Consider the following 70,238-nt stretch of genomic DNA (forward strand, 5'->3'; position numbering starts at 1 on the left):
ATATTCGCTTTATTTTGTTGTTCAGTAAAATCATCCCATGTGAAGAGTCAACTCATTTAATTAAAGTTCAATTCATAACTAAATTGTTTTCTTATTTATATTGGAAGGATTTAATAATTTGCAATTATGTCTACTTATGATAAGGTAAAAGTTTTATGTTTCTGTCTCCATATGATATGGTAAATATATCCAATGCAAAAAACATCTACATTTAAATGGTATTAACTTTTGAAGGTATAGGGGGCAGTATTTTCATGTTTTCGGATGAAAAGCGTGCCCAGAGTAAACTGCCTAATACTCGGGCCCAGAGTATTTGCATATTATTAGTAGATTTGGATAGAAAACACTCTGAAGTTTCTAAAACTGTTTGAATGATGTCTGTGAGTATAACAGAACTCATATGGCAGGCAAAAACCTGAGAAAAATCCAACCAGGAAGTGGGAAATCTGAGAATTGTAGTTCTTTTGAATGCCTATCGAAACTACAGTGTCTGTGGGGTCACGTTGCACTTCCTAAGGCTTCCATTGGCTGTCAACAGCCTTTAGAAACGTGTTTCATCCTTCTCCTGTTACTGGGCAGAAAATAGGAGCTCAGTCAATGAGTGGACTGCCTGAGGACAAAGGACTTGGTGATGCGCGAGCCCGCCAGCGCGCCCCTCCTTTTTCCTCTGTAATGAATACGCCATTGTCCGGTTGGAATATTATCTACGTTTTATGTTTAACCTCTCTGGCGCATGTGGGACGAACTCGTCCCACCTACGTAACAGCCACTTCAATCCAGTGGCGCGATTTTTGAATCGTTTGAAATACTATTACTTCAATTTCTCAAACATATGACTATTTTACAGCTATTTAAAGACAAGAATCTCGTTAATCTAACCACACTGTCCGATTTCAAAAAGGCTTTACAACGAAAGCAAAACATTAGATTATGTCAGCAGAGTGCCCAGCCAGAAATAATCAGACACCCATTTTCAAGCTAGCATATCATGTCACATAAACCCAAACCACAGCTAAATGCAGCACTAACCTTTTATGATCTTCATCAGATGACACACCTAGGACATTGTGTTATACAATACATGCATGTCTGTTCAATCAAGTTCATATTTATATCAAAAAACAGCTTTTTACATTAGCATGTGACGTTCAGAAAAAGCATAACCCCCGCAAACTTCCGGGGAATTTACTAACAGTTTGCTAAATTACTCACGATAAACGTTCACAAAAAGCATAACAATTATTTTAAGAATTATAGATACATTACTCCTCTATGCACTCGATATGTCCGATTTTAAAATAGCTTTTCGGATGAAGCACATTTTGCAATACTCTAAGTACATAGCCCGGCATCACAGGGCTAGCTATTTAGACACCCAGCAAGATTAGCCTTCATCAAAATCATATTTCCTATAAGAAAAATGTTCTTACCTTTCCTGTTCTTCGTCAGAATGCAGTCCCACGACTTCTACTTCAATAACAAATGTAGGTTTGGTCCCAAATAATCCATCGTTATATCCAAACAGCGACGTTTTGTTCGTGAGTTCTAGACACTATCAGAATACTAAATCACGGTCTCGCGCATGGCGCATTGGCGTGACAAAAATTTTCTAAATATTCCATTACCGTACTTCGAAGCATGTCAACCGCTGTTTAAAACCAATTTTTATGCCATTTTTCTCGTAGAAAAGCGATAATATTCCGACCGGGAATACGCAATGAGCCTAAACAGCCGAATTAAATTTCCCCACAGGGGCGAATCGTGCACGCGCCTCATTCAAAGGTCCTCTGATCCGCCACTTACCAAAGGCGATAATGTGTTTCAGCCTGAGGCTGCCTCGTCAACCTTCAGGTATTTCCCGGGTTCTGAGAGACTATCGGAGCCCTGGGAATTGTCACGTTACAGCTAAGATCCTAACTTTTCAATAAACAGATGCAAGACGCACGACTCCTTGTCAGACAGGGTACTTCCTGCATGAAACCTTGTCAGGTTTTTGCCTGCCATAGGAGTTCTGTTATACTCACAGACACCATTCAAACAGTTTTAGAAACTTTAGGGTGTTTTCTATCCAAACCTGGACAATAATATGCATATTATAGCTTCTGAGTTGGTGTAGGAGGCAGTTAAAAATGGGCACATATTTTTTCCAAAATTCTCAATACTGCCCCCTAGCCCAAACAGGTTAAAAAGACCCTAAGGATTGATTGTAAACAACGTTTGACATGTTTCTAAGAATGGCAATGGAACTATTTGACTTTTCGTGTCTGGATTTACGCTCGCGCGTTATGCCTTTGGATAGTGCTCTGAACTCACAAACAAAACGGAGGTATTTGGACATAAATATGGAGTATTTCCAACAAAAATAAAATTTCTTGTGGAAGTAGGAGTCCTGGGAGTGCATTCTGACAAAGATCAGCAAAGGTAAGAGAATATTTATAATACTAATTCTGAGTTTAGTTGACCCCAGAACTTGGCGGGTATCTGTATAGCTTGCTTTGATGGCGTGGTATGTACTCAGAATATTGAAAAATGTGCTTTCTCCGTAAAGCTATTTTAAAATCTGACACAGCGGTTGTATTAAGGAAAAGTATATCTATAATTCTTTCAATAACTGTTGTAAATTTTATCAGCGTTTATGATGAGTATTTTTGTAAATTGATGTGCACATTCACCGGTTGTTTTGGTGGGAATACATTTTCTGAACATCACACACCAATGAAAAATTGGGTTTTTGGTTATAAATATGAACTTCATCGAGCAAAAGTCCTATGAGTGCCATCTGATGAAGATCATCAAAGGTTAGTGAATATTTTAGCTGTATTTTGGGTTTTTGTGATGCATGTCCTTGCTTGGAAAATGGCTGTGGTTTTTCTTGTGAAGTTTATGTCCTAACATAATCTAATTTTATGCTTTCGCCGTAAAGCCTTTTTGAAATCGGACAATGTGGTTAGATTAACGAGAAGTTTCTTTAAAATGGTGTAAAATAGTTGATTGTTTGAGAAAATGAATTTGAGATTTTTGCTGTTTTGCATTTCGCGCCATGCTATTTCACTGGCTGTTGAATAGTGTGTCCCGCAGGTGGGACGGTCACGTCCCACCTAGCCCAGAGAAGTTAATATGCATATATTTCCGTTAATTCCCATATATTTTTGTTAATTCCCATGGAAAGTTTCCGCCTCTGAATATTCCCCAAAATGTGCAACCCTACATGTAAGTCTTCACTGATGTGTGAGAAAAGAGCACAGCCCACTGTCATCTTATGTGCACACATAAACAGGATGACTCTCCAAAGATGGTAACTTGGTTTTGGTCTATTTATAATATTATTTGCTCTCCAAGAGTTGACCAGGCTTCTCAGTAGACAGACATTTTAAAAAGCACTAGTAGGTCAGGAGGACTGACTGTGTGGAGTCATATGACCAACCATAGACACCTTCAGAGACGTAGGCAGACACCAGATGCTGCGGACCAATCAGAAAGTCCCGGTGCTACCCCCATTGCCTGGGGTTTGCTGATGCTGCACGGCAGAGCAGGGGCCAGCAGCACTCCATCCGCTGAGCAACTTGTCAATTATTGAGCTGAACAAAGTGCTGATGAGCTAGCTGTGTGACCTGGCTGGCTGTGTGTGAAGCTCCAATAGTAGTAGTAGTCAGAACTAGCCTCATTTACCAGATGTTCAAGCTTTACTAGAAGTAGACCTATGAAGCCAAAGCATCCAGTACATAGAGAATTTAGATTAATATGAATGAATTTAGTGAAAGGCTGATGCTCCTATGTGACAGTTATTCTTTTGATGAACCAAGCAATTTTATATTGGCATTAGATTTGAGTATAATGACATGGAGCTACAATGGAATCTATGGAAAAGTTAAGCAACGTTTTAGGTTATCATCCCACTTTTCACAAACTCTTTGTCAAAGACCAATGGTCAGATACTGCGGGTCACACCTGACCCAACAGAATAGCAAAACCGACCTGCAGTACATACTGTAGGCTCTCCAATCCAGTGGACAGTCACCTCTTTCTGTCCACTGGTCTGGATTCATTCTGCAGCCCCAATGCTTCATCTGATCAGCCATGTCTAACCTACCCCTGCTCGATACCCGAGAGTGCTCGATCAACACTACCCCTGGTCTGTCTGACTGCCTGCCTCAGAGCTGCAGGGTGGGGAATGAGAGGAGCGGACATGACAGTGTACCTCTAGGCATGCCCTATCAGCTCTTTCACCAATCCATTGTTTCAGTACTCCCAAAAATCAAAGGGTCAATCTCTAGAGTCTAGACTAGAGGGATGGCTCAAATGCAGTGATCACTCCTCCTGCCAGAGACATTTTGACTAGCTTACACATGGAACACTACAAGCAAAGATACTTTTGCATTTAAGCTATTTTATGGTCGATAATAATATCATCAGTGATCATTTGGAAAACTCCAATGGTATCTTACCATCCATTTACATTTCGTATTTTCACGTTTCTCAATAATCCCAGACATATGCTAATAACATCATGTAAAATACCAGACGGTGGCTCTAAACGCACTAGTTGGGTCTAGGTGACAGCGGTTAACTAAGCTAATGCCCAGGACAGTGATTGGGAGAGTAACGTTACTGACAGAAAATATGGGGTTATTCTAGGTATGGATCCATATGGCATTTCAGTATTGAATGTGAATTAGGCTAGGCCTAATCCACTCCAAGAGAGAAATATTTGCCCTTGTATCATAACAGCAGCAGAGTATTATGACAAAAAAAGCACAGAGAAAATGTTAGCTCTACGGCCATACTTACTGCTGACTTTCATACTGCCAAATGCTGAGGGCTGCGGCACTGCTTTGCAGCTCTCTGCGAATGAGGTGGTTCTGGGCCGACCCGACATATTCCAATCCAAGATATCCCTGCTTCGTCTTCAGTCGAATCGTACTTTTTCCCAGTACTATTAGTCTTCCGACTGTCCTCTGTAGAATGCGTTGTTTTTATAAATTTTAAAAGAAAAGTGGTAGCTAATTCCACGATAAGAGGTCTGCTTCTTCTTATATCGTTCTAGCACGAGCTAGCCAGCCAGCTAGCTAGCAAACTAATGTCGAACCGGTCAGCTGTGTCTGGTCTCGAGCTGTCGTCCAGCCACATTCAGCAATAATCTGTCATCCCTTTTATTTTGTAGGTTCCTTTCACTTACCTAGGCTAACGTTATAAAGGCATTCTATAAAATAACGGCCTGAGCCAGGTGTCTCATAAATTGGGCCTCTCAAAGTTGCCAGTACATAAAAAAAAAACACCGCGGTAAAGAGGAATAGGCTGCCTACAATGGCATGAACGACAAGTCTGCTTACGTTGAATGATTCTCAAAATAAAACAATATCAGGTCCAATAGCTAATCTTCATATTCTTGTATTGACACTAAAGGATCCGACAGCACCAGCCATGGCGGCTCCCAGTCTCAGACCGACCAACATTCAAATCGGACACAAATGAACAAAATTCCCGATTTCAGGCCGAAAGAAACGCACCGACGTTTCTTTGACAACTTCGCCCCCATAAACACAGAAGCAATTGTCGATAGTCCCTGCTGGCTGACGACGACGTGAAATACTATTCCAAATGTATTTATTTGTTGAAAATAGTCATGCTACAGCTCCACTAAATGTGAAATTCTCTTTTGATTCCTTCTTTCTCTGTCTGCTAGTTCTCTTTGTCAGACTACGACTAAAACAACGCAAACTACGTAAACTATTGAGTGGGTGAACCTCTTTCACGATTTCCACTAGATAGCCCAGCTACAAAGTCAAAGTGCCTATATTGTAAAGGTTCATGAAAATAAAACATACATTTTTGGTCTTAATTTAATTTAAGGCCATGGTTAGGCATACGGTTAGCAGTGGGGTTAGGATTAAAAACACATTTTAAGAAAACACATTTTAGAAATGGGCGGGGTGTATGACTTTGTGGCTATGGTAACTAGGGACAAACCTCTACGCAAATCTTAAACTACGGGAATATCGAATTGTGCACGCTCAGGCAGACGCGAGGGGGGTCACGTCGACCAATCCAAAGCGAATCCATACGAAATGTCTGTAGAGACCTCAAGCCCAATGAGCGCGTTGATGTCTCTAGTCAACTGCCGCTATTGTCAAGAAAAATAAAAGGTACTTCGACATAACCACATAATGGTGCAGTAACGTGTGTTCATGGATGCCAAGGAAAGCCAGGCTTTGCCAAATATTTGACAAGTAAAACAATTGAAACATTCTCTTTCGTCTCTCTCTCTCTTTTAACAATTTTCCGTCAATTCGCTAGTGTCTTGATTCTCACAGGAGAAAGCATCCAAGCGAGAAACAGCGCCACTCTGTTTCAGTATGTGTAGCCTACGGAAAGTATTCAGACCCCTTGACTTTTTCCACATTGTGTTACCTTACAGTTCTACAATTGATTAAATAGTTTTTTACAAATAAAAAAAGTGAAATATCACATTTACATAAGTATTCAGACCTTTTACTCAGTACTTTGTTGAAGCTCCTTTGGCAGCGATCACAGCATTGAGCGTTGGGAATGACGCTACATGCTTCTCAGCAGATCCTCTCAAGCTCTGTCAGGTTGGATGGAGAGATGTTTGATCTGGTTCAAGTCCAGGCTCTGGCTGGGCCACTCAAGGACATTCAGAGACTTGTCCCGAAGCCACTCCTGCATTGTCTTGGCTGTGTGCTTAGGGTCGTTGTCCTGTTGGAAGGTGAACCTTCGCCCCAGTTTGAGGTCCTGATCACTCTGGAGCAGGTTTTCATCAAGGATCTTGCTGTACTTTGCTCCGTTCATCTTTGCCTCAATCCTGACTAGTCTCCCATTCCCTGCCGCTGAAAAACATCCTCACAGCATGATGCTGCCATCATCATGCTTCACCGTAGGGATGGTGTCAGGTTTCCTCCAGACGTGACGCTCAAGTATTCAGCGCAAAGAGTTCAATCTTGGTTTCATCGGACCAGAGAATGTTGTTTCTCATGGTCTGAGAGTCTTTAGGTGCTTTTTGGCTAACTCCAAAAGGCCTGTCCTGTGCCTTTTACTGACGAGTGGCTTCCATCTAGCCACTCTACCATAAAGGCCTGATTGGTGGAGTGCTGCAGAGATGGTTGTCCTTCTGGAAGGTTCTCCCATCTCAACAGAGGAACTCTAGAGCTCTGTCAGAGTGACCATCGAGTTCTTGGTCACCTCCCTGATCAAGGCCCTTCTCCCTGATTGCTCAGTTTGGCTGGGCGGCCAGCTCTAGGAAGAGTCTTAATAGTTCCGAACTTCTTCCATTTAAGAATGATGGAGTTCACTGTGTTCTTGGGGACCTTCAATGCTGCAGAAAATGTTTGGTACCCTTCCCCAGATCTGTGCCTCGACACAATCCTTTCTCGGAGCTCTAAGGACAATTCCTTCGACCTCATGGCTTGGTTTTTGCTATGACATGCACTGTCAACTGTGGGACCTTATATAGACAGGTGTGTGCCTTTCAAAATCATGTCCAATCAATTGAATTTACCACAGGTAGACTCCAATCAAGTTGTAGAAACATCTCAAGGTATGATGTTTTAGGGAAGACCCAGATGCAGACAGTGTCGAAGTAACAACAGTTTATTACTAGAACAGGGGGCAGGTAAAACGACAGTTCAAGGGCAGGAAGAGGTCAGCAATCCAGATCAGAGTCCAAAAGGTACAGAACGGCAGGCAGTCTCAGCGTCAGGGCAGGCAGATGTCAATAATCCAGTGTGGTGGGACAAGGTACAGGATGACAGGCAGGCTCAGGGTCAGGGCAGGCAGAAAACAGGAACTAGAAACAGACAGAAGCAAAGGGGAAACCGCTGGTAGTCTTGATGAACAAAACAAACTGGCAACAGACAAACAGAGAACACAGGTATAAATACACAGGGGATAATGAGGGGAGATGGGAGACACCTGGTGGGGGGTGGAGACAAGCACAAAGACAGGTGAAACAGATCAAGGTGTGACACAAGGATGATCAATGGAAACAGGATGTACCTGATAAGGGAATTTATATGTTTAAGGTAATGACTAAAGAATTCCACCCTGAAACGTAATTATTAGATTATGTAACATGTATAATGAATAATTAGACAAACGTAACTATTAGTAATTATTAGATTATGTGACATGTATAATGAATAATTAAAGTGATAAACTTAAGTCCAATAAGGTTTGGTCGAGACCAGTAAGGGAGAGAAATGTGTGTGTGTGCGACTAAGAAAATACAGAGGACAATTAAACTATTCATGACCTGACCTGGTTGGAACTCTAAGAAACATACGACAGGAAAGGGAGTCCTGTCAAGGTCCCTCTAATCTCGGGAGGATAGAAATGCCATCCTTAAACGAGGAATGAGGACTGTGGGGAAAGATACATCCCACCTACTATTTGTGTGTCTGTGTGTGCGTGGAAGTAGGTGGGGGTGAGAGTTATAAAAAGACATGTCTTTGCATTTTTTGACTTTAAAACGTTCTCTGAATAAACTGTATGGACCTTTTGCATAAGCTGAGTCTTTGCCTAATTATTATTAAACCCAGGGTCTTACAAACCTCAGGGATTGGTCAAACCTTAAATAATTGTTTAGTTATCATCATTGGGATTGAAAATTCTCGTGACAGTACCTGAGCTCAATTTCGAGTCTCAAAGCAAAGCGCCTGAATACTTATGTAAATAATTTATTTCTGTTTTTTGTTTTAATACATTTGCAAACATTTCTAAAAACTAGCTTTTACTTTGTCATTATGGGGTATTGTGTGTAGATTTCTGAGGATTCTTTATTTATTTAATCAAATTTAGAATAAGGCTGGAACGTAACAAAATGTGGAAAAAGTCATGGGGTCTGAATACTTTCCGAAGGCACTGTATCTGATGCTGTCTGGACCAAAAGAGTATGTTGCCGCCATAGCATCTGATTGATTGATGCCAGCAAGCATTTGGCCTGCCTTGATAAAATAATTAGCCAATCAGCGTTGAGCTGAGCTCAACTGTGGTTTGTCCTGGTGCAGCAAAACGCCCCCCAAGTGAGGCCAGTTTGGATTTAGCTTCACACCAATAAATCGGCCATTTTCTAAGCCATAGATGGAGATGCGGAGTTGGACTTACGTAATTCTCTGCACAGGCTAATGATTATGACGGCGATTCTGATCTAACCATGAATTAATATGTTGTGCCACTGGCCTGAGATGATTGAAGTTCAATATGTAGCCTACATGTAGCCTAGTTAACTAGTTAGCTAATTCAGCAGGTTCATTGTTGCCCATTCGAGAAAGTTAGGCTAGCAAGCATTTTAGCTAGGTAGCCTATGACATAAAAAAAACTAAAAGTGTACTGTATGACAGAGCCATAGACCGTTTTGCCAACATGAAAGAGGAGAGTTGAATTGGCATTCAACTAGTCTATAAGTAGGGTGTTTTTACTTGCGCGCACACAGTGGAAAATAGCCAGCGGAAAATACGGAACGTAGGGGTTGATAATGTTCTCTAGATGCGCCGTGATTGGCTCAGTGTTCTGTCACTCATGGGGACACTACGTCACAGCAAGACCCTTGGTTGCTGCCATAGACTTACATTGGAAGTGCCCATCCAAGAATACTCAAGGTCATTGGCCACAGATAAAATTACGTCAAATCGTGTTATATCTACCATAGGTTTGATTGGACTGATCATGTCAACATCATACTTTCAAAATCTTAGCTAGCAAGCTAGCAGTCATCATCGTGCATCAAGTCGGCAATCTACTGGCAAATTGTTTTCAATCCTTGTCATATAAAGATAAATTATATATAAAACGTATCAGGGTGCTCATCGGCCATTGGACATAAACATTACACAACAAGTTGGAAATCGCAAATGCAACAATTAGTGCTAAGGTGCCACTGCAACCCCGGGTTCGATCCCAGGCTGTGTCAGAGCCGGCTGTGACCGGGAAACCCATGAGGCGGCACACAATTGGCCCAGCATCGTCCGGGTTAGGGAAGGGTTTGGCCGGCCGGGATGTCCTTGTCTCATCGTGCTCTAGAGACTCCTTGTGGCGGGCCGGGCACATACAAGCTGACATCGGTTGTCAGTTCGACAGTGTTTACTCCGACACAGTGGTGCAGCTGGCTTCCGGGTTAAGCGAGCAATGTGTCAAGAAGCAGTGTGGCTTGGCTCTCGACCTTCACCAAGTCCATAGGGGGGTTGCAGCGATGAGACAAGATCGTAACTACCAAATGGATAACACAAAAATGGGGGTAACGCCATGGGCCAGAAAAGTTTCAATACATTGGCATGTCAATCCAGCATGACTTCTGCCGCGTTATTAACAACTGGAAACTCGGAACTGGAAAATGTCAGACTCGGATAAAACTAGCTCCGACTGGGAAAATACCGAAAATAATTTTGAACGGTCGTCCAACTCGGAATTCCAAGTCAGGCTTTTGGGCCTCTTTCTAGAGCCCACAAGAAAGACCGCCTCGCCACCTTCCTGTTCAAGTGAGCACAGCACAACAAGGTGAGTCCAAAAAATGTATTGTATGCTACTGCACAAATGAAGTAATATGCCAGGGAGATATGCATACTGTAGCTAAGAAAGTAATACTAAGTGTATGTTGTGTAGTAAGCTGTTAGTAGCCCATATGTCTCACCCTAATAATTTGGTCCCTTTCCTCCCTCATAACTTTGCCTGTTTTAGAGAAATGTGATCATCGAATAATGTAAGCGATTTCATTATCTGCTTATATGCCCCTTTTATTTATCCTACTGTTCTGACTTGGTGTACAGTGAGAATACTGTAAAAACGGCCCATGTTCTGAAATCTGTTGCTGTACATTTCAAAAGTGCTGAACAAATAGTTATATTGACTACGTCCATCCTAGCTTGCTCATTAATGTCAAAATTATGGATTGCCTCTTATCTTTCCTTTATGCCATAGTTTGTACATCTCAATTGTCAGTAGAAACCACATTTGTTTAAGCAAGTCAGCCTTATCAGCTATGTTTTTTTACAAGGCAGTAAATGAGGCTGATTTAACCGTTTCACTGCCAAACAAGGCTCCGCTGATAGCCAGGTGTAGCGGTGGTAAGGAGTCCCTCCATGGTGCTGAAAAGAAAGCTCTCATATTGTGGGCACCATTTGTCACCATTATAGTGCAATGAATGAATTGGTTAGTGTTGTGTTGTGTTGAGCTGTGTAGTGGCTTTGCCCCACCAAGATTCACATGCTAAAATTGCCACTGGATTGGACAAAATAGTTTTTGGTATGTTCAAGTTTGTTTTCAGTGTATTAAACAAAGCATGTATAGCCTTATTGATCTGATGATGTTTAAATGTTGAAGTTAAAATGGTGCTGGAATAGCGAAGGCAGTGCTCCTGTGATCTTTGTGCTGAGTTGTAGTAACTCTGTGGTTCTAAATCTGTAGGTGGTTAGTAAAGTGTCAAACATGAACTTGCTTGACCATGCTGCAGGTGATATAACTGTTTGTTACATGCAATATTTGCTTAGTGGTCTTCATAGGACAGATGTTGCTCTCCGTTTTTTTGGATAAAACAAATGTACGTGTGCAGTTGAATATATTCTGCCACTGTGTGACAGTTGTCTTTTTGTTGTCACGTCTTTATTGTATATCACGGTGGCGTAGGAATGAACAGGTTATAGAGAAAACAATGCAATTATCACAACATAGGTTGTAATATGGCTCTTTTACTGGCTTGGTTTATCTTCCTCAGTGATTATACCCACAAACCTCTACTGTAACGGTGCAACCAGGTAGGCTACATGTATACATGAAGGATGATGCTTCACCAGTGGAATGATGTTGCTGTACCACATCATTATTGAAATACCTTGTAGTCTGAAAGATAATCCAGAAGTAAACTGTGTAGTTTATTTCCCTCGCCCTGATTTATTCCTTCAGCCATTCATTGTCCATTCTGGTGTGAGTAGACCCTGAATTGCTTTAGGTACGCTTAGTATCCTTATGAGTTACAGGCTGATTGATGGGTTTTGCGTCCTCTTCAAGGATGACAGATGCAGGACACATTAAAGTTGAATGGAAAATCTTAAGGGAGAGAAATGTTCCTATCATTATGATATGGTTTAGAACGGCATGGGACACAGCCTTGACCATTTATGGTGGCATTGATGCCAAACACTTGGACAACAGGATCATTTAAACTAGAAAATAATTTGATTTGATTTAGATGTGTGATTTTATTTAGTTATCCAATGAAAATAATTGCATACATTCCCACTGACCAATAAATCAAGTGGATCAAGATTCAAGTAAACTCATAACCCACAGCAGCAGTAGGCTATATTTATGTCTGTCTCTAAGCCTTTTGAATGGTTCTTGGCGATGATAATTCAGCACAAAAAGTCTGCATCCATAATGGAAGCGGTCAGGGTGAAGTATTTCAATAAAGTGGTCAATAAGTGTTAGATTAGCTTTATTTTAGTTGTTGGCTTGCCGAGAGACTATTGTGTGGCCAGGTGTTGCAGATGCAGATGAGTTTGAGTGAGGAGGCTCCTCTGCACAGTAACTAGGCGCTTAGCACCATGTGTGTAGGCAATTGCGTGGGATTCCTGCTGAGTCATATTATGAAGCCAGGACATCAACGAGTCCCAACTGGGAGTACTGCAAAATCCACAGAGGGAAACTCCGCCAAGAGTTTTATAGCCTAAGAAAATCATGGGTGGGAACCTGCTTTTAAGTGGTGCTGATTAGGCCTACTCTATATCTGCACTTGGGAGGACTGCTTTTAAACCAAACAAGTCATTATACTCATTGCTGCAGTAAAGTCAGGCCTGCTCGGTCTACTCATTATAGTGTTGAAGTGTTTTTAGTCCATTTAAAGAGCTTCTGAAGCGTAGCCCGCTGGGCGCAGACGTCATTCAACGTCTATTCAACATAATTTCATTGAAATGACGTGGCAGCAACGTTGATTCAACTAGTGTGTGCCCAGTGGAAGGTGTTGTGTAGTGAAACAACTAGGCTTTACATAGACAAGCCTTGGCATTCATGCAGTGGCAGGACCTGAGGAATACTTTCCCAGCATGCCATGCAGACTCTTTGTGAGGCTGTTCAATACAGTCAAAGCTATAGTTGCTACCAGGGGGGGGGCATTTTATTATCTTTTTTAATTATTTGTATCCAGTCGGATAAACACTTCAAACAGCCTACCCGACCACTCGGAGGCGTCTGCCTGGTCCTAATGTGCACCGTTACCTCATTTTGTATCACAATCCAATTACAAAACTGGGGTGGACAGAAATGCAATTTCAGAATGTGGTGGGGGGGGGGGGGGGACATGTCCCCAGTGAAAGTTGTGCCCTTGGTTGCTACAGTCCTTTCTTCTGCAATGGCTGTGAAATCCTCTCATTCTTCTTTCCCTCTGTCTGTGTGTATCTTGTCAGAGAATATTAATTATGGATTTTGGGAAACGCATAACAAAGCAGCTTAATGACAGGGTCTTTTCACAGAGTTACACAGCTAATTTACCATTGGCTCATGCACAAGGACAAGAATAAGAATCCTAGTCAACACCAGGTACATTCTTTTTCAGGTGCTATGATCTTTTTTTCTCTTGATTGATCCACAAAGATTGGAGGACATATGCTGGAAACGTGGCTCTTCTTGACACTGAGCGTGGAGATGTAGTTTTTGTTAAACAAGACGAAAAACCTCCTCTTCTTACAGCCCACAAGAAGATCAAACCATTGACAGTAAAATGGTCTGGATCTAACAACAAATGTATTAAGGTTGAGCTGCAAATTTACAGTGCTGGTGTCATGACACCATTACACCACAAGAGGGCATTATTTACTCAGCTTTCCATTCACAGAGGTTCTGAATACAACATAAAAGAGTAAACGTGATAGGCTACTACAGTTCTGGGAATTAAAATGTTACTTAGACAGGACAGCAATATGGTCCAATTCAAGCGCCTATCAATATATCACAAGTTGTAATCCCTACTGCCTCTGATCTGGCGGACTCACTAAACACATACTGCATTTGTACATTATGTCTGAGTTTTGGAGTGTGCCTGTCTGTCCATAAAGAAAAAACATTAAATCATGCAGTCTGGTTTGCTTAATATAAGGAAATTCATACGCAGTATAGCATTTACTTTTTTATTTTGAAGTATGGCAATTGAGTACTTTTTTCCACCACTGTACTTAAGTACATTTAAAACCATATACTTTTAGACTTTTACTCAAGTAGTATTTTACTGGGTGACTTATACTTTTACTTGAGTGATTTTTTATTAAGGTACAGTATCTTTACTTTTACTCAATCATGACAATGGAGTACTTTTTCCACCACTGATTTTACACATGAAGTTTAAAATGTCACGTATAACATGTCCCACCCACTGTAGTCAGCACGTTCCCATAACTGCAGTTCTGCACGTTCGTAGTGCTGTCTTATCTATAGAAACATAGATCATGGAGAAAAGATGACCTCAGATATCTTTATGAGCCATACCATCTTCAACTATCTTCCCACGCAGCTGCCTCCCAGTTGAACACTACTGAAAAAAGTGCCCAGGTAGATGTACTGTACTTGGAGCCCAGACACAAATGTGCCAGTATTGCTACGGAATGCATAATTGAAGGAATTCAACTCCACAATGAGATAACACTTCCCTGATATCAGAATTCTACAGTTACAGGAATTGATTAACATTAATGGTGAGAGCCTTCCATGGATAGTTTTACAAAAGAAGCAAGGTGTTATTTAAAAAAAAAAAGAGTTTTATCTCACAATAATTATCCAGACCATGTACAGCATTATATCCAAATTACATTAGAAATCCTATACAATTGTCTTTGGACTTCCCTTTGCCACCTGAGTCTTCTATCCTCACCCCTTTCAATTAGAATACATGGGGAATTATTTCACTCCCCTACTGTATATCTCAATATAGACTTGTCATCATACAACTGGCACTGCCACTTCAGTTCTGTAGGGTTGAAGAGTGCAAGCCAGGCACAGAGAAATGCGGGATTTTTGAAAGCGCATTCAGAGCAATCTGTTTTTCTGCAGGGTTACTTTCCCATCTAATTAAGAGCTGTTTAAAAACAAATAAAAGGGATGGCCATGGTACAAGATTAGGAATGCTTCATTTTTTTGTTGCTATCTTACATGTTCATCAACACTATGGAAGACAAAATCACTTTTGTACAGTTGAAGTCAGAAGTTTACATACATCTTAGCCAAAGACATTTAAACTCAGTTTTTCACAATTGCTGACATTTAATCCGAGTAAAAATTCCTTGTCTTAGGTCAGTTAGGATCACCACTTTATTTTAAGAATGTGAAATGTCAGAATAATAGTAGAGAGAATGATTTATTTAAGCTTTTATTTCTTTCATCACATTCCCAGTGGGTCAGACATTTACATACACTCAATTAGTATTTGGTAGCATTGCTTTAAATTGTTTAACTTGTGTCAAACGTTTCGGGTAGCCTTCCACAAGCTTCGCACAATAAGTTGGGTGAATTTTGGCCCATTTCTCCTGACAGAGCTGATGTAACTGAGTCAGGTTTGTAGGCCTCCTTGCTCACACATGCTTTTTCAGTTCTGCCCACAAATGTTCTATAGGATTGAGGTCAGGGCTTCTTGATGGCCACTCCAATACATTGACTTTGTTGTCCCTAACCTGTTATGGATAGGGAGCCGTATTTTCACGGCCGGATAAAAAACGTACCCGATTTAATCTGATTATTACTCCTGCCCAGAAACTAGAATATGCATATAATTATTAGCTTTGGATAGAAAACACTCCAAAGTTTCTAAAACTGTTTGAATGGTGTCTGTGAGTATAACAGAACTCATTTGGCAGGCCAAAACCTGAGAAGATTCCTTACAGGAAGTGCCGTCTCTGACCATTTCTTGGCCTTCTACACTCTCTTTATTGAAAACTGAGGATCTCTGCTGTAACGTGACACTTCCTACGGCTCCCATAGGCTCTCAGAAGGCGGCAAAAAGCTGAAAAGCTGAAAAACACTAGCGCATTTAGATAGTGGTCGATCAGAGAACAGAGACTGGAGGCGCGTGCACGAGGCGACACCATGTTTTTATTATTTCGTCTTTGAACGAAAACAATGACTCCCGGTCGGAATATTATTGCTTTTTTACGAGAAAAATAGCATAAAAATTGATTTTAAACAGCGGTTGACATGCTTCGAAGTACGGTAATGGAATATTTAGAATTTTTTTGTCACGAAACGCGTCGGGCGCGTAACCCTTCGTCACCCTTCGGATAGTGTCTTGAACGCACGAACAAAACGCCGCTATTTGGATATAACTATGGATTATTTTGAACCAAACCAACATTTGTTATTGAAGTAGAAGTCCTGGGAGTGCATTCTGGCGAAGAACAGCAAAGGTAATCCAATTTTTCTTATAGTAAATCTGAGTTTGGTGAGGGTCAAACTTGGTGGGTGTCTAAATAGCTAGCCTGTGATGGCGAGCTATCTACTCAGAATATTGCAAAATGTGCTTTCACCGAAAAGCTATTTTATAATCGGACACCTCGATTGCATAAAGGAGTTCTGTATCTATAATTCTTAAAATAATTGTTTTGTTTTTTGAGTAATTTAGTAAATTCACCAGAAGTGTTCGGTGGGAATGCTAGTTCTGAACGTCACATGCTAATGTAAAAAGCTGTTTTTTGATATAAATATGAACTTGATGGAACAAAACATGCATGTATTGTATAACATAATGTCCTAGGCGTGTCATCTGATGAAGATCATCAAAGGTTAGTGCTGCATTTAGCTGTGGTTTTGTTTTTTGTGACATTATATGCTAGCTTGAAAAATGGGTGTCTGATTATTTCTGGCTCTGTACTCTGCTGACATAATCTAATGTTTTGCTTTCACTGTAAAGCCTTTTTGAAATCGGACAGTGTGGTTAGATAAAGGAGAGTCTTGTCTTTAAAATGGTGTAAAATAGTCATATGTTTGAAAAATTGAAGTTTTGGGATTTTTGAGGAATTTGTAATTCGCGCCACGCCTATCATTGGATATTGGAGCAGGTGTTCCGCTAGCGGAACGTCTAGATGTAAGAGGTTAAGCCATTTTACCACAACTTTGGAAGTATGCTTGGGGTCATTGTCCATTTGGATGACTCATTTGCGACCAAGCTTTAACTTCCTGACTGATGTCTTGAGATGTTGCTTCAATATATCCACGTAATTTTCCTGCCTCATGATGCCATCTATTTTGTGAAGTGCACCAGTCCCTCCTGCAGCAAAGCAACCCCACAACATGATGCTGCCACCCCCGTGCTTCACGGTTGGGATGGTGTTCTTCGGCTTGCAAGCCTCCCCCTTTTTCCTCCTAACATAACAATGGTCATTATGGCCAAACAGTTCAATTTTTGTTTCATCAGACCAGAGGACATTTCTCCAAAAAGTACGATCTTTGTACCCATGTGCAGTTGCAAACCGTAGTCTGGCTTTTTGATGGCGGTTTTGGAGCAGTGGCTTCTTCCTTGCTGAGCGGCCTTTCAGTTTATGTCGATATAGGACTCATTTTACTGTGGATATAGATATTTTTGTACCTGTTTCCTTCAGCATCTTCACAAGGTCCTTTGCTTTTGTTCTGGGATTGATTTGCACTTTTCGCACCAAAGTACGTTCATGTCTTGGAGACAGAACGCGTCTCCTTCCTGAGCGGTATGATGGCTGCGTGGTCCCATGGTGTTTATACTTGGGTACTATTGTTTGTACAGATCAACATGGTACCTTCAGGCGTTTGGAAATTTCTCCCAAGGATGAACCAGACTTGTGGAGGTCTACAATTTTTCTTCTTTTTTCTGAGGTCTTGGCTGATTTCTTTTGATTTTCCCATGTTATCAAGCAAAGAGGCACTGCGTTTGATGGTAGGCCTGAAATACATCCACAGGTACACCTCCAATTGACTGGAATGATGTCAATTAGCCTATCAAAAGCTTCTAAAGCCATGACGTCATTTTCTGGAATTTTCAAAGCTTTTTAAAGGCACAGTCAACTTAGTGTATGTAAACTTCTGACCAACTGGAATTGTGATACAGTGAATTATAAGTGAAATAATCTGTCTGTAAACAGTTGTTGGAAATATTACTCGTGTCATGCACAAAGTAGATGTCCTAACCGACTTGCCAAAACTATAGTTTTTCAACAAGAAATTTGTGGAGTGTTTGAAAAACGAGTTTTAATGACTCCAACCTAAGTGTATGTAAACGTCCGACTTCAACTGTATTTGTCAGTTCTGGAATACAGTCATGTATCCATCACGACTTGTCTGCCGACCAGTAATGTGGTTTCAACAGGCTTTTCCGTTGCAATATCGCGAAGACCATCTGCTAGCCCCGGCTCGCTAGCTTTTTGAACGCTGTGTCTCCTGCTCACCTAGTATCGACCACCGAACGGCTCCCTGACTCACCTATTGCTGCACATTGGACCATATGATCACTCGGCTACACAGCTGATGCCTGCTGGACTGTTCATTAACACTGTACCTCTTTTTGTTTATCTGTTGGTCCCAGCATTGAACTCAGGTCCTGTATGTACCTAACTGTGCCCATTCATCGCCATTTACCTGCTGTTGTCTTAGCTATCCCGACCAATACCTGTGATTGCTTTAGGCCTCTCTTTAATGTCAATATGCCTTGTCTACTGCTGTTTCGGTTTGTTTTTATTGTTTTATTTCACTGTAGAGCCCCCAGTCCCGCTCAACATGCCTTAGCTCTTCTGTCCAACCCCTCACACATGCAGTGACATCACCTGGCCTCTTTGGGCTAGGGGCAGTATTTTGACATCTGGATGACAAGCGTGCCCAAAGTTAACTTTGGATAGAAAACACTAAGGTTTCTAAAACTGTTAATATAATGTCTGTGAGTATAACAGAACTGATATGGCAGGCGAAATCCGGAGGACAAACCATCCAGAAAAAAATAATTCAGCCATAGATTCCTATGGCTGTCATTTTTAATATGAAGGGAATACCTCCCAGATTGCAGTTTTTAGGGCTTCCACTAGATGTCAACAGTCTTTAGAATGAGTTTCAGGCTTGTTTTTGGAAAAATTAGCTAGAATTTGTAGTTTTTCTAAGTGGCTCCCATTTTGGCTGTAGTGTTTGTTACGCGTTCTGGTGAATGCGCGTACTTTGTTGTTTATCTCCGGAAATGACAATAACGATTCTCCATCTTAAATTTTATCGTTTATTTATGTATTAGGGTACCTGATGTTTGATTAGAGACATTTTTTGACTTGTTTGGAGAAGTTTATTGGTAACATTTGGGATTCATTTTGTATGCATTTTGAAGGATGGAAACCGGTGGATTATTGAATGAAGCGCGCCAGCTAAACTGAGTTTTTGGGGATATAAAGAAGGACTTTATGGAACAAGCTGGGACCTTTTGGAGTGCCAACAAAAGAAGGTAAGTGATTTATTTTATCGCTATTTCTGACTTTCATGGTGCAACTGCCTGGTTGGAAAATATTTTTAATGATTTTGTGTGCTGGGCACTGTCCGCAGATAATCGCATGGTGTGCTTTCACCGTAAAACCTTTTTGAAATCTGACACAGCGGCTGGATTAACAAGAAGTTAAGCTTTTAACTGATGTATGACATTTGTATTTTCATGAATGTTAAATATGACTATTTCTGTAATTTGAATTTCACGCTCTGTAATTTCACCGGAAGTTGTCGAGATGGGACGCTAGCGTCCCACTGATCCACAAGAATTAACTGATTCCCCCAGAGACGCAACCTCTCTCATCGTCACTCAATGCCTAGGTTTACCTCCACTGTACTCACATCCTACCATACCCTTGTCTGTAAACTATGCCCTGAATCTATTCCACCATGCCCAGAAATCTGCTCCTTTTATTATCTGTTCCCAACACACTAGACAACCAGTTCTTATAGCCTTTAGACGTACCCTTATCCTATTCCTCCTCTGTTCCTCTGGTGATGTAGAGGTTAACCCAGGCCCTGTAGCCCCAGTACTACACCTATTCCCCAGGCGCTCTCATTTGTTGACTTCTGTAACCGTAAAAGCCTTGGTTTCATGCATGTTAACATCAGAAGCCTCCTCCCTAAGTTTGTTTTATTCACTGCTTTAGCACACTCCGCCAACCCTGATGTCCTAGCCATGTCTGGATCCTGGCTTACGAAGGCCACCAAAAAGTCTGACATTTCCATCCCCAACTACAACATTTTCCATCAAGATAGCACTGCCAAAGGGGGCGGAGATGCAATCTACTGCAGAGATAGCCTGCAGAGTTCTGTCATACTATCCAGGTCTGTGCCCAAACTGTTTGAGCTTCTACTTTTAAAAATCAACCTTTCCAGAAATAAGTCTCTCACTGTTTCCGCTTGTTATAGACCACCCTCAGCCACCAGCTGTGCCCTAGACACCATATGTGAATCGATTGCCCCCCATCTATCTTCAGTGTTCGTTCTGTTAGGTGACCTAAACCGGGATATGCTTAACACCCCGGCCGTCCTACAATCTAAGCTAGATGCCCTCAATCTCACACAAATTATCAAGGAACCTACCAGGTACAACCCTAAATCCGTAAACATGGGCACAATCATAGATATCATCCTGACCAACTTGCCCTCCAAATACACCTCTGCTGTCTTCAACCAGGATCTCAGCGATCACTGCCTCATTGCCTGCTTCCGTAATGGGTCCGCGGTCAAACGACCACCCCTCATGCCTGTCAAATGCTCCCTAAAATACTTCAGCGAGCAGGCCTTTCTAATCGACCTGGCCCAGGTATCTTGGAAGGATATTGACCTCATCCTGTCAGTAGAGATTGCCTGGTTGTTCTTTAAAAGTGCTTTCCTCACCATCTTAAATAAGCATGCCCCGTTCAAAAAATGTTGAACTAAGAGCAGATATAGCCCCTGGTTCACTCCTAACTTGACTGCCTTTAACAAGTGTAACAGTTTAGCTTCCGTCCCTCTCGCCCCAACCTGGGCTCGAACCAGAGACCCACTGCACACATCAACAACAGCCACCCACGAAGCATCGTTACCCATCGCTCCACAAAAGACACGGCCCTTGCAGAGCAAGGGGAACAACTACTTCAAGGTCTCAGAGCGAGTGACGTCACCAATTGAAATGCTATTAGCGCGCATCCCGCTAACTAGCTAGCCAGTTCACATCGGTTACACTAGCACAAAAACATCCTGTGGCATATTGCATTAGCATCAAATAGCCCCCGCGATAAGCAGCTTTTCAGGGAAGTCAGGAACCAATATACAGAATCCGTTAGGAAGCAAAGGCTAGCTTTTTCAAAAAAAAATCTGCATCCTGTAGCACTAATTCCAAAATGTTTTGGGACACTGTAAAGTCCATGGAGAATAAGAGCACCTCCTCCCAACTGCCCACTGCACTGAGGCTAGGAAACACTGGCAAGACAGATAAATGTATGAATTTCCATAAGCATTGTTCTACGGCTGGCCATGCCATCCACCTGGCTACACCTACCCCGGGCAACTGCTCTGCACCCCCCGCAGCAACTTGCCCAAGCCCCCCCCCCCCCCCCCCCCCACTTCTCCTTCACCCAAATCCAGATAGCTGATGTTCTGAAAGAGCTGCAAAATCTGGACCCCTTCAAATCAGCCGGGCTAGACAATCTGGACCCTATTTTCTAAAATGACCCGACACAATTGTTGCAACCCCTATTACTAACCTCTTCAACCTCTCTTTCGTATCGTCTGAGATCCCTAAAGATTGGAAAGCTGCCGTGGTCATCCCCCTCTTCAAAGGGGGAGACACTCTAGACCCAAACTGTTACAGACCTACGTCCATCCTGCCCTGCCTTTTTAAAGTCTTCAAAAGCCAAGTTAACAAACAGATCACCGACCATTTTGATTCCCACCGTACCTTCTCCACTATGCAATCTGGTTTCTGAGCTGGTCATGGCTGCACCTCAGCCATGTTCAAGGTCCTAAACGATATCATAACCGTACTGTGCAGCCGTCTTCATCGACCTGGCTAAGGCTTTCGACTCTGTCAATCACTGCATTCTTATCGGCAGACTCAATAGCCTTGGTTTCTCAAATGACTGCCTCGCCTGGTTAACCAACTACTTCTCAGATAGAGTTCAGTGTTTCAAATCGGAGGGCCTGTTGTCCGGACCTCTGGCAGTCTCTATGGGGGTGCCACAGGGGTCAATTCTTGGGCCAACTCTTTTCTCTGTATACATCAGTGATGTCGCTCTTGCTGCTGGTGTGTCTCTGATCCACCTCTACGCAGACGACACCATTCTGTATACTTCTGGCCCTTCTTTGGACACTGTGTTAACAACCCTCCAGACGAGCTTCAATGCCATACAACTCTCCTTCCGTGGCCTCCAACTGCTCCTAAATACAAGTAAAACTAAATGCATGCTCTTCAACCGATCGCTGCCTGCACCTGCCCGCCCGTCCAGCATCACTACTCTGGACGGTTCTGACTTATGTGGACAACTACAAATATGTGGACAACTACAAATACCTAGGTGTCTGGTTAGACTGTAAACTCTCCTTCCAGACTCACATTAAGCATCTCCAATCCAAAATTAAATCTAGAATTGGCTTCCTATTTCGCAACAAAGCCTCCTTCACTCATGCTGCCAAATATACCCTAGTAAAACTGACTATCCTACCGATCCTTGACTTCGGCGATGTCATTTACAAAATAGCCTCCAACATTCTACTCAGCAAATTGGATGTAGTCTATCACAGTGCCATTCGTTTTGTCACTAAAGCCCCATATACTACCCACCACTGCAACCTGTATGCTCTCGTTGGCTGGCCCTCGCTACATATCCATCGCCAAACCCACTGGCTCCAGGTCATCTATAAGTATTTGCTAGGTAAAGCCCCAACTTATCTCAGCTCACTGGTCACCATAGCAACACCCACCCATAGCACGCGCTCCAGCAGGTTTATTTCTCTGGTCATCCCCAAAGCCAACACCTACTTTGGCCGCCTTTCCTTACAGTTCTCTGCTACCAATGACTGGAACGAATTGCAAAAGTCACTGAAGCTGGAGACATATCTCCCTCACTAACTATAAGCATCAGCTGTCAGAGCAGCTTATCAATCACTGCACCTGTACACAGCCCATCTGTAAATAGCCCACCCAACTACCTCATCCCCATATTGTTTTTTGTTGCTCTTTTCCACCCCAGTATCTCTACTTGCACATCATCATCTGCACATCTATCACTCCAGTGTTCATGCTAAATTGTAATTTTTTCGCCACTATGGCCTATTTATTGCCTCTCTACATTTGCACACACTGTATATAGATTTTTCTATTGTGTTATTGACTGTACGTTTGTTTATCCCATGTGTAACTCTGTGTTGTTGTTTTTGTCACACTGCTTTGCTTTATCTTGGCCAGGTCACAGTTGTAAATGAGAACTTGTTCTCAACTGGCCTACCTGTTTAAATAAAGGTGAAATAAATAAATGTAATAAATAAAAATGTGAAAAAGTAAGTACACTCTTTGGAAAGTGGTATTTTTTTTTATTGTATTTCTTATGTATTTGGACACATGGATATTTGAGCTAAATTGCAACCAAATTCATTGATAAAGGTAACCCAATTTAACAAATCACACACAAAAACATTTACTCTGAAATTGTTATGCAATTAAAATAAACCAAAATATAATTTCCTTCTGCAGAATTTTTTTTTTTCAATCATGCTTCGTCAGCTCTGCACATTTAAAGGCAATGTTTTCGCGTTGGCTGCGTATGTCGGTTGAATCGAACATTACCTTTTTTTCTGCCTTTACCATCACCTAAAATGGCTAAAATTAGGATCAGGTGCACCCAAACAGGTGACAATGATTAAGAAATCATTAGAGAGTACCTTGGGAGGGTCCAGCCTTCCATAAAGATTAGAAACTTGGTCTGGTTTGGTATTAAACATATGGGTGTGTGGTAACACATCATGCAAAGATCAAAATACTTATCTGAGGCCCTCAGAAGAAAAATGATTGATGCCTGTGAGTCTGGGAGGGGTTACAAATACATTTCCAAGCAATTCGAAGTACATAATTTCACTGTCCGACGGATCATCTACAAATGGAGAAAATTCCAGACCACTGGCAATCTACTTAGGACAGGTCGTCCCACTAAATTCAGCCCAAGAGCTGACCGAAAGATGCTCATAGAAGTCTCTAAGAACCCCAGGGTAACATCAAGGGATCTACATGCCACTCTTGCCACAATCAATATTGAAGTGCATGAGTCAACTGTCAGAAAGAGACACAAACACAAACTTGGCCTACATGGGTGGTCAGGAAGGAAGAAGCCTCTGCTCTCAAAAAAGAATATCAAGACAAGACTGACATTTGACAGACAACACCTGGGTAAAGACCGAGACTACTGGAACAATGTGCTCTGGACAGATGAGTCAAAGGTGGAGTTGTTTGGTCGCAAATGCCAGATGCCATCTTTGCCAAAAAGAAACACTGCCTTTGAACAGAAGAACCTCATACCAACCGTAAAGCATGGAGGCGGTGACATAATGGTTTGGGGCTGCTTTGCTGCCTGAGGGCCAACTTTAACGCAGCCCGGACACAGAAATATAATAAAATGGAACAAAAACAATATCGTGAAGTATTACACTTTATTATCATCATGCTAAATTTTTCACATTGGAATGATTATTGCCACAATTATTGCCCTGGGTATGAACAGCTAGATGAGGCTAGATGTTCTTTACCATTCGGTCATCAGATTTGCCACCAATGCGCTTTTATAGGACACATCACTGCACTCTATACTCTTCTGTAAACTGGTCATCTCTGTATACCTGTCGCAAGACCCACTGGTTGATGCTTATTTATAAAAACCCTCTTAAGCCTCACTCCCTCCTATCTGAGATATCTACTGCAGCCCTCATCCTCCACATAAAACACCCGTTCTGCCAGTCATATTTTGTTAAAGGTCCCCGAAGAACACACATCCCTGGGTCGCTCGTCTTTTCAGTTCGCTGCAGAACGAGCTGCAACAAACACTCAAACTGGACAGTTTTATCTCAATCTCTTCATTGAAACTCATTCATGGACACTTTTACTGACAGTTGTGGCTGCTTTGCGTGATGTATTGTTGTCTCTACCTTCTTGCCCTTTGTGCTGTTGTCTGTGCCCAATAATGTTTGTACCCTGTTTTGTGCTGCTACCATGTTGTGCTTCTGCCATATAGATATTCATTTCGATTTATTCAAATAAATGATTTATTTAAAATAATCAAAACCAATGTAAAACATTTAATTTACATTTAATTCACAGTACAAGCTCTGGATTAGTCTCTTTGAGCAAGAGATCATCACATTAACATACACAACTTTCCCCTTGGTTTGTAACAATACAAAATGTTGTTTTCTGAGATAGGGGAAGGCATTAATGCCTGGTGTGTAAATGCTACAGACGACAGAGACTACTGTATATTAGGACTGCCTGCGCGAGCAGCCAAAGTGTTAACAGAAGTATGACGATTAAAGGGTAACTGTTAAGAAGAGAGGTGATTTAAAAAAAAAAGCATGGAACACATTCTGCGTTTCTGAATCTACATTGTAAAGAAAATCTATTTTACATACAATTCATTCATCCCTTCATTTATCCCTTCATGTTAACACAGAAACTACAAACTGAGGATCTACATGAAAATACATTTGATGAGTGCTCTACAACAAAATCAGTCCTCCATAAGCTTCAGTTAGATGTTTAAAACACTATGGCTCGAAATAACAATAAACTGTGGTTCATTTACGTTACAATCAGTCCTTGAGGAATCCTACATCTCATGTTGAAAGTGGCACTCTATTGTAAGTGAACAGCTCAGTGTCAGTGTTTATCGTGTATGGCACAGGAGAAGTTGGGTTAGTCAGGTCAGTTGGGAGTCATGGAAACTGTCCATCATCCAGTATGTGTGTCAGTGAACTCGAGGTCCTTTCCACTTTCTTCTATCCCAGAAGCACTCTCTGCAGCCTGTCGGCCGACACGCACTTCTCGTCCTCCGACTCAGTGTCGCTCTGCGGGTTGGAGCTGCAGGGAGAGGTGCATTCTGGGGAGCACAGGTAGTGCATGAAGGGTAGCCGATACTTCCCGCAGAAGTCCACAAACTTGATGTGCCTCACACACGAGTCAAAGTACACACCTGAGAGGAAGAAGACAAGTAGCACAACAATATGAGAGCAATACAAATATCTCAAGGTTTGATTTTATTTACAAAGAGGATTTTTGAATAGGTTTTATTTGAATGTTTCCTCAAATTATTGAGGAGGACCAGCCTGCTCTTCCTCCCTGGACGAGCCTCCTCTGATCCACTCACAAATACTAGTACATAAGTATGTAACCTAAACCTGTCCCCTCTCCTCCACTTACCGGTACATTTAGGGTTGGGACACTTGCTGGCCAGGTCCAGGTAGTGCACCAGGTTTCCAGGCAGGTAATTGGGGGGGTAGGGCAGGTTGCAGGACTTGATGGTCCGTCCGGCCAGCTCCAACAGGGAGGGGGGGTCGTAAGTCATGTCCTTGATGAAGCGGACCACCAGGGGGTTGCCGCGGAGACTGAGCTCCTGCAGGTGCACCAGGCTGAGGATCTCCCGCGGTAGATAGGTGAGTAGGTTGTTATGGAGACTGAGGCAGCGCAGGGAGTAGAGTCTACAAACAGACATATTCAGACATGACAGTGAATCATGGCTTTAGCTCAGCAGGCTAACACAGTCTTGTGAGACACAGGAGACCAGAGTGTAATAAAAAAAAAAAAAAACTGTCGGTCACATAAGCGAATGATGTAAAGTCAGTGTTTCTCTTATGGGATGGCCCTCACCTGGTGAGTTGGGGGGGTACATTTTGTATCCGGTTGTCACAAAGGACCAAGTATCTGAGACCGCGAAGGTTGGCCAGCTCTGGGGGGATAGAGGTGATGAGGTTCCCACCCAAATAAAGCATCTCCAGACTGCATCAGATCAGAGGGGAAAAAAATGTTTTTCTTCACGCTTGGAATGACAAGGAACATTGCTAAATTAACATACAGATGTAGTGTCTTAATTTGAACCAGTTTTCTACAGCATAAAAATAATCCTGCAGCAACAGGAAATGTGAATTATTATGTGGATTATATAATGCACAATGTTCAAAGGTGAAGAATGGCCAAACAGTTGTCTAAATCCAGAAGAAGCATGTTGAAATTCCAGGGTTCAAAGATTGGACTGAGTGGTCTGTTTGTTTTTGGAGAACCGCTGTGATAAGTTTACACACATACTAAACTCTTGAACACCTCCAGAACACCTGCCAACTTTCTCTGATAAAGCTGACAACAGAAGAAAGAGAGGAGATAGAGGGAGAGTTAAGAATTGAACAGTGTTTGACAATTTATGTCAACGGAAGAGATACAGAATGAAGAGAAGAGATGATTGGAAAAGAACTCTGATTGTAAAACGTCTTCCCCTTTTAGAAAGAGATTGAGAGAGACAGAGAGAGAGTGAGAGATCCTATGAGAGAAACGTCAAGAGGGGAGGCCTTATGATGCAAAGCACAGCCGCTAACTTAGCTACAATACAGTCTGAAACTGCTGTAGGCTTTTGTGGGGTGTCCAATGGACCTTTCCATCTTATCTTTATTCTATAACTTATTCTCCACTCTGTTCCAAATCCTAAACCCCCATTTTCCTCTCACGGTGCCAGTCCCCCACTGTGGCCAGGCAATATGTCAAATGACCTTGTTTTGTAACATGGCACACAGCCAGCCAGACAGGCTAAGCCACACTGATGAGCTGATTCCAAAGATTTGTGTCAATGCAGCACCAAGATGGAGACTATGGGCTCCTGTACCATCATGCAGGACATAATCAGGAACCACATGCTCATGTGGAACCTATCTAGCTGAATACAGCATCAGCATTGATTTTATGCAAACCTATTTACCCTTATCTTAACCCTCACCATGTAGTTCCTGAATGCACACCTTGAAATTACGGCTGTAGTTCTGGAGTCCCAGTCATTTCATTAAGACAGCAACAGAGTTTATTATTGTATCCTACTACTACATAATGGTTATTATGAGCATGCTATTATCTGGTAAGTCGCAGGTAGTCTATGGGCTAGTAAGTGGCAGGTGGCTGGTTCGAATCCCTGACCTATGTGAACAATCTGTCGATGAGTCCTTGAACAAGGCACTTAACCCCAATGTCTCCTATTTTTTTTAATTGAGCCCTTATTTAACTAGGCAACCCAGTTAAGGAGTAAAGGTTATTTGCAATGACGGCCTACCCCGGCCAAACCCGGACGACGCTGGGCCAATTGTGCGCCGCCCCATGGGACTCCCAATCATCCTATGAATCGTTCTGGTTAAGAGTGCATGCTAAATGACTGAAATATATATGATAATGGAGACGTAACCTTGATGTGGCAATTTCTTTATTCCACATTTGAGTGTCCCGACGTTACGTTATTAGAAGCAAAGAGTTTTATAAGCTCAGAAGTTTACAAACTTAAAGCTCATTTAAATTTCAACAACCTCACTTCGTCATGCATAGATAGTTGTTTGTTAAAAGTCCCCCTTTATATTAAGTGGCTATAAAAACCTATGATTGCATGGTAATGAACGTTACATGGGGTACTATCGTGTAGATCAGGTCAGCCTACATTGTTAAAACTCTATTGCCGCTATAATGTATCAGTAGCCTTACCTGGTGACATTTTCTATCTCTACGGGGATAGCTTTGAGTCTGTTACCCCCAAGAGACAGATATTTTAATCGCTGGAGTTTTAGAAACTGAACGGGCACCTCTTCAAATATGTTCCCACTGAAGTTCAACGTGTCTATCTGCATGGACCCAAATTCCTTTGGGAACGAAAATTCGTTCAAACGGTTGTTCTTGGCTATGAGTGTTTTGAGGTTTGACAAACGTTGAATGTCCTCACAGAGAACCGTTAATCCATTGTTGCTTATATCCAGAACTTCCAGTTTGGAGAATAGACATACCGAAGCGGGAAACACTGTCAGTCGGTTGTTATACAGGTAGAGTTGTTGGGTCACTCTCCTCCGTTCGTCACCGAGGGTGTCCAAATTTAAACTCTCCAGATTCAGATGGGACATGTCCAAAATGCAACCCCCCTGATCAACTGTTGCAAACAGCTCCATATTCAATAGCAATTGCTATCCACCTAGTTCAAACATATGAATGAATGAAATGTTATTTTACAAAGTATAAGCTCTTTCAGCACTGGTCACGACCGTATAAAGCCTCTCTACGCATTCTGCTAATCCGCAAATGCGTTTCCATTAAAAACAGACCGCAGTCACGCCACCACAGACCGTACACGCACAGCTGTCACATTGGCATCAAGTTCACATGTAGTCTGTGTTACAAGGCTGGTCAAGCTTTAGATTCTCCGCCCCCAGTTTAAATTAACCCGTGCATGGCCTGCTTGCTCTGGTGCCACAGAACGTCTCCATGTCCAGAAATCAAGTTTGCGCTTGTGTGGATGCTTTGTAAACAGTGATCTGTTTTCACACTGAAATACATGGTCAATTAACTGTGCAATTGGAATCCCCAGCTCTCGTTTCTATTAGCCTACGAGGAACCATATCTATTATTTAGTAATATTCCCTACTAGTTTTAGTGACCTTTGTGACCTTATGTCACAAAGTCTGGAGACATGTGAAATCATAAAAATACATGTGAAAGGATATAATGACCATTGTAAGCCGTGGTGTATGAGACCGTATACCACCGGTATGACAAAACGTATTTTTTTTACTGTTCTTATTACTTTGTAACCAGTTTATAATAGCAATAAGGCACCTGGGGGGTTTGTGGTATATGGCCAGTATACCACGGCTAAGGTCCTCTGCGTTGCGTTGTGTATAAGAAGAGCAGTTAGCGTGGTATATTGGCCATATACCACACCCAGTACACACACATTCAGTCAAAAGTGTATCAATACAAATGTGCATAACCATTCCAGTACGTCTGTTAAATGTATTTATTGACATGTATAAAGCTTGCATACCTGGTTGACAATACAGTAGTCTTAATAATCAACAGGGAGTAAATGTTTCATTAAAAGTCACCTGTAACAGGTATTATTCTAAAAGTGAGACAATAACACATAACAAACAAAAGGAACACAGGCTACTAACTTCAATTAGACCATACATTTGGCCTGGTTTCATAGTGACAGACATCCTCTAGGTCTTAGTGAAAATGTAAGGCATTTACTTTCTAAACGTTGCTGCCACATACTGTACTTCAGGTATCTTGCGTTTGAACTTTGGTTTCATGCCATCTGAAATGTTTTGTAGAGGTTGTTTTGGCAGTTTTTCCCAATCCTTGTGCCCGAACAAAGTCATCCAATCAAAGCGCCTATATCCTGAGAGACCGACGTGCATCAGCTTCCAAAAGAAACGTCAACGATCAAATGAATCGCAGTACTGTTGGCAAAGCATGCACAGACGATGTGTGTCTCAGACGGACCACACAATTGTGTATGTTAGTAAGAGGGACACATAGCACTGAAGTACTTGTGTTATCAAGTACTAGTATCCTGTTCATTACAAATCCACAATTACATTTCATCCACGACATCAACATATTTTTCTAGTTCGTTCACATCGGCAGCATCCTTGAAATATGTCCCCCCGAACATTCTAGAATTGATCAACTTTATTGCTGGGTTTGAGAAGGAGACACAAGCGTTATCACAAACTCTCCTAGCAATACAGTACTGTCACTACAGTGATTCAAACAAGCACCATCTATGTGTTTTGGTAGCCTGGACCCATGCTGAATTCTTCAGTTTCACTTCACAATCCAAATCAGTACTAAGGCTAGTGCTTTGGCATTACATTCATTTTATGGAGTAATAACTCTACAACCCCATGATAGAAAAGCCATTTGTAAACAGATGGACAACATTACCTCATCAGTGTAGACATGCAGCCTACAGATTGAACCCTAACATCATCACTTTACCTTGAAAAAAGAAAAAACCCTGCACACATCTAATCATAGATTCTTGTCATATTGTTGGTGCATAGATCAGAAACTAGAGATGGAATACATGTTCTTGTCTAAGACTGAATGCGGACTTTCTTAATTTCCCTTTTCCTAACAGATTGAACCCTGGCACCATCAGATGTTATGGGCCAATGGGTTTTACTGTATATATTACAGATATGATATGAGTAGTAACACTGCCAGGCAAGTGTAATCACACTGTTGATGGATTTACAATGGTATTCAGGTACATTTACAACTCAGCCATGTGTTCATCCTTCATGTGATTTACTGGCCCTATAAAATACCCAGGTGTCTGGAAGAGCACCCTGTGAGGTCAGTGCATCTGATTATGCTTTCTCGCTGAATTGCTTATCTCAATCCTCTGTGATGTGGTTGGATATGTGACGTGGCACCTGTGAAGTCATTTTCTTCTAAAAGTAGTTCTTACAACTTGTGCTTTCTTTATATGTCCAGTTCACACACTCTTCTCTTTTCTACAGATGAGCTAATTTGACTGACAGAAAACAAAAACAACAAATGAACTAAAATGAATACAAATACTAACCCACCACTAGGTGACAGGGATTCTTACCAAGGCTTCGGAGTGTTACTCAAATAGGATAACATTACTGTGTTTGTAGGTGCAGTACACACAATTCAACTAGTCTCCCCTCTACACAATAATATTATAATAGACATTGGTACAATTTCAAAAAATCATAATAATTAACATTTTAAAATATAAAAACAATAGTGATGCATTTCTTTAGCAACAGTACAAGCTCCAAAGCTTCAGCCAGATAGTGATTGTTGATGGTGGGACTGAAAGAGGGCTCTCTCTCTCTCTCTCTCTCTCTCTCTCTCTCTCTCTCTCTCTCAAATGTCCTTAGTGCTCACTTTCATCTTCTCCACAGTTTCCTAACAGGAGTTAAAGGAACAAGATTCTTGGCTACTGTAGTACAAGTACCCTTATGATACACACAGTGTATACAGCATGGGTTCATATCGTTTAAAATACATTAGCTGCTCTTGATTGAGCTTGCCTGACACAATGGAACCAATGGAATAGTCCCATATGTGCAAACCCCGCCCATCTAACACCCCAGGCAGGCTCAATCAAATGTGCCTAGTATTAAAAAGAAAGCAAAACCCAGGTCTGATGTACAGTAAAGACGCAGCCAAAAAGTGAGACATACCTAGACGCATGGGCATGTAAACTATTCCAAATATAGGCTCTGATTATTACAGTAATTGACTCATAAAGTTCTAAGTACAGGTGTGTGTATTGTATAAGCACACAGCCTCATTGACCTATACTGTTACTTAAAGGGGCAATCCACAATTGAAACAATAACACTTCTTAAGTGTTTTGATTAAAAGCTGAGGGATGGGCTGGAGAAATGTACTGTAACCATTCTCAAATTCATAGACAGAGCTATGGATGTAAGGACTGACCATCCATTATATCAGAATTATAGTTTAACCATGTTTTGAGGCTATACAATGTTGTTTACATTTACTTTGATTACAAACATTGGAGTTAAACAAGCTTACATTTTGGGTTCGGATGGAGTGTGAGAGTTGAACTAAGATCATGGGGCATTTACAAATTATACTCTTTAAGAATCAATGGGTACATATCATTATTTATAAGTCCAAAAATGGATGTAGCAACTGCAGATTGCCCCTTTAACAAGAAGCAGTGAAACATAATGTGCTATTCATGGTTCCAGACTAACCTGATGTTTGTTGAGCTCAGTCACTCGCCGTGTCCACTCCTCCTCTGTCATCTCCTGGTCAGCACCTTCAGTCTTCTCCACAGCAGGCACCTTATCTGTGCCTGCAGGGAGGGAGGGATAAATAGAGAGAGAGAGAAAAAGAGAGAGAGAAAGAGAGAGATAAAGCGAGGGAAGAGACAGACATAAATAGAGAGAGGGAGAGAGAAAGAACATAATTAATCTTAGCGCACAATCCCCTCACACTATGACCCAGAGAAGTAAGGGCCTACTATAAGGGCAGGAGTAAGACAGCTAGTCTCACCTTCGCAGGTCACAGCTGTGCAGACCCAGTTCCCACAGGCACAGACACAGCGGTTACACTCCACCTGAGTCTCTGCCCCGTCCTCATAGGTCTCATCCTCCAGGGCACACTCTACAGGAAGCAGGAAGTGGATAACAGGAAGTCAATGGATATCACAGGAAATTGCATGTTGATCAGCAACAGCACAGAGTTTTCAAACCCAGAGATCAAAGTGGCCAATATTTTCGGGAGCGCCTTGCGAAGCAGTCTCAACGTACCAGACCGGGTTTTGGGAAATCAGTAGGAGAAGTGAAAATTCTTCCTTATTTGTAAATGTTCTTTAAATGTAAGAACCGATGCTGGTGACGAGAAGCAGGTACAGGGAGTTTAACATTTTGTTGAGTTCTGAGAATATGAAATATACTTATTCATGTCACTGAGGAAAAGAGGGTAATGTATAACGTTTACATTATGTCAGGACATGTTATTGTTAGCCATCAGGGATCCTATGGGAGGGATCCTCTGGGAGGAGAAGAAACACAGTCTGGTACCAGTCACCATAACAGCCGTGAGTTGGAGAGGAGTGATCACTTTGGGGCAGAGGCCAGGTCAGATGAAGTGAGGAAGAACAGATATCACCAAAGTTCTGTCTAGCAACAGAGATGCATTGGCTGTTCAGATGTGTAGGAGGCTCCGCATAGTTAAATATCAGTGCTTGTGTGAATACTGATGCAGCTGATGCAGCTGTATTGATCCTCTGGGAAGAATAAACTTGGTTAAGCTTTCATAGTGTCCGTAGAGTTTTTACTCTGAAAATTAGAACCTAACAATTTAATGAACGGACGTGGAACAGGACAGGAACAGTGTCAGAACGGGGGGAACAAAACGACATGACGACAATATGCTGAAGCGGGGAACAGAGCTGGTGAACAGACAGATATAGGGGAGGTAATGAGAGCAGGTGATTGAGTCCAGGCGAGTCCAAATGATCGCTGAGACACGTGACGAGGGAAGCAGGTGTGCGTAATGATGGTGGCAGGAGTGCGTAATGCAGGGCAGCCTGAGAGCGGGAGCAGGCGTGACATTCAATCTATAGGCCCAACCTATAGACCCGATGACGTGTTTCTGCGCATAACCTTAGATGGCTAACGTTGCCATGACATCGCCTACAAGCGTAATCGGGGATCTTTATTGGAGAAGCAGTTTCTGGACATCTCCATGTATATTTTCTTTGGTAACAGTATTTCATTTATGAACGTGCCTTTTTTTAATGTGTTTTTAAAATGGTCTAATAATCAAATCACATTTAAAAAAACGTAGGGATTGAACATGGGACATAAAAAAACATACAGTGGGGGGAAAAAGTATTTGATCCCCTGCTGATTTTGTACGTTTGCCCACTTACAAAGAAATGATCAGTCTATAATTTTAATATTAGGTTTATTTGAACAGTGAGAGACAGAATAACAACAACAAAAAAATCCAGAAAAACACATGCCAAAAATGTTATAAAATGATTTGCATTTTAATGAGGGAAATAAGTATTTGACCCCTCTGCAAAACATGACTTAGTACTTGGTGGCAAAACCCTTGTTGGCAATCACAGAGGTCAGACGTTTCTTGTAGTTGGCCACCGGGTTTGCACACATCTCAGGAGGGATTTTGTCCCACTCCTCTTTGCAGATCTTCTCCAAGTCACTAAGGTTTCGAGGCTGACGTTTGGCAACTCGAAAACTTCAGCTCCCTCCACAGATTTTCTATGGGATTAAAGTCTGGAGACTGGCTAGGCTACTCCAGGACCTTAATGTGCTTCTTCTTGAGCCACTCCTTTGTTGCCTTGGCCGTGTGTTTTGGGTCATTGTCATGCTGGAATACCCGTCCACGACCCATTTTCAATGCCCTGGCTGAGGGAAGGAGGTTCTCACCCAAGATTTGACAGTACATGGCCCCGTCCATCGTCCCTTTGATGCGGTGAAGTTGTCCTGTCCCCTTAGCAGAAAAACACCCCCAAAGCATGTTTCCACCTCCATGTTTGACGGTGGGGATGGTGTTCTTGGGGTCATAGGCAGCATTCCTCCTCCTCCAAACACGGCGAGTTGAGTTGATGTCAAAGAGCTCCATTTTGGTCTCATCTGACCACAACACTTTCACCCAGTTGTCCTCTGAGTCATTCAGATGTTCATTGGCAAACTTCAGACGGGCATATATATGTATTCTTGAGCAGGGGGACCTTGCGGGCGCTGCAGGATTTCAGTCCTTCACGGCGTAGTGTGTTACCAATTGTTTTCTTGGTGACTATGGTCCCAGCTGCCTTGAGGTCATTGACAAGATCCTCCCGTGTAGTTCTGGGCTGATTCCTTACCGTTCTCATGATCATTGCAACTCCACGAGGTGAGATCTTGCATGGAGCCCCAGGCCGAGGGATATTGACAGTTCTTTTGTGTTTCTTCCATTTGCGAATAATCGCACCAAATGTTGTCACCTTCTCACCAAGCTGCTTGGCGATGGTCTTTTAGCCCATTCCAGCCGTGTGTAAGTCTACAATCTTGTCCCTGACATCCTTGGAGAGCTCTTTGGTCTTGGCCATGGTGGAGAGTTTGGAATCTGATTGATTGCTTCTGTGGACAGGTGTCTTTTTTACAGGTAACAAGCTGAGATTAGGAGCACTCCCTTTAAGAGTGTGCTCCTAATCTCAGCTCGCTCCCTGTATAAAAGACACCTGGGAGCCAGAAATCTTTCTGATTGAGAGGGGGTCAAATACTTATATCCCTCATTCAAATGCAAATCAATTTATAACATTTCTGACATGCGTTTTTCTGGATATTTTTGTTGTTATTCTGTCTCTCACTGTTCAAATAAACCTACCATTAAAATTATAGACTGATCCTTTCTTTGTCAGTGGGCAAACGTACAAAATCAGCAGGGGATCAAATACTTCCCCCCCCCCACTGTAACAGGAAGATACTGTATATGGTGTAAGTCTTACTTCTCTCTGGTGGGTTGAAGCCAGGCTTGAAGCAGTTTAGGAACTCATCGAAGCTCAACTTCCAGTCCGTGTTCTCATCTGAGAGCTTGATGAGGGCATCCACACACAGGCTCCTAGACGCCAACAGGAGAGGTGGGGTCATGAACAATAGGACCAATAAGACACAGGAGGGAAATACAGTAAAACAGACTACTGTTACTACCATTTCACAAGAGCTAATGTATATACACTGAGTTGACAAAGCATTATTGAGTTGCACCCCAGCCCCTTTTGCCCTCAGAACAGCCTCAATTCGTCGGGGAATAGACTCAACAAGGTGTCAAATGCATTCCACATGGTTGCTGGCCCATGTTGACTCCAATGCTTCCCACAGTTGTGTCAAGTTGGCTGGATGTCCTTTGGGTGGTGGACCATTCTTGATACACACGGGAAACTGATGAGCGTTGAAAAACCCAGCAGCGTTGCAGTTCTTGACACAAACCGGTGTGCCTGGCACCTCCTACCATACCCCGTTCAAAGGTATTTCTGTTTTTTAATTTCTAATATATTTGCAAACATTTTTTAAAACCTGTTTTTGCTTTGTCATTATGTGTAGATTGATGAGGGAAAAAATGAATTTAATCAATTTTAGAATAAGGTTGTAACATAACAAAATGTGGAAAAAGGGAAGGGGTCTGACTACTTTCCGAATGCACTGTAAATGTTCCTCAATGTTTCTTAGACTGGGACTACACCAAACCACGCCTAAACCAAACCATGCCTCTATTTTGTTTTTGCCGTCTTTTGAAACTAATACATTAAAATGACAATGACCAAAGGAGTTGGCAAGACAGCACAAACAGATCTGGGATCAGGCTAATGCCAGTCCAGTTTCCCCTTAACTCTAGTCTATCTCACAGATGACCCCAGATAGCCAGCCGACACAAATTGGGAGGAAGATTCCACACATGAATGAGAGTTGATACTGCCCAAATCCCCGTGTCGCTCTCTGCGCCCGCTCCCAGACCCATGATGCATGGGAGAGGGGTATGGTCCCACGGGACAGCCAGTGTGGTGCCACTGAGCCCCAGCCCCATTGCCACCCACACCCACCACCACTTCCCATCAAAACAAGCCGCCTCACCATTACAGAACTGCCAAAACAGCACTTTCAGCCCCCCCCAAATGGCCCATCCCCCTGCCCCTGTACACCCTGTCTCGAGGTGACCATGTAAACAACTGTGATATAACACATCTACATCCCTCATCCTAGTCTTATCAATTACATTATTTGATTATTCCATACAGTCACAACTGTAGTACTCTACAGCACACATGGCTGCAAAGGTGCAGCAGGGTGATTAGACACTAACCACTGAACAGTTCAACACCAGAGTTAGAAAACTTTGATAAGGGCAAGAACTGAACAACTGAATCCCACAGAATGTGATTAGCATATATTGATGTATTATACAGGTTGCCATTGCTTCTGTATACGGTAGTTTTTTATAAATAAATATGGCAATAACCGATTCACTGAAAGAACTCAATCAAATACTTATTAGCAGTGCAAGCAGTAGCTTCATCATTGCCTTTCCATTGCTTTCAATTGCTCCATGGACTCCATGTATTGAATTCAATTAGTGTTAGTCCCAGGTAAATGGCTATTTAACTTATTTTGAAGTTAAGTTCCTGATTTGGCGCTGGAAATTAAAACCCTGCTAATTTGCTTAGGGAGCTCATTAAGTGCTGAGCCCCATTTTTAATATGATAATGAGTTGGTGGAGATAGCTTCTCTTCTCTTCAAGCAGCAATTGAAAACAAATGATTGCCAGGTACAGTCATTAGTCTTTTAAGTAAGTATTCTTATTCAATACAGAAATCCACATTACCGAGATACCAATTATGTTGAGAGATAAACAATCATTATGTTGCTACTACTTGAAGTGAATGCACTGCACTCAGCAAATATCAGTAAGTAACACTTACTGATATAAAAATGTATACGGACTCAAAACGTCTGGTACTTAGTCAGGATCATTATGACATGATTATAAGACATTATAATCGGGTCATGCTTGCTCATGACTTACAATGCATTATCAATGCCTTTAGAATCCATTATACCTGTCATGATTGACAGCTGTGCGCTACTGACCCTGGGCCAGTGGTTGGGGCTCACCTGAGCTGGTCTGTGATGAGTGACAGCTGTGCGCTACTGACCCTGGGCCAGTGGTTGGGGCTCACCTGAGCTGGTCTGTGATGAGTGACAGCTGTGCGCTACTGACCCTGGGCCAGTGGTTGGGGCTCACCTGAGCTGGTCTGTGATGAGTGACAGCTGTGCGCCACTGACCCTGGGCCAGTGGTTGGGGCTCACCTGAGCTGGTCTGTGATGAGTGACAGCTGTGCGCCACTGACCCTGGGCCAGGGGTTGGGGCTCACCTGAGTTGGTCTGTGATGAGTGACAGCTGTGCGCCACTGACCCTGGGCCAGTGGTTGGGGCTCACCTGAGCTGGTTTGTGATGAGTGACAGCTGTGCGCAACTGACCCTGGGCCAGTGGTTGGGGCTCACCTGAGCTGGTCTGTGATGAGTGACAGCTGTGCGCTACTGACTCTGGGCCAGTGGTTGGGGCTCACCTGAGCAGGCGGTTGTTCTCCTCGTCAGCATATGAGGTAATGTTGATGGCTGTTTCGTTGTGCTGGAGGAACTTAAGGAACTCAGTGGAATCCAGCTGGGAGTCTCCATTGTCATAGTCCTGTAGGAATATTCATTCATTCATTTTTATAATTTGATTGAGTATGAAAAGAAATGGCGGAGACGACCATCAGAGCTCTATGGGCTTTCTGTGAGAAGTGTTAACCACACAGGCACGCGGGCGGAGAGGATCTTGACTTTTTGGGGGGGCCAGAGCAGGAGAGCTGTTGCATAACTGCTGTTAAGTGTTCAAGTGCTGGGCAGTGGGAAGAACGTTAAACGGTCTGTTCTTGCTGTGGGGCCTTTTCCATGTTGTGTAGCTTGGCCCACAGAACAAACAAGATAACTAACTGACAGAGGGGGAGAACTCTGTGAATTTTCAACTGATTCTGTCTCCGTGGAGCTGCTGCAAGTGAAATGTATTATTCTGCTGCTTACAGAGTCATTAAGTAGTCCATACATGCTAACGGATTGTAATCTTAGCCGTTTTATTAAGATGAGGACAGAGGAGGACTTTCTAGAAGTACAGGACCAGAAATAAATACAACTCCATTCCACTTTAAATAATGTGAGCAGTTCGGTACTTTTCCTTGCAGTTTTCCATTATTCTACAGCAGTAGTTAAACTACGAAAGTATCATTACCTCTCCACACACACACACACACACACACACACACACACACACACACACACACACACACACACACACACACACTGGGCCCACAACCAGACACCCTGGGCACACAACCACAACCACACACACCCACACCTACCCACCCACCCAACCCCACAAACGAGCACAAGTCCGACCTACCTTGAAGTACTTGAGCAGGATGTTGGAGAAGTTGGAACCCTTGGCGAACCAGCCATCAGGGACCACCTCATTCTGCAGCCACTGGATGACCCGGCTGCGCAACTCGTTCCTGTTCGCCAGGTAGCACACGACTACACAGGCAGAGAGGGAGAGAGGGTCAGTATGCAGACAGCTGAATGATTATACAGACTCGCTCATATTTACAGTGGGTTTTTACTGGAACTAAGTATGTGAGAGTACTGCTGTTTGTTTGTGTGTGTGTGTGTGTGTGTTTCCCTTGAGCGTATAGCTGTTGTGTGATAGTGTAAAGGAATATCCAACAGTGTATCTTCTACAGTGCATGCAAGGAGAGTATAAAATGAACATATGGCTATTATTAATTCATTATTCATTAACCTCTCTGAGACAATGGGCCTCATGACCTTGAGCAGTATACTTACTTGGGCTAGCAGCAACAGCTTTGTCTGTCTTTTTCTCTGAAAGAAATCATAACACAATCAAAACAACTGCAAACACTTTGCTTAATCTCCTCTTTATTGCAGATTGTTCGTTGGAACACAGAAATAAAATCCCCAGCACAGACTTTCCTATTCAAGGCAATGCTCTGTGATGGGAAGACCAGCAGTCATATTGAGTGTACAGTCATTTACATTTACATTTTAGTCATTTAGCAGACGCTCTTATCCAGAGCGACTTACACTTGTGAGTGCATTCATTTCATGCATTCTTTTTATTTTTTTTGTACTGGCCCCCCGTGGGAATTGAACCCACAACCCTGGCGTTGCAAACACCATGCTCTACCAACTGAGCCACAGGGAAGACAGTCGTGGCCAAAAGTTTTGAGAATGACACAAATATTAATTTTCACAAAGTCTGCCGCCTCAGTGTCTTTAGATATTTTTCTCAGATGTTACTATGGAATACTGAAGTATAATTACAAGCATTTCATAAGTGTCAAAGGCTTTTATTGACAATTACATGAAGTTGATGCAGAGTCAATATTTGCAGTGTTGACCCTTCTTTTTCAAGACCTCTGCAATCCACCCTGACATGCTGTCAAGTAACTTCTGGGCCACATCCTGACTCATGGCAGCCCATTCTTGCATAATCAATGCTTGGAGTTTGTCAGAATTTGTGGGTTTCTGTTTGTCCACCCGCCTCTTGAGGATTGACCACAAGTTCTCAATGGGATTATGGTCTGGGGAGTTTCCTGGCCATGGACCCAAAATATCGATGTTTTGTTCCCCGAGCCACTTAGTTATCACTTCTGCCTTATGGCAAGGTGCTCCATCATGCTGGAAAAGGCATTGTTCGTCACCAAACTGTTCCTGGATGGTTGGGAGAAGTTGCTCTCGGAGGATGCGTTGGTACCATTCTTTATTCATGGCTGTGTTCTTAGGCAAAATTGTGAGTGAGCCCATTCCCTTGGCTGAGAAGCAACCCCACACATGAATGGTCTCAGGATGCTTTACTGTTGGCATGACACAGGACTGATGGTAGCACTTATCTTGTCTTCTCCGGACAAGCTTTTTTCCAGATGCCCCAAACAATCGGAAAGGGGATTCATCAGAGAAAATGACTTTACCCCAGTCCTCAGCAGTCCAATCCCTGTACCTTTTGCAGAATATCAGTCTGCCCCTGTTGTTTTTCCTGGAGAGAAGTGGCTTCTTTGCTGCCCTTCTTGACACCAGGCCATCCTCCAAAAGTCTTCGCCTCACTGTGCGTGCAGATGCACTCACACCTGCCTGCTGCCATTCCTGAGCAAGCTCTGTACTGCTGGTGCCCCGATCCCACAGCTGAATCAACTTTAGGAGACGGTCCTGGTGCTTGCTGGACTTTCTTGGATGCCCTGAAGCCTTCTTCACAACAATTGAACTGCTCTCCTTGAAGTTCTTGATGATCTGATAAATGGTTGATTTAGGTGCAATCTTACTGGCAGCAATATCCTTGCCTGTGAAGCCCTTTTTGTGCAAAGCAATGATGACGGCACGTGTTTCCTTGCAGGTAACCATATTTGACAGAGGAAGAACAATGATTCCAATCACCACCTTCCTTTTGAAGCTTCCAGTCTGTTATTCGAACTCAATCAGCATGACAGAGTGAACTCCAGCTTTGTCCTCGTCAACACTCACACCTGTGTTAACGAGAGAATCACTGACATGATATCAGCTGGTCCATTTGTGGCAGGGCTGAAATGCAGTGGAAATGTTTTTTGGGGATTCAGTTCATTTGCATGGCAAAGAGGGACTTTGCAATTAATTGCAATTCCTCTGATCACTCTTCATAACATTCTGGAGTATATGCAAATTGCCATCATACAAACTGAGGCAGCAGACTTTGTGAAAATTAATATTTGTGTCATTCTCAAAACCTTTGGCCACAACTGTACGTATGTGTTTCACTGAAATGTGTATAGTCTGAGGGGCTTTGTCCATTCTAGTAATATATTTCTATGCCTTAGACAACCTGGGGATTCTTCTCAGGGTCCCCTACCTTCACAGTGTCCATCGTGGTACACCTGGATATTGAGGCCGGTCAGACAGGCGTCGCGGTGGAGCTCACAGTGGTTGCGGTACGTCTTACCATTACTGCCACACACAGAGCGCTTGTGAGGTTTACATTGCTGAAGACAGAGAGAGAGAGAGCACACCCATTTTCAATCTGTGCAGTGAGACATTTGGTCTTTGCCAGGAATGTGTGTGTGTGTGAGAATGCATGCATGCATGTGCGTACAGTGTGTGTGTATGTGTGTGCATGTGCATATGTGTGTGTGTTTGTGCGCGAGTGCATGAATGCCTGCGTGTGTGTATAGGCTGACTCACCTCGATGCACAGGCAGGAAGGTTCCCCTTTCTCTGTCACAGCACACTCCCTGCCAGCCCCACAGAATACATTGGCACACACCCTGGACTTGCTCTTCCCCTCCTACAGGCAGAGATACAGAAGACATGGGAGATTATACATCTGATGCCTTCTACTTGTGTGATGATGTATGGACATCTATATAGATACAAATGAACATCTCCTCCTGCAAAGAAATCGAGATGACATTCCACTTCTTACATGCATTCTTCTAATCTACATTATTCACAAAGATACAAGGAAACTAAGGAAATGCGTAAGAATTAACAGTAATAAGTAATAGGGAAGGGTCCTACTCGAAGGTGGCCAGCGCCATCTAGTGTTGACTAAAATTGCTAGATGTACAGGTATAACATTTGACCGGGTTGCAGTAATTTTAGGTTTATTTGAGAAACATGCATTATTATACAATTCTTGAGTAATGTTAGATTCAGAAAACTTTTGTGATTTTACTGGAACCTGGTCTACTTGGCTTGAGTCAGATAACATTGTATTTGTGACCACATTTTACTCACTGGCTTGACAGACAGACAGACAGACAGACAGACAGACAGACAGACAGACAGACAGACAGACAGACAGACAGACAGACAGACAGACAGACAGACAGACAGACAGACAGACAGACAGACAGACAGACAGACAGACAGTATGCATGCTTTCATGAAGGCTGTCACTAGATGGCGACATGCCCTTCACTTCCTGGCGGTAGGTTTTCTAATGTGTATACCATTACATTCTGTTTCAGATGTCTTGATATATGTTACATTTTAAGAAACACTACATGTCATTTCAATATATATAGAGTTTTTACACTCAAACACAAACACATGCACACTGAGAGAGAGAGAGAGAGAGAGAGAGAGAGAAAGAGAGAAAAGTGTGTTGCCCTTGTCTGCTATCTAAATCCTCCAGATTGCTATCCAGACCCCCAGTTGCAGATGGACGTCTGAACAGCCCTTTGACCTGTGACCTTTCATTCACAGCGAGGGCCGCTAAGCCACAGTGACTTTAGCATAACAATGTTTCAGCAAATGCCCTCACACACGCATATCGACACAAGTTCTCTCAGCCAACACAGTCAGACAAAGGACACCAGCACTTTTATAGGGCAGATGGTAGACAGACAGACACTGGACCAGTGTGTCATGGAGTGTCCAGGTGACTGAAGAACACAAACCCCCCCCCCCCCCCCACACACACATACACTATATATATACACACACACACACACATTTGTTTTACTATCCTTGCGGGGACCAAACAATTGATTCCTGTTCAAAATCCTATTTTCGCTAACTCCTAACCCTTACCCTAACTAATTATAAACCTACCCTTAAACCTAAATAGCCTGCGAAATGTCCCCACTTGTCTGTATTTTCCTTGTTTTACGATCCTTTTGAGGACTTCTAGTCCCCACAAGGATAGTAAACCCCCCCAAAACACACACACACACAGGTAGAGGAATGTTAATTTGACAGGGATTTATTCCTTTACAGGTCAACTCTTTTCCAGAAGGCTCTGCTATTACGAAGACAACAGGAAATTCCTCCAAACAAATGGAAGACAGTGAGTGACACAACACAGAATTGTCCAGAAAGGGCCTTCCATTCAGGGAAACAGATATCAATCTACGGGAATCCAACATTTGGTGGTCCTTTGAACAGCCCAGAGATGAAGTAAACAGAGAAAGAACAAGCCTGCTATGAAGCCAAGAGGTCTAACTTCCACCACAAAAGAGTAGTGGGTCAGGATGGTGAATGGGGGACCCTCTATTCTTCCAGTATACCACAATACCATACCTTCAAGTTGGAATCTGCATGGCACCAATATGATATTATATTTTCTATGCATATATGAGGGGGTTCCAATGGGTGACCGTGTACAGACTGCAGCCTGGTGTCACAGATGGCATGACGGGGGGTCAGAGAGCACTAGCTGCCTGAGCCTAGTGACCCCTGACCTCTCACCATTGATATTTTGGGGTATTTTATTAGGATCCCCATTAGGGTCCACACAGCCACAGCTACTCTTCCTGCCCGGCCACACAGCCCTACATAAGTATTCCAGGAAATGATGAGAAACAATCAGAACTATCTGCTGGTATGTCACTGCTTGGCTAGCATGTGTTTTGAGATTTTCACAGACAAAAAGATATGCACTCAAAAAAGTGACAAGTGACCAACAGCCTTGTGTAATCTCTCTCTCTATATATCCCTCCTTATAGAGACATAAGCACTCTTTTATACATAAGCTAATCAATCAAGAGGGTTTGCAGTTTTTTGATTCTATCGGTTCCATTGAGCCAGGCAAGCCCAACATTTGAAATGATTTTGAATACTATTTGAACCTAGGCCTGACACACACATGCACACGCACTGGCACGTACAGTAAGTGCACGCTCTCGTGCGCAGACACACACACACACACACACTGTATGATATGCAGGTCAGGTCGAGACCTCCTGCCTCAGGCGTGTTATTTTCATTAGTCCCCGTGAAGATTTATGGCAGGGTCGGTCCACAGGCCAAGAGCTGATGATAAAAAAAGACTTCCATCTTCGAGCTGTCTAACAGAGGAGCGGTACACACTTGAACACACACTTGAACACACACACAGAGATTTGCATTCTCAGCTGGAGCGTCTGGTCTGGACTGACCTCTCTCTGTGTGTCCAGAGGGAGATGGATAGCGTGAGTGGGAGACAACAAGAAGAAAGACACATCAGGGAAACGAGGGTGCAAACATTCCCCTGCAGAGCCAAGATGAGGAATTTGGGAGCATGTCCAACCTGTGAGTCTTCCATCCAATCCTAACTTGTTTTATAGGGCAAAGTCAAGACACTGAAAAAAGAAAGCTGTAAGTCAGGGGCATACCAAACCAATAATGGTATTAATAGGGTTACAAGAACCGATCAGTTGGGGAGAGAGCCTTCCATCTGTTATCCAAGTAACCTCGTTTCCAAATGACCTACTTATCTGAGTATAACTTAACTCCGGTTAACCCCAAATTCGACACTCTCTCATTGACCTACATACCAAAATCCCTCACTTCTTGGTATTACTTTCGTGGACAGATTTTGGGCAGAGTAAATGCTCTCGTCTCACCTCTTCCTCTCTGGTGTATCCAGAGAGCCACTGGAGACCCACAGCAGAGACGGAAAAGGAAGCAGACACCCCAATCGCTGTTTTCTTCCTGGTTTTTTTCTGGTTCAATGAAAGTCACTGAACTAACTAGACCAGACCCAGCTGCTATTGCATTGGTGTCTATGGGAGACTGACAAGTTTTGCCCCAATGGTAAACGCCCTGATCTTCATTTATCCACCATCTTTGCCCATATGGCTCAAACTGAGGAAGTGAGTGTGAATGGACTGTGAGCGAAACATAACGGGTACACAATTCTACACAACACTGCCTACATGGCTTTCACAATAAAAACCTTCTGGCTCCACCAGCACCTTCGGAGGGGCCTCAGGGGAAGATGCTAAAATGGCTACACAGGGATAATATCTGTTTCTGCTCTTTATTTCACAGCCACTTTGAGTCATTTGGAGGGAGAGGCCTAGAAGAGGCCAGGCAGGAAAGAACACACAGGGAACAGTGATTACTTTAACTGGGAGACAGACAGCAAACATGGGTCTGGTCCCTCCACAGGGTGAGGAGAGAAACTGTGTTCTCCAACGGTGGTAAATATTCAAACCAGTGCCAAGACTAAAACTCCATGATTGAGTTATCACTTGGGATGTACTGTAGTGGGGATGACCACGACTTACACTAAACTATGACTAATGACTATTGCCAGACAACCAAAGGTCCATTTATTGGATATATATTGGATAATGGTATTTTACAGAGAGAATGAACTATAAGGCCAACACTGAGTTTCTGTGAGGTTCATACCAGCAACACTAGTTACTAGATACCCATAGGACTCAAACACAGGAAGTGAGTGTGGACGGACTGTGAGCAAACACAATGAGTACACAATTCTACACAACAGAGAGTGATCACTTTGGAGAAACCTTCCAGCGCCCAGTTGTAGACAAGAAACAGACCTAGTCCCAAAAACAAACAAACGGGGTTTCCTTCGATTCAAACAAAGGAAGTGTCACTTTCATCGTCCTACTTGGCAAATAAATATTTTCTAAAACAAGGAGAGGTCACACACGACAAAAAAAACAACAATGTTAAGGTTTGAGTTATAATAAACTATTACTGTATTTAGGTCATGAAGATGTCATATTGGAAGAAAATACTCTCTCCTTTCTGTTGTGTGTGTGTGTGTGTGTGTGTGTGTGTGTGTGTGTGTGTGTGTGTGTGTGTGTGTGTGTGTGTGTGTGTGTGTGTGTGTGTGTGTGTGTGGACTACTTTGGATGAGTAATGGAAAGATACCGTTCAATGACAAACCAAAGTCACACCCTAGGTGTAACTTCAAGATCCTTTGTCATCAAAGCTTCAAAAGGCTTTACATAAAATGTAATTTCCAATGTCCTATTTCTCTTTGAAAGCCAGTAAAAAGGCTGTAGAGGCTGATTGTACTCTATATTATACTGATTATACTCTTTCATTCTAAAGTGCCTTCCAGGAGAGAAGCGCGTGTAATGTCTATACTTCATAACTCACAAAGACCCAAATCACTAGGCCCACAGTGTACTGAACATATGAGTCACATTAGTCCTTTGCAAGCAGACAACAAAATAATCGAGATGGAGGTAGAGGAAATGTTGTTTTTGTACCGTAGCCCTGTCTCATGTAAGGCTGTGTCTGTGGCTATTGAGGAAGGGGGCATTATATATCTAAACAGAAGGACAAACAGCAAAGAAGGGCCTCTTGTCTCCCTGCTGAGAGAATGTACAGGTAACTGCCAAAATAAAGGAGGCACCAACTTAGTACCTTAATAGGGCGGTGGACGACCACGAGTCAGAACAGCTTCAAAGCCTTGGCATAAATTCTACAAGAGTCTGGAAGTCGTAGCCAAAATAATGTAAAAAAAAAGAAATTGTGCCGTCTGGTTTGCATAATATAAGGAACTTTAAATAATTTAGACTTTTAATTTTGATACGTAAGTATATTTTAGCAATTACATTTACTTGTGTTACTTAAGTATATTTAAAACCCAATACTTTTAGACTTTTAATCAAGTAGTATTTTACTGGGTGACTTTCACTTTTACTTGAGTAATTTATTAAGGTATCTTTACTTTTACTCAAGTATGACAATTGGGTACTTTTTCCAGCAATTACGTTCAACACAGTACAGAACTACATGTAACTGCAGAACAACTTCAAACTTGCCTGATCCACCTACATAGCATCATGATTCTAGTATAAACTACACACACAAATCAATAACAATCAGTTAAGTCGTGCCTTAATAAGTGTGTCTAAAGTGAACAGCATTCTTTCCCTCTACTATCGTCAATCTCCCAGGTTAGGCCCAAATGAGAGAGCTCACCCCACATACCAGGCATTCCTGCCCAGGTCAAAGGCCTGATTCGGGGGACTGCTCACCCAGACAAACCCTCTGACTTCCAGGGCCACGACTGCTCGCTCCAGCTATGCTGACCCATTTAACACTTGCACAGCCCAGCTCCTGCTGCTTAGCCTATACACACACACACACACACACACACACACACACACACACACACACACACACACACACACACACACACACACGCCAAACGAACGAACACACACACAAACAAACAAATGCCCTCACACACTGGAATGCTCTCACCCATGCATGAGCGCACATACACATTAGTGATGGGGGAAAAAAAACATACAATTACATATATCATATCGAATCGTTTTAACAACATTGCAATATTATTTTTGCGCTAGTTTTCTGTAGCTGCGCCAAAACGTTCCTTCATAGCTTGTTCTCCATTTTCTTTCTAAATAGGGAGCCCATTTGTTTTCGCACTTTTATTTCCATGACTGATCAAAACTCATTTTATCATGGCTGTCTCTTGTCTGCAGCAGATGGTGAGCAATATGTTTTGAAACACCAAATCGCAATAAAACCACAGCATCGAATTGCAATACATACAGAATCGTGAGAATCGCAATACATATCGTGATGATATCGGATTGAGAGGTCCCAGCCCTAATACACATGCACGCACAAGGGCTCTGATCACAGAGGAGGTGACCATGTGTGGCCCTGGCTTGTAAGAGGACATCTGGCCTGAGGTGGCCCAGGTGGGAGTGAACCTTTGTAAACTCCATATCAGTCTTCACGAGACTTCTCCAAGAAGAAGCAGCTGCTTAACCACAGGTTTTGTGTCCACTACTTACGAGAGGCGGGATTAGAAGGCGCTTGCACAAAGTGATTCTCTGACAAGTGTGACTTGTTAACCTCTCAGTTTTAGAGCCTGACTCGGGCATCAGATAGGTCAATAGGTACTAATAATAGTCACTATACCCCACTAAAATGGTACCTGACAAAGTGAATTGACTCGACGCATATATCTTTCATTATGTAATGAATCCCTGTTGTTTCTAAAGCTGGCAATGAGTTTTATTCTACTTTCATTTTGTGCGCCCAACAAGCAGTATGCTTGTATAAATAAATAAAAGCATGGATTCCCTGAACATTTCGTCAGAGCGTCTTGCTCTGACAAAACAACACGCGTTTCACATTAAGCTTTACAGAGCTAGGAGGGCGTTAAGGGGAGGCAGTGAATTCCTCATAGGCTCTCTCACGCCTCGGTTCGCATCCAAAAAGGCCAGCTTTCTAACCCAAGAACTCACAGCATTTTCCTCCACTCACACATTCAACCTGAGCACTGACAACTCGGCCCGTGTTTAAAAAGTTTCGATACAAATTCTACTTGAGAATGCCCTTTCTGATTCTCCTTCTTATCCATTTCTCTTCACAGATCTTCTTGGAATTTGCGGCTGAATTTCCAGTGTCCTAGCTGCTACTGTAGAACGTATTCTCTTTATTTGTCTGTCGCTCTAAAATGAGCATTTAAAGAATTCCATGCGTTTAAATTAGAATATTGGTAGATATTTTGCATCATTCATTATGTATTAAAAGCTTTCATTAATGAGATCTTGGAGAGGTTATAAATAGGCATTCCACAGGCTCTCATTCATTCTTTGATGGTCTCTGACAAATTCATTTATTAATTCATTCACTGTATTAAAAGTGATTGGTTTAGATAGAGCGTCTCGTTCCTAACGGCTGTTTGAACCAATAAAAGCCAAGGTGATGTCATGAGCAAAAAGGCGGGCTCTAACAGCCTAATCAGCCTATAGCCTTATTGTTTCAAGTTCGTTCTCATGCTGGGTGAATGGAATGCCGTTACAGTGCTTCTCTCATTCACCCAAAAGCCTTGTATATACTGTACCATCTCCCATAAATCCTTGGGAAGCTCTGTCCACTCAACTCCTCTCCCCCTAACTGTGTATAGCTCCCCTCTTCTCCCTTCCTCGCCCCCCGTCCTCCCACGCTCTCTACCCGGCCAGTCTCTCAACTAACTCTCATCGCCTATGTCTCACTCTCCCACTCTTGTTCCTCACTTCTTCATCCCACTCTCTCTCTCCTGCCCACTTTCTTCCACCCGCCTGTCTCAAACTCTTCTTTTTCTGTCTATAACTCATCCCCCTCTCTCCTTGGCTAGTCTTGGCTGGTGCTGAGTGGTGTCATGGCAGAACAGGCGTGTTCCTGTGTTGCTCTGTGCAGGCGGAGAGGGTGAGCTAATGGCTGACAGATGTTTAGAGGAGGAGGAGACACTCTAGGACAAGACATTCTTAAGCAGAGCACTGTTCCAATCACACACTGTTGAGTAGGGCCAAGCTAGCACACTTAATAAACGTATGAACTGCCATGAACAGTTCTAAACAGTTCCAGACCATTCTGTTAATACAAGACAACCTTGCTGTAAATAGCCTTTCTACACCACAAGGTGTTTATCAGTTGGCGGTTATGCACTCATTTGTGCTGTGTTCCTTATCAGCCGTCCAGGCTACAGATTCAGTCATCCAGACCACATTTTGAGACTAATTGCCCCCCCTAATAGGGCTAGAAATCGGCAGATTTTTCTCTCTGTTTCCTTCTCTCTCTCTCTCCCTTTCTTTCTCTCGCTCTCCTTCTCTCGCTCTATGAATATGGGAAACACGCCAGGCAGGGAGAGAGCGGGGGAAAAAAGGCAGAGACAAAAGAGAAAGAAAGAGAGGGGAAAACCTTAAACTGACATAGAACACAGTGAAAAAAATCAACCTTTCCCTTAATGAGCTTTACAAGCTGCTCTGTGTCGGAGAGCAAACAAATGTTTCCACTGAGGGCATTCTTGGATGGCTCTGAAGTGGTATAATAGGGAAAATACCAAAACTATGAAATAACATATATGGAACCATGTAGTAACCAAAAAAGTGTTAAACAAATCAAAATATATTTGAGATTCTTCAAAGCAGCCACCCTTTGCCTTGATGACGGCTTTGCACACTCTTGGCATTCTCTCAACTAGCTTCATGAGGTAGTCACCTGGAATGCATTTCAATTTCAGGTGTGCCTTTTTAAAAGTTAATTTGTGGAATTTCTTTCCTTCTTAATGTATTTGAGCCAATCAGCTGTGCTGTGACAAGGTAGACAGAAGATAGCCCTATTTGGTAAAAGACCAAGTCCATATTATGGCAAGAACAGCTCAAATAAGCAAAGACAAATGACAGTCCATCATTACTTTAAGACATGAAGGTCAGTCAATATCAAGCGCTATGATGAAACTGGCTCTCATGAGGACCGCCACAAGAAAGGAAGACCCAGACGTACCTCTTCTGCAAATGATGAGTTCATTAGTTACCAGCCTCAGAAATTACAGCCCAAATAAATGATTCACAGATTTCAAGTAACAGACACATCCCAACATCAACTGTTCAGAGGAGACTGCGTGAATCAGGCCTTCATGGTTGAATTACTGCAAAGAAACCACAACTAAAGGAAAACAATAATAAGAAGAGACTGGATGGACATTAGACCGGTGGAAATTTGTCCTTTGGTCTGGCATCCAAATTGGAGATTTTTGGTCCAACCGCAGTGTCTTTGTGAGACAAGGTGTGGATGAACGGATGATCTCCGCCTATGTATCTCCCACCGTAAAGCATGGAGGAGGAGGTGTTATAGTGTGGGGGTGCTTTGCTGGTGACACTGTCTGTGATTTATTTAGAATTCAAGGCACACTTAACCAGCATGGCTACCACAGCATTCTGCAGCGATACGCCATCCCATCTGGTCTGGGCTCAGGGGGACTATCATTTGTTTTTCAACAGGACAATGACCCAAAACACCTCCAGGCTGTGTAAGGGCTATTTTGCCAAGAAGGACAGTGATTGAGTGCTGCATCAGATGCCCTGGCCTCCACAATCCCCCAACCTCAACCAAATTCAGATAGTTTGTGATGAGTCGGTCCGCAGAGTAAAGGAAAAGCAGCCAACAAATGCTCAGCATATGTGGGAACTCCTTCAAGACTGTTGGAAAAGCATTCCAGGTGAAGCTGGTTGAGAGAATGCCAAGCGTGTGCAAAGCTGTCATCAAGGCAAATGGTGGCTATTTGAAGAATCTCAAATATAAAATATATTTGTTTGACACTTTTTTGTTACTAAATGATTCCATATGTGTTATTTCATAGTTTTGATGTCTTCACAATTATTCTACACTGTAGAAAATAGTAAAAATAAAGAAAAACCCTTCAATGAGTAGGTGTTCTAAAACTTTTGACCGGTAGTGTATGTGTGTGTGTTCTAAAACTTTTGACCGGTAGTGTATGTATGTCTGTATGTATGTATGTGTGTGTGTGTGTGTGTGTGTGCGTGTGTGCGTGCCTACGTTTGTGCATGTGTGTGTGTGGGTGTGCACGTTTGCCTAACTGCAATGGTTGTGGTGCGACCAAAAAAAATCCTCATTGTCTTTCCCAATTGTCTGTTATATTGGTCTATTTTCTCTGAGACCATCAATCACCTCTCTGGCCACCACAGCACAAGACCAGTTAATTAACAACTGCCATAAACCTAGCCAGAGCCACCAACATGTCAGCAATGCTACACTGGTGGTCAATGACCAAAGTGGCAGGGTCTACAAACAACTGTGAACAACTGTTCCTGCATGGCAACCAAACAGAAATAGTTTACTGGAAACAGGGGTGAACAACCCCCCTCCCCCAAAAAAACAATGCTGAAGGGAAGTACATTCAACAGCAGTGATCAGGATTTGCTTGATGTAAATGGCAGACAGACAGCACGTTAATTATCTTCTAAAGTTCTCCAAAATATATGACACATCAAGTCTGTATGATAAAGACGATTCATAGAGATACTGATGGTTTGGAGCTAATTAGAATAGGCTGCTATTTAATTGGCACATAATGTACACACAACATGCACTCAAAGGCACTGGTTTAGTGAATGTTGACATTACATCTTTGAAGCTGGACAGATGTGCAAGGCGCCGCCTCTTCTTTTTCTGAACTCTTTGTCTTCTTTAAAATGACTGTGTTTAGTTATTTAATATAAAAACATACACGCATCAGACTGTCCCAAGTTAAATTGACCAATCAGACAAGCACGTTACTGTTGGATTATGTACAGTAGCCAAATAATTACAAAGTCAACTTTTGAAAAAAAAGGAAAACATTTGTTTGTCAACAGACGAATCGACCTCTAGAGCGTATATATTTTTTAAACCTAAATAATAAAAAGCATTTACCTCGGCATGACAGCAAACGACTGCGACGAGTAGACATAAAAGGACACTTCGAAACATCTGCGGAGAACACAAATAATACAGTTGCTTCAGTGACAGCCTGACAGTCAAAACATAGCAAAACTGAAGAAAGTATTTATGAAAACGTACCATGTTAGCGGGTGATGACCCAAAGGCAGAGGGGAGACGGCAGTGTTCCGACTGAGACAAAGGAGGAGAGGAAAATTAGACTGCCGAAATTTGAGCACCACCGAGGAATTTTCCCCGTCTGTCTCCCCCTCCTGTGACTTGGCCAATAGAACTTGATGCACTCGAATCGGGACGGAGAAACTGCAGCAAGAAGTGAAGTGTTCAAGGATGGACAGATGACGGGGAGAGAGTTGATTCAATGTTTAATGTTATCCAAAAATACATGTGCCGTCCATGGTTCCTTAGTTGACTTACTGTGTATTTTATTCTGCAGGATCTTTTTTTTTTTTTTTTTATCCCCCCAAATTGTTATCATATCATAATAAGTACACAAAAATATGTGCTTTTCCACGTGGAATCAAAACTTCTCATATCTTAATAGTTGATCAAACTTGCAAAATCCAGTGCAGTGGCTTCGCATGCAGATGTCAGTTTGTCCATCATGGGATATAAAGAATGCAGCACCACCCTCTGACGACAAGTTATAACACCTACGGTAGTACTACAGTACAGTAGTATACCTGACAAGTAAATTATGTGGATCATAAATCAAATTGTATAGATTTTTGATTGATTTTGAAGAATGCACACATAGGACACAATGCAAAAAAAAGAAAAGAAAGAATGTGCTATTTCAAATTGATGTATTACTGTAAAAACAAATTACATTAAAAATATTTTTGTGGATGTCCCATCCAATACTTCCAATATTTTGTTCACCCAAATTTATGTTAATTTTGGACATTAACACATTTGAACAAATTATGATAACAGTGTGTCTAAACATGAATATTCAATTACAGTCCTTTTTTTATCGCTTTGGTACTATTTTGACACGTATGTGGTAGAATTTCACAACTCTTCGTACAAAACTCAAAACAGATCATCAAAGAGACTGTTTTTCAAAAGTTTAAGCACATTTTCAATTGACTAAGTACACCACACAAAATCAAACAGATTTTTTTTCACCAAACCTAATAAGTGTTTAATCTAGAAATACCTTTTATTTAAAGCAATTGCCTTTCACAATGCAATGCTCACAATACTTTTCATGTGATTCTTTTCTCATTTGTTTAAATACATTTTACCATCATTTAATCCAACTGCTGTTAGTTGTTAATCACTTATCCGTTTGGTAAACATATAGATTTTAAACTGTTTTGTCTACTATATATGGATTTTGAGAACTACAGAAATAAAATGTGTGTTTGTAAAGTATAAACATCTAAATGACGTGTATGATATATGATAACCATACATAATGGCTACTCGTTATTGCTAACTGATTTCACATAGTGGTAACCACAATTGGTCACCATATAAAAGAGGGTGTGTGAACACTTGCAATTACTTTTAATGCGGAGCAGGGTAGACAGCAAGGGAGAGGAAGAAATCAAAGAGCTAGAAGACAAAGGGCCCGTCAGAGATGTGGGCATGGGCCCCGCCAAAGAGGTGGGTATGGGCCCCGTCAAAGAGGTGGACATCAGTGTGAGGGAGGCAGACGGCAGGAAACTGTTATGTCTAATGAAGTCAGGGCTATCGTCGTTGACCATGTGGTAAAAAGAGGTCTTACCGTGGCAGAGGCTGCCAGATTAGTTCACCCAAATCTGAAATGATCAACTGTAAATTCGATCATGAGAACATTTCACCAAGAAAACCGGTAAGTCTGCAGGATTTGCACTATGCTTTACCGTTACATTAACACTAAATTACATATCGTAATGCATGTAAATTCACAAAACATGGTACAGTATTCTTACAGTATGATCTATTGACAGCATACTCTGTTCTACCCTCAGAATTCATGGTGGTGGCTGAGCCATGTGCTGACCGACCAGCAGGAATGGGCAGTGGTGGAAGTGGTGGAAATGCTGAGGACCAGGAATGACATACAGCTGTACGACTGTCCGAAATAAAGCAGGCCATTTAGGAGAACGATGACACCTTTGCCAATGTGGCATCCATCAGCCTACCAACAATCGCTCGCCTTTTGAAGAGGCACCAGGTCTCTTTGAAACACATTTACCTGGTGCCTTTTGAGAGAATCAACGACCGGGTGAAATAACTTCAGGCCGAGTATGTTCAGGTACAGCACTATATACTGTATTACTGTTTGTATTTGATGCTTGACGCTGCTGTGAACCATCCCAATAATATCTTTGTTGATGAAGCGGGCTTCAAAAACTGGCCAAAACTCGGCGCCGTGGGCGGAACCTCATCGGGCCAACGGGTGACCTGGACAACGTGGAGGAAACATCTCCAGCTATCTCTGAAGATGGTGTGGTAGGACGTAGGCCATTACTTGGGTCCTAAAACGCTGCACACCTAATTGTGTTTATCAATGAAATTGATTTTCCCATGGTGCATGAACAATGAAGACATTCACTATGATGTGGATTAGAATTTATGGCCAAATGCTCAAGACAGGCTTGGTGCAATGCTAAACGTTATGTTTTATTTTCATTCATTTAATTTGTTACATTTGATTACAGACAGTACACCTATGTTACAAATGTTTTTTTTGCATGAATGATTGTAGAGGATGTCTTCATTGATCACACCTTTGATTACACATTGGATAGATATTATGGAAGTTATAGATTTTCTGTAAATTTTGGGGGGTACTGTAAGTTTATTGCCTAATGTGAAAACGATCAAATGCACAGTATTGTAGCATATTACATTTCTAAGGGCGATTTGAAACACCTATCTTGCATCATTTGCTATTGGATTAACTGGGAGAAATAAAACGACTAAATTGAAAAGATATCATTATGTTGTGTTTTGGTGATTACACCAATGTTATCCTGACATTTCACAATAATATTTTGTCTCTGGCCCCCTCCCAGTTAGGGGGAGTAATGAGCACTACAGCAGTCTCACAACTCAATCGCTGGTTGAAAACTGTTTTCTGCCCCTCCCAAAAGATAGAATTTGTAGATAATTGGCCCTCTTTCTGGGACTCACCCACAAACAGGACCAAGCCTGGCCTGTTGAGGAGTGATGGACTCCATCCTAGCTGGAGGGGTGCTCTCATCTTATCTACGAACATAGACAGGGCTCTAACTCCTCTAGCTCCACAATGAAATAGGGTGCAGGCCAGGCAGCAGGCTGTTAGCCAGTCTGCCAGCTTAGTGGAGTCTGCCACTAGCACAGTCAGTGTAGTCAGCCCAGCTATCCCCATTGAGACCGTGTCTGCGCCTCGACCTAGGTTGGGCAAAACCTAACATGGCGGTGTTCGCCGTAGCAATCTCACTAGAATAAAGACCTCCTCCATTCCTGCCATTATTGAAAGAGATCGTGATACCTCCCTCACATCTCAAAATAGGGCTACTTAATGTTAGATCCCTCACTTCAAAGGAAGTTATAGTCAATGAACTAATCACTGATCATAATCTTGATGTGATTGGCCTGACTGAAACAGGCCAAGCCTCCAGTATTTATGCTGCAGTAGTTTATGTGTCGGGGGGCTAGGGTCAGTCTGTTATATCTGTAGTATTTCTCCTGTCTTATCGGGTGTCCTGTGTGAATTTAAGTATGCTCTCTCTAATTCTCTCTTTCTCTCTTTCTTTCTTTCTTTCTTTCTTTCTTTCTTTCTCTCTCTCGGAGGACCTGAGCCCTATGACCATGCCTCAGGACTACCTGGCATGATGACTCCTTGCTGTCCCCAGTCCAACTGGCCGTGCTGCTGCTCCTCCAGTTTCAACTGTTCTGCCTGCGGCTATGGAACCTTGAGCTGTTCACCGGACGTGCTACCTGTCCCAGACCTGCTATTTTCAACTCTCTTGAGACAGCAGGAGCGGTTGAGATTCTCTCAATGATCGGCTATGAAAAGCCAACTGACATTTACTCTTGAGGTGCAGACTTGTTGCACCCTCGACAACTACTGTGATTATTATTATTTGACCATGCTGGTCATTTATGAACATTTGAACATCTTGGCCATGTTCTGTTATAATCTCCACCCGGCACAGCCAGAAGAGGACTGGCCACCCCTCATAGCCTGGTTCCTCTCTAGGTTTCTTCCTAGGTTTTGGCCTTTCTAGGGAGTTTTTCCTAGCCACCGTGCTTCTACACCTGCATTACTTGCTGTTTGGGGTTTTAGGCTGGGTTTCTTTACAGCACTTTGAGATATCAGCTGATGTAAGGGCTATATAAATACATTTGATTTGATATTTTGAATCCACGGTTGTGTGGTGAGAGATGTTTACAATGCAAATGAATGCACAATGACAGGTTTTGAATGAAAGACTGGTGGCGTTACAAGTGTGACCAGTTTTGGAGTTTTGTACTGAGAGTTGTGAAAATGTACCACATTCTTTGAAAATAGAACCAAAACGATAGAAAAAAAGTTACTTGAATGTGGTGCTGGTTGAGTACCACAAGTTTGAACTGTGGGTGTGCATGTTTGTCTATCTGCTGTGCTGTGTTTGTGTCTGTGGTTGAGGAGTGACAAAATAATTTCCTCATTGGCTTTCCCAACTGTTTGTTATATTGGTCAATTTTCTCAGTGGATAGATACATGAGCACCACAGCACACAAGCAGTTAATTAACAAGCCAAACACCATAAACCTAGCCAGAGCAACCAATTTGAACAAAATTCTTGATTTTAGCCTTTTTACATTGTTACTATTTATTTACATATTCCTACTCTTCAAGGTCTCTACTAACAGGATTGGTGCAATGTTCATCCCCAAAAAGTTTTAAGTTTCTGAAGTTAGGTAGAATATGCAGGATATGGCTCTGGATATGGTAAGATCATTACAATATAATGCGTTACTATGCCCCTTTTGAAATCCAGATAACGCACGCATGTTGCTCTAATTTGGTTAGAAACTCAATGGCATCATTTGGAGCATTTGGAGCAAATTTACAGCAATGTCTTTCATCTCCAACAGTTGTTTAACAATGCAACCCCATCAATTAATTTCAGATGAAAAACCTGAACATTGTACTTTTTTGCCGTGGATGTTATTGTAAATTAGCTGAGACATATGATCTGTAGATGGATAAGAGGCTACAGAAAATAGACCAAGTGTAGTAAGCTGAACTAGTCGGTTGGGTTGAAAATGTGCAGGCAGAGAACATGAAGATCAGCAGTTGCAACAGTTGTAATTACGGGCTCTGAGAGTAGCTATCAGAATCACATTTCTCAGAGATCCAGATTCGTGTAACAGAACATGATTTCACATTCCACTTCCCTGGGTCTGCGTGTCTGAGTTCCACACAGTCACTATGGTCTCTTCCAGAGCTGTCAGGCTGTCAACTCCACTCTGCAGCATAAACAACACAGAGAATCAGCCTTGCCACTCTCTAAGATATACATACCAAAGACATAAAAACTGGTACCCAATGCCTCTCCGCTTGCCACTCGGCGTTTGCTGGTAAGGTATTTGGTAGAGTCCTGTCCAGGGGGTGTACTTGTACATCCACTGTCTCACTCTACAGAAACAGGAGATAGGCTCATACCCTTTGTGCCATTTCAGCTCTGACAAGGCTTACTTTACTCTCTAAGAACTTATGAACAACATAGAGAATCGGACCCAGTAAAGATCAGCCCCAATCCTTACGCTGTGGTCAGCGGTGTGCCATTCAACCATTTCTAGGTCCCTTCAGAGACTGAATAAGTCAAACCAATCCAGGATAATGTCCCTGATCCCCATACACCATTGATAAACATCTGTTATTGTATATGAGAGTATATTATCTTCCTCCACCTCTTGCTCTCTCTCTCACCTGTTCCTCTCGGTTGTTTATGATAACCAGGTCTGCTCCTCTTGTAAGACGGTCATTCCAGGTTTGTCTGCTGTCATTCCTTAAAACCATTGGCGAGATAACTGTCAAACTTCATCCATCCCTGGAGGTTTTAAATTGCTTTGTTTGATTCACAAACCTTGATGTCACTCATAGCAATAAATATTATACGTTTTTAAACAGCCACTACAAACTTTAGCTAACTTTAGCTGCATCTAGCTAAAATCAATGGAAGCGATAGATGCAACTGTGTTCGTAAAAAGCCAAATTAAATAATTAAGTTAATTCCGGTTGATTTGGCCTTAATTACTTAGAAAATTGTGCGGCTGCCTCTATCTCTTCCATTGATTTCTAATTAGCGAAGGCTGAAGTTAGCTGAAGTTTGTAGAGGCTGTTTAAAGAAAACCAAACAATGGATTAACATTAAGTTAAAGCCCACTATGACCCCCAAGAAGACATCAAATTTGCAAAAGGACAATATAGGAGGAAGGTTGAATCCTATTACATCGGCTCCAACGCTAGTTGTATGTGGCAGGGCTTGCAGACGATAACGGATTACAAAGGGAAACCCAGCCATGAGTTGCCCAGCGATGCAGAACTCCCAAACAAGCTAATGCCTTTCCTGCTCGCTTCGAGAAATATAACACTGTCCCTGTTTTTCTGAATGACTGTGTGATCTCGCTCTCCGTGGCCGATATGAAAAAAAAGTTGAAACAGGTTAACAATCACAAGGCCGCCAGGCCAGACAGAATACCAGCGTGCATTCTCAAAGACCAGCTGGCAAGTGTCTTCACAGACATTTTCAATCTATCCTTGTCCAAGTCTGTAATCTTAACATGTTTCAAGATGACCACCATTGTCCCTGTTCCCAAGAGCGCCAAGGTAACCTGCCTAAATGACTATCTCGCTGTAGAATTCATCTGTAATTATGAAGTGCTTTGAAAGGCTGGTCATGACACACATCAACACCATGATTCCAGACACCCTAGACCAGGTATTCCCAAACTGGGGTAGGGGCTACGCGCAATGCCGTCAGGGGTAAGCCAAACAAAAATGTGATTCACATTTTCTTTACATTTTCAAACAGTCCATTTATATTTTCCAACGGGGCTATGCAATTGGGTGAGTTTTGTTTCTCGCCTGAGTAGCCTCGTTACACTGCCCCCCCCAAAAATTAAACCATCTAGTGTTCAGTGAAATAACAACACAATGTCAAATACAGGTAGCCTAGTCAAATATTTGACTAATTAGCATTCAATCACATGTCGTGTCTTTGGCTATGCCGGATTAAGTGATATGACATGCTAACTTATAAAATTATTTCTCTGTAATTAATATTACCTGATTAAGCTAATCATGTAAATGTAATTAACTAGAAAGTCGGGGCACCACAGAAGAACGTTTATAGAGCCGTTATCTTCCGAATAAACTCTTAAAATACTTAGTAATATTTTACATCGATAGCAGTCAATATTAACCCTTATCTTATTTTCAGTCTCATAATGAAAGTTGTAAATTCTTGGTTATCTTCACGAACCCTGGCTAACAAGTTGAATCAGCAATACAAAATTGGGTTTAATTATTTATTTACTAAATACCTAACTAATCACACAGAATTACAAATACACGGAATACAAATGATGTCATACAGAAAACGTCCTGGTGTACGGAGCCTGTATCATGGCTGGTTACACAAAGGAAAGGGGGGTTGGGCTTGAATGAAAGAGCGGGAAGATTTAGGAACAAAGAAACAGCAGCTATGCTATCGTAAATACATTATCTTATGCATTCTAAATTACCGCCCATTTGGAAAAGGAAAATGCAATAAATATTTACTCTGAGCTGCGCTTCGGTAGATTGGTCGTAGATGCTGGCCGGGTTGGCCAACAGATCTTCCTGTAGTGGAAGAATGTCAATGGTGGTAAATTGGATACGTGGTGGTGTCTTCGTCTGGTTGTTAGACTGGATCCATCGTCCGTCCTTTCCTAGCCCACGTTAGCAGCGGCTAACTCAACGGCTAGGAAGTATCACTTCTGTAGTGAATAAGCTCAAAGTTCATACCATTCGCCATCAAAGCTCCCGCCGAGGTTGGCTTAGTTCTGTCCTTGATATGTGTCTGTCCTTCTAACGTAGAGGCTGCAGACCTCCCGTACTGGAACATACTGGTTATCTTTTTGCCAAAGGCTTATATAGTGGAGAGGGGGGAGGAGGTGTTTCATCGTTTATAACCCCATGTCTCTTCACAGGGTTGGGCCACTGATCGGGCAGGGCACTTTCCTTATGAAAACCCAATTCTCTCATTTGGAAGCTAAAATTACATTTAATCTCCTAACAAACAATTTCAATATCAAACATTTCAATTGCATAACAATTCCATGTGACTCTGATAACTAGAGGGTGTATACTTTCTCAGGTACAGTTTATGTCGTCCTGTCATCAATCATAATGTCTCAGATAACAATGAACTGACATACATACTCATTACGTTATCAAGCATATTTCCAACTGGTTTTATTATCAAAAGATGGTTCCTTTCCCCATTTGTTTGATGTTCCCAGACTCTCTATATTTAACAGGACAGCAGTCCTTCAGTAGGGTCAGTAAGAGAGGGGAAGGGAGAAAGGTATTTATGGGGGGGGTCATAAACCTTACCCACAGGCCAACGTCATGACAGTCCCCCCATGTTGTGTTCAATCTTGCGATTAAACTGCATGTTGTAAACCAACATAAAAATGAACGTGGGTTGTCCTGGTTGTGGATCATCGTTGTGGTCCCCATCTGGCGGTCGACCCGGGTAGGGTGTCTGCAAATGAAGAAGTCCGCTCCAAGGCTGGGCAGCAGATGTCCAGTTGGTGGTTGCTATTGCAGTCCCCCCTCTGGTGGTCGACCCGGGTAGGGTCTCTGCAAATGAAGATGTCCGTTCCATGACTCGGCAGCGGATGTCCGGATTGGGATCGCCGTTCCGGACCCGTCGTCTGGTCGTCCAGACTGGAATATCTGGGCAGTAACTTAGGCAGAGGTTAACAACGCACACACACTCATGAAATATATCATTACATTTCCTCCCAAATGAGCGGCGTTGTGGCACTAACTGATGGTTGTATGGGGGAGTTGTTTATGGCTCTATCACTTTCTATGTGCCAAAGAAATGAAACAAAATTAATGAAAGCATAAACAAAACAAAATAGTTATGCCACCTTAATCATCTAATTGGACTGTATTCTATCTACGTCCATGGTCTTGGCAAAATGACCCTATCATGGCATTGTCTAATGTCATATCTAGGGCTTTCCTAATTTGCGGGGTGGCGCTTAGGGTACTATCCTAAGTTGACAACTATATGATAAGTCTACAGCTGTAAGGCACTAGTTTTGGGCAGTCTACAGTGATGACCTATGGACTTCTGGTTAGAAAACTGGTGAGTGCTGTAGAGTCAAAGGCCTAGAAGTAAATGTTCAACTTTACTAAGGCTGGTATTTTGCTTGGACCCTTAAGTGATCCTAGCATAAATCCTAATTGGATGTTCCGTTGTGCATGTGCGTTTATGCTTACACAATCGCGGCTGTCAAGGGAAGAAAACCAAGTATCCTGGCAGATTACAACTTGTTCAGAATGAGTCTGATGTAGTCAGGTAATTTTCAGGTCAATGCCTGGAGGTCAGTCAGAATTGGTGTCAAGGGAGTCTGTAGTAGTTTTCTACCAGTCACGGTGTCTTCCACTATTGTAGTGGCGGTAGGTATGAAGTCTATTTCATAGCTATGTTATCCACGGAGGAGCTAACCTCACGACGGAAGTACTCTAAGTATTAGACCAGTCGTACGTGGTGTGATCATGGTTCATGACTTCTAATAACTTTTCTCCTGAACGGAGGGTTCTATTTATTAGTGGCATGTGTTAACCATTGGAGGAGTGCAATGGAGATTCCCTTCCCCGTGTTGCACTCTGAGTGACTCCTATGTCGCTATTATCAATAGCAATTTAACTTGTGAGGTTACTAATCCTCTTACTGAGTGTTGCTGGACTGACTGGGTTATTGGTACTGGAAGGAATGATTATTGTTGCCATTTGTTTTGGAGGTGGACAAGTCCATTGGACTTCCTTTACGACCAGTGTGGTACACCTCAGTACTATCTTAGATGTGTTCTAAGATAATCCCCGTCTAGGGGTCTGTCTGCTCCTCACTGTTCTCATAGGGGAGTTTACAACTAGATTTGATTTATGCTCTGGCGGCCTCGTACGGTGTTGTTCGTAGTCTCGACCCCCCCCACCGGCCTCGATGAGGCTCATCATGGGTCTGGGCTACTATTCCCCCCATTTGTGTCTCGGGACCCCCCCACCAGCGGGTGGTGTTGGTGTCCGAGGCGCAAACGAAAAGGTCGGACCCTATGTACGAGTTGTCAGTGGCCGCGTTATTATGAGAATGGCTGTAACCTTTCAACCAAATCTCCTGGTGTTTGTGCTTCAACACCCTCAGTGGCTGTCGAGGTCTGTCAGTCACCACCGCGTCCCGTGTGGCAACCTCTTCAGTACCTGCAAACTGAGACGAGGATATCGGTCTGTGATATCGCAAAGTGTTTCACCAGTGGGAGTCATCGGGTCAGTTGCTGGACTGACGCCATTAGTGTCATTGTAAGGGGTGACAGTCCCCAACAAAGCAGAAGGTGTATCATCGGAAGCAGAGTGTACTCTGCGCATCAATGTTTTTCTTGCTGAGACGGCCGCAGTGCTTGCGTAAGTGTCCGAAGAGCAAGAGAAGTTCATCTCAACTACCGTATTGCACGACTGCAAGGAGGAGGGAAGTTGCTCATTCACAGAGACAGCTGGCTCGAAATCATGAAAAGAATGGTCAATCAGATTGGCTGATGGAATGTCTCGAGATATCGTAATATCTCCTTGGATCGGATTCTGCACCAAGAGGTTTCTAAACGTCTTTTTCCCAAGGGGTGCTTTCGACAGATACCCCTCGTGAATGACTGCGTTGCAGCTAGCGTTAGGGGAAGACAGTGTGGTCAGTGGAGAAGGCACTGTGGCCTGTGACCATACCTGGTTGGTTTTCCAATCCATCAATGGGAGTAATCGATCCATCAAGTCTGCTCCAAGTAGCAGGGTTACAGTTTCGAGGCTGGTAACATACACAGGATGAACGAGCGATACGTCCTGGAAGTGTAGTTTCAGCATGACTCTCAATGTGAGAGGCGAGGTAGTCTGAGTGACCCCTCGAAGTGTAGTGTCGCATCGTTCCACTTTTAACCAACGTTTAGTTGGCTTCAAAGCCCTTTTGAGATCATCAAACAATGTTTGAGAGATGAGTGATATTGTCGCACCCGAATCAATTAGCGCATGACAAGCTAAGCAGTCCTCCAGGACTGTTTCCAGGTATGGCCGTTTAGATTCGTGGTTAGTGGACATATTCCCCACAAAGTGGAGTGGTCGTTCGCCACGACGTGATGTGCCATGTCTGTTCAAGATGGAAGCAGATTGAATTTTCCGATTTTGAGTGGGCTTGGCTTTAACGAAGCGTTTGACCTTTTTCTTCGCAACTTTTGTATCAGAGTCTATAGACAGAGCCCGGGGGCTTGTTTCTTGATCAAGCGGGCCCTGGATAAGGTCTTGAATGAGAGCGGGAGAAATTTGAACTTTAACGTCCTTGCTATGGGTGTTAATTCCTGCGGACCTGGTGTCCGGTAATTCCCCATCTAGTCCTTGTGACTTATCTTTTACCCTTTTCTCAAATTGTTCTCGCTTAAGTTCTTCCCATAGTGGGACTTCTGGAGAACATTGGTCTACGTTTTGATCGTCCTTCAACCCTTTGTTACCCTTGTGCTCTGACACTTTTTGTGGGTTGGGTGCAGGAACGTAGCGAACGGGTCGTTTGTAGCGGTAGTCATGTTGATGGCTACGTACTTTACAGTTATTTCGACCGCGGAGGTTATTGGAATCATGGTTTCGTGGTAGAAACTGTCGTTGTGCGTCATCTCTCGACGCTCCAATACCTGATAATGCACCCTCTAACTGGAGTGAGTGCTCCTGGTTAAACTTCAAAACCGAGTGGTCAGGGCTCTTAGCGTTGTGAACTTTTGATGCCTCAAAAGCTGTGCTTGCAAGCTCTCTGAGTTGTAAGATAGGCAAGCCAACGTGGGCTGCAGGGCCCAAGTAGGTAATGAAGGTGGGATACATGTTCGACAGAAACATTTGTTTGAATGGTAACAGCTCTTCCATTCCTGTTTCCGTGAGTAGGCCAAAGTAAGCTGAACGAAGCCTATGATAGAAAGCTTGTGGGTGTTCGTTCCGAGCTTGTTTGACCGTGTTAGCCAGTGAGCTATCGTGTTTGCGAGTCACAGAACCACTGAATTCTAATTTCAAAGCTGTGGCAAGTTTAGCGTAGTCATTTAGCACTTGTTGCTGTTGTAGGCGAATGAACCTCGTCACGTGTCTATTCGACGTTCGCTTCAACAGGTAAACCCTGTCAGAACCCGTAGCGTTCGGGTAGCCACCCAACGCGTCCTCTATGTCAGCTAGGAACGTCTCAGTATCGTTTGGCTGACCTGGAATGGGGTCAAAGGTGGGGAAATTCTTGACGAGTTTGTCAAGGTATTCCGCGCCAAGCGGGCGGAGAGGATTGGCTTCATCATGTGGAGAAATTGGGGCCGAAAGGCCAAGAGGAGAAGCCAAGCTTTGGCTTTGTTGGCCAAGAGGCTCCATATTACTCAGTGCCGAATGGCCAAGAGGAGAAGACTGAGGGACACATGATGGAGGCAATGTCTGAAACCTATCATCTTCACTCCTTTGAGTACCGGACTCCGGTTGCTTGGATGGGTAGTCATGCTGTAGAGCGTGACCATTCTGGACTTCCTCCAGATGGTACCTAAGGGTGGTCTTCTGCTGCATTGCAGAGTCCACTTGAGCGCTTAGAGTACCAATTTTGGACACGTGAGTGTCACACCTGCTCCTTTCGGTCTCAAACTTATCTGTCATGGTTTGCAGATAGTGGTCTCGAGTACGGAGCGAGAGATTCAGTGATGAGATTTCCTCTGCTTGCTTAGAAATCAATATTTCCATCCTCATCACCTGAGTTCTCTCATCATTCAATTGGTCAGCGACTTCAATAAGTTCTGCTGATTTATCATCCAACTTTGTCACTGTGTTCATTAACTGATCGTCTTTGGTCTGCAGCGCTTTGAGGAGCACCGTGTTATTTTGAGTAACATTCAACAAAACAGCATGAATGTTGTCAAGTTGAGCGCTCCTGTTTGTAGATAACTCTTCAGATTTATCTAGTTTGGCGTGGACATCATCGTATCTAGTTTTGGCTAAATCGAGTTGTTCCTGTAGCATATGATTTTGTTGAAGAGCTTGTGCTCGTTCATCGTCATAAGTATTTGCAATTACTTTTAATTGTTCCGATTTCAAACGCAGTTCCTCGACTAGCAGAATGTTTTCATTTCCTGCTTTTGTCAATAGTTGCTCAGTTCTCTCCACCTGTGCCCTCATGTTAGCCATGTCTTGCACGTGCTTCAGCTGTGCACTGTGGTATTGGATCGATGCCAACTTTTGATGGCGATACATAAGTGCTAAAGTGGAGAGAACCATCACAAAGCCTGTGTTTGATGGTTGATTTTGGACAGCGTTCGCAATTTCGGCTGATTTTTCACTAATGGCATAATTAGGTTTGGTATCGCTGCTGAGGTCAGAGATCAATCCTTTTATGGGTGGAGGTTCCCTAATTAGCGGAGGAGTGGTGACCTCCTCCTTTGGTAGCTTGCACATTATTAGAAAAATTTTGAGGAAAAATGTTCCTATTTTTTTTCAATGTTTGGGTTTGGAATTCATTGGAAGCTGCAAAGACAAGTTTAATCTATTTATAGATGTTGACGAACCATCAGTACTGTACCAGTAATGTGGAAGTTGGATGTGAATGAATTTGCAAAAGCAAATTGAATGAATTAATCAATGCCAATGATTAATCCTACCTGGGTAGGCTATCTGGGTATTAAACTTGAATTAACCTTAGAGGTTGCTTCATCCAGGTTAATATGAAAAGTTTTAAAAGTGTCTCATTTGATTGGAAGAACATTAAGGTATGTTCAACAATTTAACTTATTAAATTGAATGAGATGATAATCCATACAATCTCCATTGATTGGATATCATAAGTGTAAACAGTAGATCAAATGTTCGGAACACTCCCCCCTATGGTACACTTCTTCCTTGGGCCGAAGCCACATGGGATTCCCGCTAGGGCGGGACTTCTGTCAGTACTGGATTACTGAATGAGTTTTGCAAAAACCAAATTTTACTGATTGATCAATTTTAATGATAAATCAAACCTGTATAGGCTATTTGGGATTTAAACTTTAATTAACCTGAGAGGTTTATTCATCTAGGTTAATGTGGAAAAAAAGATTACAATGTCTCATTTAGAAAACTCATCAATTTGGACATTTTTTTTAAAAGATCCACTTGAGAATGTAAATCTGGCAATTTCACTTATTAGTTCAATTGAATAAGACATCGATATCCGTCTGGATATCATGAGTAACGACTTGAGTGTCACCTGACTAATTATTTGAAGTACAGTACTGGAGACTCTTCAGAGGTCCCTACTGGCACACACTGAAATCAACTGGAAGTACCCAGGGCAGGACTTTCGTTCCGCAAGTCGGATGAATTACAATGTGGCACAAACAAAATGGCTGTTTTCCCTTTTGTTAGCTTAGCATCTCAAGCAAGCTAATGCTACTTGATGCCTGAAAAATGCTCACATAGGATTCCCTTGGCAAGGGAAAGGTTTTACTTATAACGTATTATGTTCAAACCCTTTTCGGCGATATTTGACGATGTTTTAACCGGAACTCGCGGTAAACAACAAAATGCACCGTGGTCTCGCATCGAAACGCGAGAGACAGACAGAGAGATACGCTGGTCAAGCTAATCTCTCCTAAATTTCAATCGGCTGGCTCTTTGTCCTCGCTCGAGAAATTAATAATGACCTAGCCAACACGCGTCTGAAACGCGAGAGGCAGAAATAGCCCAGCGTTTGGCCAAACGCGCTATTTCTCAGATAGCTTTATCAGCCATCATACATACATGTATAGTTTATGCTACCCACTGACTACGTCAGAGCACAACACTGAGGCGATTCTCCAGAGCACACACGCACCAATAATTCCGGTCTACAATTCCCATAATGTATATAATCAACTTGGTATATTATGTAATCTGCTTTTCAATTTTATATAGGCTGAATCAAAATGAAAGCTTCATCCTATTTTAGATTCCTCGCACGGGGACTCCATTATGTTATCGAAATTTCCCAAACGTGCGGCCTAGTTTTAGAGTCCACACAGGGTGCACCAAAAATGTCTGATCAGACCCTTTTCGGATCATTGAACAATGTTAAATTCTTAGGAAGCAGAGTATACTCTGGGCTAACAAGTTGAATCAGCAATACAAAATTGGGTTTAATTATTTATTTACTAAATACCTAACTAATCACACAGAATTACAAATACACAGAATACAAATGATGTCATACAGAAAACGTCCTGGTGTACGGAGCCTGTATCATGGCTGGTTACACAAAGGAAAGGGGGGTTGGGCTTGAATGAAAGAGCGGGAAGATTTAGGAACAAAGAAACAGCAGCTATGCTATCGTAAATACATTATCTTATGCATTCTAAATTACCGCCCATTTGGAAAAGGAAAATGCAATACATATTTACTCTGAGCTGCGCTTCGGTAGATTGGTCGTAGATGCTGGCCGGGTTGGCCAACAGATCTTCCTGTAGTGGAAGAATGTCAATGGTGGTAAATTGGATACGTGGTGGTATCTTCGTCTGGTTGTTAGAATGGATCCGTCGTCCGTCCTTTCCTAGCCCACGTTAGCAGCGGCTAACTCAACGGCTAGGAAGTATCACTTCTGTAGTGAATAAGCTCAAAGTTCATACCATTCGCCATCAAAGCTCACGCCGAGGTTGGCTTAGTTCTGTCCTTGATATGTGTCTGTCCTTCTAACGTAGAGGCTGCAGACCTCCCGTACTGGAACATACTGGTTATATTTTCGTCAAAGGCTTATATAGTGGAGAGGGGGGGGGAGGTGTTTCATCGTTTATAACCCCATGTCTCTTCACAGGGTTGGGCCACTGATCGGGCAGGGCACTTTCCTTATGAAAACCCAATTCTCTCATTTGGAAGCTAAAATTACATTTCATCTCCTAACAAACAATTTCAATATCAAACATTTCAATTGCATAACAATTCCATGTGACTCTGATAACTAGAGGGTGTATACTTTCTCAGGTACAGTTTATGTCGTTCTGTCATCAATCATAATGTCTCAGATAACAATGAACTGACATACATACTCATTACGTTATCAAGCATATTTCCAACTGGTTTTATTATCAAAAGATGGTTCCTTTCCCCATTTGTTTGATGTTCCCAGACTCTCTATATTTAACAGGACAGCAGTCCTTCAGTAGGGTCAGTAAGAGAGGGGAAGGGAGAAAGTTATTTATGGGGGGGTCATAAACCTTACCCACAGGCCAACGTCATGACACACATTAACCGTTACTCTCTCGCGGGAATTCCACTAACGGTCTGTATGTAGCCAAACGTAGCTTCTGCTCATTCCTTTTGCTCGAAAATGTATAAATGGTTTAAAAAAAGTAAGGCCCGTGTCCATAGAGACACATAACAGCTCTCCTGGAAGTACTGCTACTACCAGCAGTACTACACCTGCACCTGTCGACGACACAAGCTGTTCTGCTTCCACGAGCACATCCAATGCCAGCATCAGTAAATCTACATTTGTTGTTAGCCCAGCTAGCATGGACACTGACAGTTGTGAATTTTATGCAGCCGAAGAGCTACTGCCCCCTTACCTGGGAAAGCACCGAACAACAGACAGGGACGTTGGACCAACGAAAAGGTGCAAATATCATGAGAACTAAAAAACCGTTCAAAAGTTTGGGGTCACTTATAAATGTCCTTGTTTTAGAAAGAAAAGCAAATTTTTTGTCCATTAAAATAACATCAAATTGATCAGAAATACAGTGTAGACATTGTTAATGTTGTAAATTACTTCGCAAGCCCCATACTATTTTGGAGGACTTTAATTCTTCCTGCCCCGGATATGGCTGGGACAATGCTGTGAGAAAAGGCCAAAAAAACTATACAGACAATGTCTTCATCGAACAACACTGTTTCACGACGCATCAGTG

General features: G+C 42.5%; 3 protein-coding genes across 7 annotated transcripts in view; all 3 read right to left on the minus strand.

Moving 5' to 3' along the window:
• Positions 1 to 5,762, minus strand: part of LOC115179842 (glycogen synthase kinase-3 beta) — a 55,555-nt gene extending 49,793 nt beyond the window's left edge. Inside the window, exon 1 of one of the 4 annotated variants that reach the window (XM_029741677.1) lies at positions 4,789 to 5,762. In XM_029741677.1, the coding sequence (XP_029597537.1) occupies positions 4,789 to 4,876 (88 nt within the window). In that variant the 5' untranslated portion in view covers positions 4,877 to 5,762. The remainder of the gene's footprint in view (positions 1 to 4,788) is intronic. The other 3 variants (XM_029741679.1, XM_029741678.1, XM_029741680.1) reach the window with 3 other exon arrangements.
• Positions 5,763 to 25,221: 19,459 nt separating this feature from the next.
• LOC115179326 (leucine-rich repeat-containing protein 58) lies at positions 25,222 to 29,362 on the minus strand. Its single transcript, XM_029740737.1, has 4 exons — positions 28,697 to 29,362; positions 26,837 to 26,965; positions 26,390 to 26,667; positions 25,222 to 26,162 (listed from the first exon to the last, which is right to left on the minus strand). The coding sequence occupies exons 1-4, from the start codon at positions 29,149 to 29,151 to the stop codon at positions 25,969 to 25,971; spliced, it is 1,056 nt and encodes a 351-aa protein (XP_029596597.1). The 5' UTR covers positions 29,152 to 29,362; the 3' UTR covers positions 25,222 to 25,968.
• Positions 29,363 to 29,981: 619 nt separating this feature from the next.
• On the minus strand, positions 29,982 to 53,370 carry LOC115179810 (follistatin-related protein 1). Of its 2 annotated transcripts, none has more exons than XM_029741606.1 (11): positions 53,223 to 53,370; positions 53,076 to 53,132; positions 42,328 to 42,429; positions 41,999 to 42,128; positions 39,946 to 39,981; positions 39,506 to 39,636; positions 38,634 to 38,752; positions 36,018 to 36,130; positions 33,053 to 33,163; positions 32,752 to 32,846; positions 29,982 to 31,930 (listed from the first exon to the last, which is right to left on the minus strand). In XM_029741606.1, exons 1-11 carry the CDS (start codon positions 53,223 to 53,225, stop codon positions 31,889 to 31,891), a joined length of 939 nt encoding a protein of 312 aa, XP_029597466.1. In that variant the 5' UTR covers positions 53,226 to 53,370; the 3' UTR covers positions 29,982 to 31,888. The 2 variants fall into 2 exon arrangements, with proteins under 2 accessions (XP_029597466.1, XP_029597465.1); XM_029741605.1 differs by having other exon boundaries at positions 32,752 to 32,852; positions 53,223 to 53,367.
• Positions 53,371 to 70,238: the final 16,868 nt, after the last annotated feature.

Source organism: Salmo trutta, chromosome 39 (assembly GCF_901001165.1).
Source record: "Salmo trutta chromosome 39, fSalTru1.1, whole genome shotgun sequence".
Lineage (NCBI taxonomy): Eukaryota > Metazoa > Chordata > Actinopteri > Salmoniformes > Salmonidae > Salmo > Salmo trutta.

Bases quoted from the DNA above. Each gene is read 5' to 3' on its own strand.
- LOC115179326 (XM_029740737.1), bottom strand. From the start codon at position 29,151: ATGGAGCTGTTTGCAACAGTTGATCAGGGGGGTTGCATTTTGGACATG. The intron at 26,966-28,696 runs GTAAGGCTACTG...GATCTGATGCAG, and splicing joins GAGATAGAAAATGTCACCAG to TCTGGAGATGCTTTATTTGG. The intron at 26,668-26,836 runs GTGAGGGCCATC...GTCTGTTTGTAG, and splicing joins GTACCCCCCCAACTCACCAG to ACTCTACTCCCTGCGCTGCC.
- LOC115179810 (XM_029741605.1), bottom strand. The intron at 42,129-42,327 runs GTGAGTCAGCCT...CTCTGTCTTCAG, and splicing joins CTTCCTGCCTGTGCATCGAG to CAATGTAAACCTCACAAGCG. The intron at 32,853-33,052 runs GTGAGACTAGCT...CCCTCCCTGCAG, and splicing joins CACAGCTGTGACCTGCGAAG to GCACAGATAAGGTGCCTGCT.